Source organism: Lygodium microphyllum, chromosome 6 (assembly GCF_053477565.2).
Source record: "Lygodium microphyllum isolate KBCC chromosome 6, Lygodium_microphyllum_v1.1.10, whole genome shotgun sequence".
Taxonomy (NCBI): Eukaryota; Viridiplantae; Streptophyta; class Polypodiopsida; order Schizaeales; family Lygodiaceae; genus Lygodium; species Lygodium microphyllum.
In genome coordinates this window covers 40,647,420-40,719,508 of record NC_141140.1, presented here as the reverse complement: position 1 = coordinate 40,719,508, position 72,089 = coordinate 40,647,420, and the positions used below count along the sequence as shown (strand labels likewise).

General features: G+C 39.1%; 1 protein-coding gene across 4 annotated transcripts; it reads left to right on the top strand.

Annotated features, from left to right (window-relative positions):
• Positions 1-25,285: 25,285 nt before the first annotated feature.
• On the top strand, positions 25,286-51,281 carry LOC148034493 (uncharacterized). Of its 4 annotated transcripts, none has more exons than XM_087679440.1 (7): positions 25,286-25,778; positions 39,728-39,756; positions 40,323-40,447; positions 47,312-48,301; positions 48,417-48,532; positions 50,958-51,037; positions 51,130-51,281. In XM_087679440.1, exons 3-4 carry the CDS (start codon positions 40,420-40,422, stop codon positions 47,740-47,742), a joined length of 459 nt encoding a protein of 152 aa, XP_087535566.1. In that variant the 5' UTR covers positions 25,286-25,778; positions 39,728-39,756; positions 40,323-40,419; the 3' UTR covers positions 47,743-48,301; positions 48,417-48,532; positions 50,958-51,037; positions 51,130-51,281. The 4 variants fall into 4 exon arrangements, with proteins under 4 accessions (XP_087535566.1, XP_087535564.1, XP_087535565.1 ...); XM_087679438.1 differs by having other exon boundaries at positions 40,323-41,832; XM_087679439.1 differs by having other exon boundaries at positions 39,728-40,447.
• Positions 51,282-72,089: the final 20,808 nt, after the last annotated feature.

The window sequence follows — 72,089 nt, the reverse complement described above, 5'->3', positions numbered from 1 at the left end:
GTTCAGTGTGACTGGCTATATGCTAGCTAAACTTATGCATGGACAATAACCAATTGTGCCAATTGAAGAATCTATTCTCACATGGAGTCTTCTACCTTGGGAGGAAGGCATCAGTAGAGAAGAGTTGCTGACTTTGTGCATATGGCAGCTAGAAAGAAGGTCCGAAGATGTTCAAGCAGCTATTGAGAAGTTAAAGACAACAAGACTAAAGAACAAAAGAAGATTTGATAAGTGACACCGACTTCGGCCAAGAGCAATTCAAGAAAATGACTGGGTGCTTGTCTATGATAGCAACCTAGACAATCAATACAGTGCTTCTAAGAGGATCGTAAAGCATTGGTTTGGCCCATATGTGGTAAAGGTCATTCGTGACAATGCCACATATTCATTGGCTGAATTGGATGAAATAAGCATGAAGATACCCATAGTTGGAAAAAGAATCAAGCTCTTCAAACAAAGAGAAAGTTCAACATATGAGTTAGAAGACTTGAATATAATTCAAGAGTATGAGGACATAGAGGAAGAAGAAGAGGCAGAAGATGAAGACATTGACATGGAAAAAGATACTTATTCTGACATTGCAAATCGGTAAGACTTTGGCACATGCCAGAGGATGTGTAGGTTAGGAGGCGGTGGATGTTGTACCGCTACGCGCACACCGTGTTAAAAAAATCTAGAGTGTGGCTTACTTTTAGATATAGAGAGCCAATGCCACGTTGTCGTATTGCTACACATTCGAGGTGTGTAAACCACCCAAAAGTTGTGTGTGTGATTTGATACTTTGTACATACTTAGTTGTTATGTTTGCTCTTTCATTTTATGCCGAAGACAGAGAAGAATAAGGAATTTTGGTAGATTGGTGACTCGAGATGCAATATCATGGACCACTTTGATTGTGACCAAGGGTTCGTTTGAAAGCTTGTGGCAACATTGGAGCCATTGAGCAGGGGAACCTAGTATTTATTCAGCTGACACTGGATAGTGTTGTATCTGATTTGGCCATTGGCAATGCACTGGTTGACATGTATGTGAAATATGGGAGGATTGATAGTCTATTGTTATCAAATGACCTTGATTCCTCCACAATGAATCCTTTTGCAAAACTAGTTGCGATATACTAGAAGGGAGGCTGTTACTAGCAATGATAAAACACACACAGGGTTGATGGGTACTTCTGACATGTTTCCGTTCAGCCAAGTGTAAACATTAGAAGTTTTGAAAGACAAAACTTTCCTTTTGATTTGTGATTCAGATTCAGTACATGTTTCAGAAAATGTTGATTGTGAAAATGAGGAGATCATTTGGTTTTGTCAAAGAAGCAGAGATCAACACAGAACTTGATAGAAAGCAGATTTTTATGCAAGGCTATGATAAAAAAAAACAGGTGCTCAATAGTCGTACTTTTGACTGCGAGGCATGCTGCATATGAAAGAGACCTGGAAGAGATAAAATGGCTCTTTGTTTTACTGTTTTGAAAAAGGCAAATCACAGTAGCATGGTGGAGAGAAAAGCTAAATTGGGGGCCTGCTTTATGGGTCCAAAGCAAAAAGAAGAGCCGCTGGAAATGGTGGGGAGATTCGTTTTTGGTGGGAGGCGGAAGAAAACAGGGAAGGAGGAGACTAAAAAAAGGATTTTTGAAAAGCAAAAGAAGGAGGGAATTACTGAAAAGAGAGGAACGAGAAGGAAACAGGGGAGAGGAGAGTGTGGGACGAACAGGAAGAAAGGGGGAATTACGCTAATCTAGAGGAAGAGGCATGGAATCCCATGGGAAGAGCGAATATGATCTGATACATGGAGGGGAGGGTGCAATCATTAGAGACTGCTACAACAACGTGGGAAAGGAATTCATCAATATTTGGGAGGATCTATCGAAGAACAGAGATGCCGAAGCGCGAATCATCATCATCATGAATCACCAAAGAGATAATGGACCAGGAGAGTAGGAACTGTTTGAATCACAGACGAGGAGATTCTGATCAAAACTACAACGCCCTCAAGTTCCCCATTGCACAGAGTAGCCACGCTTGATAATGAGCTATGGCGAGACAAGCTGGAGTACTACCATGCCGTCTTGTTGCAGGTGATAAGATCAGTCTCAGATGTAATGTCACTCTCGTGATTTTCACGACTACATCATGGCCCTGGGAAAGGACAATTGGCAATATATATTGAAGGGATGCAGTCGTCAACCTGACTGATTATGGCTTTGCAGGAGTAGCAGTGTGTCTCGGGGGTGTGCATGTTTTGAAGATGGCGACTGAGATAGGCATAGACATGATGCTATCCATACCGAGGAAGAAGGCATGTTTTATTATCATGAATGGGAGCATTCACCATCCATGGAGGCTCCAGATTGTTACCGATGTGATAATAGAGAAGGACCTCATGAAATGACTCCCTCGACCTTCGCAAGTGGCAGAACCAAGGCAAAGGACGTGTTGCACACTCTGGTCTACAAATTCATGCTAATGGATCATGTTGGTGCAGAGTCAAACAAAGGTCTAAGTTCCTTCATCCACTAAGATGCTCGAAGAGTCTTGACAGAGATCCAGAGGGCAGTGAAGATCATGCCCAGATGGATGAGCTCACTCTGGAATCAGAACTGGATGCTGCTATTCACTCTGAAAACTATAGCAAAGCAGCAAAGTTGAGAGATGAGATACGAGCCTTGCAAGAGGACAACAGATCTGGAGTTCTTGCTGCAAATGCAAAATTTTATAAGGCGTTTGCTTTTGGAGATATGAAGATGATGCAATAGTACTTGCTGCACATGATTACGGTTATTGTTCATATGTTAAAATTATTAACATGAAAGAGAAAAATGTGCTATACATTGCCACAAATCAGTTTGTCGGCTTATGGAGAATGTAAAAGAATATATGGTTCTTGATCATTCTGTGTCCAACCCTCTTGATCTTGGAAAGGAGCCACTTCTGAAAGGATAATGCTAATACTTCTGTCTGAAGCTGATAACCAGATTTGTATTAAATGTTTCAATATTGAAGGATGAATTCTATGCTCAGCTGAAAACTTGCTTTTAGTCTTATCATTGCTGTAAAGACGAGGTCTCGTTGAAAGCTTGGTGGACACAAATCCTTACATCTTGCTTATTCATTTGTTTGATCTTTTATCCTGAAATTTATCAAGGTCTTCTGAAGACACGACTTTGCTTTCATAAATCCTTCGACAACGTTAGGCATTAGTATTAATGCCCATGGTTCAAAATATTAGATTTTTTTGGACAATTTTTTAGTTACTTTTTTATATTCTAGATATTATCTCTTATAAAAATCCATAAAACTACAGATAACTTCTAGATTAAGAGGACATGTAAAAGAAAGCATATAGCGTTCAGCTAATTTGAGAGGATTTTATGTAAAAAAAGAGAGTAGTGAAATCACGCAACATGCGATCGCTGTTTTCAGGTAGTGAACAACACTCCGAAAGTGGGAGATGAAGGAGTGATTTGGCAGGATTTCGGCTAAGGGTCCTGGTATTTAACCCCCTTTTCAAAGCCATTGGAAGCATGAGATTGGCGATCTGAGCAGCATAGAGGAAGGTATTATTTTATACACCTTTTTGTCTATTAGAGTTATATTTTCTCATAATGCTGAAAGAAACTGACAGGCTTCATCTCTGTTAGTATTCTTCTATATTTTCTAATTCTTTTTTAGAGTATTCTTCTACATCTTCAATATCTTCAAACCCCTTCTCTTCCGTCTACTTCTCTCCTTGAATCTAGCTACACCTTGCGGCCTCTTATCTCTACCATCTTCGAAGTCTAAGCTCTTGAACCCCCACACATTCTTCTCTTGCCAAACCCCTGTGGTGACCTTCAACCCTACGTACTGCAACACCATGTTCTCTAAGCTTAATGTTGAAGAGCCTAAATACATGTCATTTCATGAGTGTGGGAAAAGAAGATGTTAAACAACACGCATAAGGGATGACTGTTGTGATGGACTATAAGCAAGTCCCAGGGACACGACCTTTCTTTTCGTATTTGGTTTGCTATCTCAAACAGTTTAGTATGCAATTTTTGTTTTGCGCCACTATTATTGAGACCACTTTAATTTATTCTAAGAATTCTTTAATACCTAGGATTATAATAATGTATGGATTGATTAGCTTTGATTAATATTTAATGTAGATTTGGTGCCACATTTGCCTGAGGTCACGCATATATCATTTGTGCCTAAACCTACAATCTGTGTCCTCTAGGTTTAATGTTAAAGAGCCTAAATATATGTCATTTCATGAGTGTGGAGAGAGAAGAAGTTATACTACACGCAGAAGGGATAACTGTTGTGATGGACTACTAAGTCCCAGGAACATGACCTTCCTATTTGTATTTGGTTTGGCATCTCAAACTATCTACTATGTAATTTTTGTTTTGCATCGATGTGTGCAAATATAGAAGAAAATATTACTAAAGATTTTACAGGAGAGAATGCACAAAAGAAAGATAAGGATGTCATCGGTCTTGATGTTTCATCAAGTCCCAAAACATGTACCTTATTTTTGTAAGATAATAATCAATTATTATAGCAACTATCTAATTAGGGATATTTGATATCTTAAGTTTCATCAGGTATAATCTACCTATCGTCATATGATGAAATCTTTCGACCACCCATGTTGGAAAGGAGAGAAAAGGGTAGATTTTATGGGAAAAAACTCTTGGTTGAATACTTTAAAAGCCAACACGCAGTCATGCTTGAAAATTATCGACGGGTATGAAGATGGTTTGACTCCTCCAAGTCAAATGATCCACCCTACAAAAATATTGAAAAAGAACGTATTGAATTAATAATCTCTCAAAATCACCATGAAATTTTACCATTGAAGTTTCATGGATGTGAGTACTTGTGGAGAGAGTGTGATATTTATGACTCGTTGAAAAGTACAAGGCAAGATGAGAGGAAGTATTTGAGGAGAAAGGGCCTTCTAAAGAAGGTAAGTTAGTCAAATTTTTTCTCATTAACTTTCCTAATATTTGAGACAAATAATTTTAGTTGGCGAATCCATTAATTTTCTGGCATATAAAAAGAGTCCATAGCCTTTCTTGGAGTGGAAAGTTTGAATAATGTTGAACTTATACCTGAAGATGTGATTTCAAATACAATAACATCACTAGTAAGATAATATCATTTATATGTTTGATTTTATGATTATCTTGTTAGTTTCACTTCTTCCAAACCCATATACATACCTTTTGATGGTAGTATGCTTGATGTGCTCTAAGCATGATATGGGGACTCAAAATGGGCTTGGGAGTGAGATGGAGCTAGCCGATCGAGGCCACCAGATGCCCCTAACTTGAGACCCCTGGGGGCATTTTTTTGGTTCTTTTCTTTTGTTTTTCTTTGCCACACATTGATCCAGCAAACTTGGGCACCCTCAACAAAACCAATTCTCCTTGTTGGAACTCTAAAGTTTTCCTCTTCTCATCTGCATACATCTTTATTTGGTCTTGAGCTTCCCTAAAATTCATCTTACATTGTTGAAGAAGGGTCTGCATTCTTTCTAATTCTTCTTTCCCATGAGGATTGATTCTTTCATCAAAGATAACTATTGTAAGGGCACGTTATAACCATACATAGCCTCAAAGGGCAAAACTCTAATGCTAGCATGAGTGGAGTTAATATAGGCAAACTTAGCTAAGTGTAACCAAGAATCCCATGAATTCTAGACATCATAACAGAAATGGCGAAGATAAGTCTCCAACCACTTATTTACCCTTTCTGTTTTTCCATCATTTTGTGGGGGATGATAGGTTGTAGAGGAAGCCAATTTAGTACCCATGGATGTGAGTACCGCCTATCAAAAGTTACTCATGAACCTTGAATCTTTGTCACGAACAATCACCTGTGTGGTAATCCATGTAATATAAAAATTTTGGTCCATGAAGAACTGATTGGCCACTTTAGAAGCAGTAAACTGGGTCTTAGTTGGAGTGAAATGGGATACCTTGGAGAGTCTATCAACTGCCACATATATACTACTCCATCCCTTTTTGGTTGTAGGCAAGCTAATAATGAAGTCCATGGTAATGTGCATCTATTTGCATGTAGGAATAGGTAATGGCTGCAACAAACCGCCTAGCTTATGGGTGTTGTTCTTATTCTACTGACAAGGCATACACTTCATGATAAAGTTATTGATATATTTCCACAGCCCTTTCCAATAGAAGCTTTTTCTGATTCTATCATATATTTTGAAAACTCCAAGGTGTCCAACTAAGGGCGAATAATGCAACTCCTCCATAAATTATCGTGTAAAAGAAGAAGTAGAGGGAATGTCAATCTTGCCATTTAACCAGATGAGGCCATTTTGAAGCTGATAATTTGAGTTATCTTCCATGAGACCTTTCTATGATTTTTGCAAAATATGGCTAAGCTCTTCATTCAAAAAATAAGTCTCCTGTAGTTCTTCAATCCAGTCATTATGTAGCTCAGTCCATTGCTGAAACTTTGCAAGCCCACATACGAGAAAGAGAATGATCTACTATATTGTCTTTGCCTCTCGTATGAGTGATGTCAAAATCATAATTTTGTAGTGTAGCTACTCAGCTATGCTGCTTAGGAGTAAAATTTAACTGTGTGAGAAAAATTTTATGTCCCCTACTTTTATACCTATGTTAGTGTGACATGGCATCTCTATTATTTACACCATAAATCCTTATTTTCCCTAGCTTACAATCCATACTATCCCAAGGGTTGTTGCCCTAAAAAACAAACTTACAAAGATTGGAAAAGGATGGATAGAACAGAGGACTACTCTGTTTTCATCTTTACAAATGGAAAAATGAATAAAAGATAAAAGACATATGGACTGAAATGAAGGAATGGAAGTAGACCTCAACTTTATACATGATCAATAATACTTGAAAAGTACTTGGAGCCTTAAAGTCTTTGATTGATAAGGTTAAAATGAAGTAGACAACTTGTTGTATAAATAGATCCTATTGAGCCAAATCTACCATAAATTTTGGTAGAAGTGTCCAAATGAGGTGTGGCACATGTGAAAATGTAGCTCTTGAAGAGTAATTTGACCCTATGTAGTGGCACAATTCTAAAAATTAGGCAGAATAAAAACTGTTCTAAAACAATCTACTATCAGTTCCGTGTCTGCAGCATAACTAGCTCCATAGTTAGTAAGCTTTAGCCACCAATGTGTTCCCGAGTATAGGAAACTCATCTAATATGGAATCAGGCCTCCAAGAAACTTCAGTAGAAGTGGTAAACCTCTTCGTTTGATAAAATATTCAATGGTAGAACGTGATCAAACCTTCTTCTCACACTGACCTATGACAGCCTCTAGGGATGTACTGAATAAGACATTCTTAATCAATAGATGGCAGCTCATCAACTGTGTCAACATGATCACCATAGAAAGTCTTGAGCCGACTAATATGGAATACATTATGAATCTCAGTGGAAGAGGGTAGCTCCAATCTATATGCCAACAAGTCTCCAATGTGCTTTAGGATACAGTAGGGGCCATAAAATCTGTGAGCAAGCTTGTTACTGGATCCATATTTTAAAGTAGAGTATCAAGACTTGGGCACCTTCAACAAAACCAATTCTCCTTGTTGCAACTTTGAAGGTTGCCTCTTCTCATCTGCCTACATCTTTATTTAGTCTTGAGCTTTCCTAAAATTAATCTTACATTGTTGAAGAAGGGTCTGCATTCTTTCTAATTCTTCTTTCCCATGAGGATTGATTCTTTCATCAAAGATAACTATGGGTAAGGGCACCTTATAGCCATACATAGCCTCAAAGGGTGAAACTCCAATGCTAGCATCAGTGGAGTTAATATAGGCAAACTTAGCCAAGTGTAACCAAGAATCCCATGAATTCTAGACATCATAACAGAAATGGTGAAGATAAGTCTCCAACCACTTATTTACCCTTTTTGTTTTTCCATCATTCTGTGGGGGATGATAGGTTGTAGAGGAAGCCAATTTAGTACCCATGGATGTGAATACCGCCTATCAAAAGTTACTCATGAACCTTGAATCTTTGTCACGAACAATCACCTGTGCGGTAATCCATGTAATATAAAAATTTGCTCCATGAACCGATTGGCCACTTGAGAAGCAGTAAACTGGGTCTTAGTTGGAGTGAAATGGGATACCTTGGAGAGTCTATCCACCGCCACATATATACTACTCCATCCCTTTTTGGTAGTAGGCAAGCCAGTAATGAAGTCCATGGTAATGTGCATCTATTTGCATGTAGGAATAGGTAATGGTTGCAACAAACCTCCTAGCTTATGGGTGTTGTTCTTATTCTACTGACAAGGCATACACTTCATGACAAAGTTTTTGACATATTTCCACAGCCCTTTCCAATAGAAGCTTTTTCTGATCCTATCATAGGTTTTGAAAAGTCCAAGGTGTCCAACTAAGGGCGAATAATGCAACTCCTCCATAAATTTTTGTGTAAAAGAAGAAGTAGAGGGAATGACAATCTTGCCATTTAACCAGATGAGGCCATTTTGAAGCTGATAATTTGAGTTATCTTCCATGAGACCTTGCAGTAATTTCTGAAAAATATGGCTAAGCTCTTCATCCAAAAAATAAGTCTCCTGTAGTTCTTCAATCTAGTCATTATGTAGCTCAGTCCATTGCTGAAACTTTGCAAGCCCTCATACGAGAAAGAGAATGATCCACTACATTGCCTTTGCCTCTCGTATGAGTGATGTCAAAATCATAATTTTGCAGTGTAGCTACTCAGCTACGCTGCTTATTAGGAGTAAGATTTGAGTGTTTGAGAAAAATTATATGTCCCCTCCTTTTATACCTATGTCAGTGTGACATGGCATCTTTATTATTTACACCATAAATCCTTATTCTTCCCACCTTACAATCCATCCCATCCCAAGGGTTTTTGCCCTGAAAAACAAACTTACAAAGATTGGAAAAGGATGGATAGAACAGAGTACTACTCTGTTTTCATCTTTACAAATGGAAAAATGAATAAAAGATAAGAGACATATGGAATGAAATGAAGGAATGGAAGTAGACCTCAGGTTTATACATGATCAAGAATACTTCAAAAGTACTTGGAGCCTTAAAGTCTTTGTTTGATGAGCTTAAAATGAAGTAAACAACTTGTTGTATAAACAGATCATCCTATTGAGTAGAAGTGTCCAAATGAGGTGTGCCACATGAAAAAACGTAGCTCTTGAAGAGTAATTTGACCCTATGTAGCAGGACAATTCTAATAATTAGGCATAGTAAACACTGTTCTAAAACATTCTACTGTTAGTTCCCTGTCTGCACCATAACTGGCTCCATAGTCAGTAAGCTTTAGCCACCAATGTGTTCACAAGGAAAGGAAACTCATCTAATATGGAATCAAGCCTCGAAGAAGCTTCAGTAGAGGTGGTAAACCTCTTCATTCGATCAAATATTCAATGATAGAACGTGATTGAAGCTTCTTCTCACGTTGACCTATGATAGCCTCTGGGATGTACTGAATAAGACATTCTTAATCACTAGGTGAGCTCATCAATTGTGTCAACATGATCATCATAGAAAGGCTTGAGCTGACTAACATGGAATACATTATGAATCTCAGTGGAAGAGGATAGCTCCGATCTATATGCCAACAAGTGTCCAATGCGCTTTAGGATCCAGTAGGGGCCATGAAATCTGTGAGAAAGCTTGTTACTGGATCCATATTTTAAAGTAGAGTACTGAGACTTGGGCACCCTCAACAAAACCAATTCTCCTTGTTGGAACTCTAAAGTTTGCCTTTTCTCATTTGCATACATCTTTATTTGGTCTTGAGCTTCCCTAAAATTCATCTTACATTGTTGAAGAAGGGTCAGCATTCTTTTTTATTCTTCTTTCCCATGAGGATTGATTCTTTCATCAAAGATAACTATTATAAGGGTACGTTATAGCCATACATAGCCTCAAAGGGTGAAACTCTAATGCCAGCATGAGTGGAGTTAATATAGGCAAACTTAGCCAAGTGTAACCAAGAATCCCATGAATTCTAGACATCATAACAGAAATGGCAAAGATAAGGCTCCAAGCACTTATTTAGCGTTTTTGTTTGTCCATCAGTCTGTGGGGGATGATAGGTTGTAGAGGAAGCCAATTTAGTACCCATGGATGTTAATACTGCCTATCAAAAGTTACTCATGGACTTTGAATCTTTGTCACGAACAATCACTTGTGCGGTAATCCATGTAATCTAAAAATTTGCTCCACGAACTACTTGGCCACTTTAGAAGTAGTAAATTGAGTCTTAGTTGGAGTGAAATGAGATGCCTTGGTGAGTCTATCCACTGCCATATATATACTACTCCATCCCTTTTTGGTAGTAGGCAAGCTAGTAATGAAGTCCATGGTAATGTGCATCCATTTGAATGTAGGAATAGGTAATGGCTGTAGCAACCCGCCTAGCTTATGGGTGTTGTTCTTATTCTACTAACAAGGCATACACTTCATGACAAAGTTTTTGACATATTTCCATAGCCGTTTCCAATAGAAGCTTTTTCTGATCCTATCATAGGTTTTGAAAACTCCAAGGTGTCCAACTAAGGGCGAATAATGTAACTCCTCCATAAATTTTCATGTAAAAGAAGATGTAGAGGGAATGACAATCTTGCCATTTAACAATATGAGGCCATTTTGAAGCTGATAATTCGAGTTATCTTCCATGAGACCTTGCTGTAATTTTTGAAAAATATGGCTAAGCTCTTCATCCAAAAAATAAGTCTCATGTAGTTCTTCAATCTAGTCTTTATGTATCTTAGTCCATTGTTGAATGTTTGGAAGCCCACATACCAGAAAGAGAATCAACAACTACATTGTCTTTGCCCCTCGTATGAGTGATGCCAAGATCAAAATTTTGCAGTGTAGGTACCCACCTACGCTGCTTAGGAGTAATATTGGGCTGAGTGAGAAAAGACTTAAGGACCCTGTGATCACTTTGAACTCTGAAGTGGCTACCATACAAATGATATGGTGCCATTTCTTTATTGCATGCAAGATAGTTAACATCTCTTGGTCATAAACATTCATAGAAATTTTCTTATTTGTAAGCTTATGGCTTTCAAAGGCAGTCACTCCATGCTCTTGTAACAAAACAACCCCAATGCCTCAGCCACTAGCATCACACTATATGGTAAAATCCTTCGAAAAATCCAGACATATTAGAATATAAGAAAAAGCAAGGAGTTCCATTAAGTGGTTGAAGCTACTATCTGCAAGAGCATCCCAAAAGAAAGATTCATTCTTCAACCTATCAATCAAAGGAGCTGCAGTAGTTGCATAATGCTTGATGAATCAACAATAAAATGAATATAGACCAAGAAATCCTCTAAGTGGAGTAGTGGTAGTGGGTGTCGGCCAATCTTTAATACACTGTACCCTCTTGGGGTCAGCTTGGATACCTTTTTCACTTACAATATGTCCCAAGTATTCCACTTTAGTTTGCATGCAATAGCATTTTTTCTCCTTAGAAAAGAGTCTATGATGTTTCAATACATAAAAAACCTTGCTCATGTGTGATAGATGGTCATGAAGGGTCTTATTGTAAATCAGAATATCATCAAAGAAGACCAAGACAAACTGAAAGAGGAAAGGCTGCAAAATTTTGTTCATTAGACTCTAGAAGGTAGTTGGAGTATTTGTAAGCCCAAATGGCACCACTAGGAAATGATAGAGCTCTCGATCAATCCTAAAAGGGGTCTTGATTTCATCACCCTCTCGTATATGGATTTGATGATATCCTGGCCTCAAATCAATCTTCGTAAAGAATCTAGCCCACTTGAGCTCATTAAGAAAATCATCAATCTTGGGTATTGGGTACCTATTCTTCACTGTGATCTTGTTAAGATCTCTGTAATCAATATACATTCTGAAAGATCCATCTTTCTTTTTAACTAACAAGACCAGAGATGCATAGGGTGAAGAATTAGATTCAATGAATCACATTTCAAGAAGCTCCTTGATTTGCTTGGCTACTCCTTCCCGCTCACCCTTGGACAATCTATAGGGTGGCTTATTGATTGGCTTTGAGTTGGGCTCCAAATCAATGGGGTGATCTATTGCTCTCTTGGGAGGCAATGAAGTAAGCACCTTAAACAAATCCCTGTACTCCTCAAGAAGAGCTTTTAAGGCTGGGTGACTTGTTGAATTTCTAGACTGCTCTTCAATCTCTTTATTCAAGTGTAAAAAATATATATGTGAGCGCCTCTTGTACTCTTTTTTGAGTTGTTGAATGGTGATAAGCTGAAAATCTGATCTACTAAGAATTCCATGTAAATAGATGAGCTATCCACCATCAAGGATGAACTCCATATATAGTTGTGAGAAATCCATAGTGATTTTTCCTAATGTCATCAACCAATCACAACAATTGAGTACAATATCTATGGGCCCCATTTCCAAAGTTATCAAGTTTACTTTTGCTTCATAATTTTTAGCTAGCTATAAAGAAATCTCTTATGGGCTATTGTAAGTCAGTGGGAAGACAATTCAACTTGTCCATAATGGACTTATTCACAAAACTGTGTATTGTCACTATCTATCAAAATGAACATGGCCTTCCCATGAATGTTACCCTTCATACAAAGTGTATTAGGGATCTTAGAACTCGTCCAAGCATCCATGGAAATGGAACAACTAGTGGTAGCAAGTGGCTCATCATAAGTCCCACATGGTCGAAAGGAACACTCCCACTTGGATCAAAAGGAAAAGCATCGACTGGATCATAAAAGTACTCTTGCTCAACTTCTTCCTTAAGATCATCATTTTCAACAGTAGATACATTTGCATTAGCGTCATCAATGCCATCTTCAGAATCCTCAAAGGCCTGAACCTTGGCTTTTGCATTTTTGTATACACACTTTGTGGCATGATTAGGTGTATAATTTTCCCTACATATGAAGAATAAGATTTTTTCCTTTATTTCTCTGTAGAAGTCCATAGGATTAGACTTGGGATTCATATTGGCTAAAATAGATTTAGGCTTGCTGTCCCCTTATTTGAAATAAGCTCTAGGATGGTTTGCTGTCGTGAAATTTCTTTGAGGTCTTGAAGTATTGAATGGTGCATAAGTCGACACTCTTAAGCTCCCACTTAGCTCATTCCAAATGGCTACCAGACCCTGTAGGAGGATAAAAAGGACATGTGGGCACCCTATAGTACTTGCACCTGTACTTTAATAGTAATGAAGTTGGTACCTATAAAGACTTGTAAATACCTTGTAGTGTCTTATAAAGTCCATGCTTTACTATGTTTTACTCTTGAAGGTACTTGAGTCTTTGAATGTACTCCAATATTCAATTCTCCACTCAGTGTACTTGTGTGAGGGATAAAATGGTAGGATAGGTTCCCTACACAGGCTCCGAATCACTGGAAGGTGAGCAAAGTTTCTCCTAGGTCGGTTGGTTGCACCCCTTTAGGATCTTGAATAGTGAGGGAGGTCACCTCTCTTTTGTCTCACTACTTCGCATCCACCTTTTTCCTCGGTGAGAATATCAACATGGCAATAGCATACTACTCTAATCAATCAGCATGAGATGCATGACTGAAATATCCATTCAACCCCTTTTCATGAAATGTAATAGGATGGAAATTTTGAAAAATTGGATGGTAAGAGGGTCTTATCAATGCAATTCAATGACTCACTGATTGCCAGTACTGACCCTTTATAATATGTCAATCTTGCGTAAAAGAAATCAACCAATCTATGCATTCGAGTAAGCAATCTTATCAATCAATATGCTTGATCAATTAGATTAAATGCAATGTTGAAAATTTCAATTTGAAGCCTCTAATTTATTGATTAGAACCAATATGTATCAAGCAAACATTGCATTACATGAATGGATTAATTCAAGCAATGGTTGGATGAGATTTGATGGAAATTATTCAATTCTTTAATCTCTCAATCAAGTGGATAAAGCTAAGCAAATGGATGAATGAGAGAGATTAAGAATTGAAGAAGAGTACCTTTGACATGGTTGATGATGACTTGATTAATCCCCAAATGCTTGATGAAGTCTCCAGTGGTCCAATGTTGCTCAAATAATCTTTAACACTGGTGTATTTAATGCTTGGGAGCAATCTTGAAGCTTTAGATGCTTAAGATTGAAGCATTAAACCCGTTTCCCCCAAATTTTGGCTCCTAGAAGCTCTCAAGCTTCAATCTTTGACCATTTGTACTCAATCCTTGCAATTTCTTCAAGAATCCTTATTGGAATGATGCCATGGGTTGAAATAAGGAAGAATCTTCAAGAAATTGATGAGAATTGAAAGCTTGAGCTAAAGCTTTTATGTCCATGGACTGCATAGTTAGGGTTTACAGAAAGGCTGAAGATTGAAGAATGGAGTACAATCTTTGAAGTTTGCTGAAGGATTTCACTCGTGATGGCCTAAAGAAGTGCAAGAGTTTGAAGAATCAACATGAGCAATAGGAAGTAGGATGAAATTAGCCTGAAAAATGTGTCACATTTTTCGGGGTTGTTTCTTGTTTCATGATTGAGCTCTCCTATGGCAAATGGGTTGTCATCATGAAGATCTTGAAGCAAGGAAGTCAGAGCAGGTGTTGCTTGCTCTCAAGAGGAGCAAGGATTTGAGAGTCAGGAAGAGATCTTGATGCTAGACTCCATGAAACCTATAGGAAGCTCCAAGAAAGGGGAAAGAGAACCCTCTTTTTACAAAGTAACTACAAATTGTTTCCCAATAACTAAGCTTGGTCAACTCCCATTTGACCTAGTTACCTCCAAATTGCATGAAAATTTAGTGATGACTTGCTATTTTAGCCTTCCATCGCCATAATTGTCCTAGAAGATCTCAAGACATAGTCTCCTTCTAATTGTAGATGATATGCAAACCTCTACTAGTCACTATCTATGTCAAGTATCTGTAGTACTTTTCTAGATTTGGTTTTTATGGAGAAAAATCAAAGTGATATAGAAAAACAAGATCAAAGAGCAATGCTCTGATACCACTTGTCAAGAAGTGATCTAGAGAGAGAGAAAGAGGAGAAAGAAGACTGTATAAGAGAGAGAAGAAGAAACTATAGAAGTGAAAGAAAGAGAGTGACAAGGAGAGAGAAAGACTGGAATAGGAGAGAGAAAGACATGAAAGAGAAAGAAGCCATTGAAGCTAAGAGCAAGGTAATGAGAAGAAGGACAATAATATATTAATGTATCAAAAGATAAGAAAAATTAAATATCCCCTACTTTTATATCTATGTCAGTGTGACATGGCATCTCTATTATTTATACCTTAAATCCTTATTCTTCCTTGCTGCTTATACATTACTACTATAATATTTTTTACAATTATTAATATGACGCAATATTGCTTCATTGTGAAAGTTTTTTAAATTTATTTAATTTTACATACATATATATACACATGCCATGCACACACATATGTAGAGGGGCACACATACACACATGAGGTCAAGAAAGGTGAGAGATAGGAGGAAGAAAAATAAATGAAATAAAATAAAAATGATGAGAGAGAAAGAGAATACACTTTTATGAGATCACACACACACACAAATGTATGCACACATAAAACATAGGAATAAAAAGAAGAAAAAATGAAAAAATGTGTGTGTCTATATGCATCGATTATGTATTAACAATTAACTATTAAATGTTATTAATAAAATTATGCTAAAGCTATAATCAATATGTATATGTAGAGTTAATATTGATATTACATACTAATACTTAATTATTATGTATAAGTATAAGTAGTTTATTATATAAATTAATGATAATTATAATATATATATTAGGACTATTAATATGTATAAAATAATATATACACATTATTATATATATTTAGATACATAATAATAATATTATTAATATTAATATTAATATTAATATATAATTATATTTAATATAAATAATAATGAAAAATAAAATAATACATATGATATAATTATGTGTTAATTCAATAACACATATATTAATTATAGATATTAATACATAACATAATTGATTATAGATGTTAATATATTAATCATGAAGTATGAATATGTTAATTAGTTGTTAACAAATATATATAATATATATGTATAAAATAATGAAAAAGTGAAATAATGTATATACATGTTATGTATTATGTGTATAAGTTAATATATAACTATAATTTATAATATTAATTAACATATTATTATTTTAATAAATAATTATTATATATAAATATACGTAATGTATTATTTATTTTACTAATAATTAATATATATAATTAGTAACTTTATTATAATTGATTGGATATTAATTATTAATAAAAGATGTATAATTGTATTTCAATTAATGTATTATACATATATAATTATGCATATATGTGATTAATTATTAATGATGAGAGAGAGAGAGAGAGAGAGAGAGAGAGAGAGAGAGAGAGAGAGAGAGAGAGAGAGAGAGAGAGAGAGAGAGAGGAGGAGGAGGAGGAGGAGGAGGAGAAGAAATTCTTGATATAGTTTATGGGTTGTCAAATATATGTGATGTTGTAGATTTAGTGTGTGAATAGGAATCACTATAAATGTGTTTGTCTTTGAGAAACTTTGAGAACTAGTAATGAAGGTTCTTTGGAGATATAGTCTAGGCTTGATCCTATTAATGTTGATCTTTTACTCTGTATATAGTCTAGGCTCGATCCCATTAATGTTGATCTTTCACTCAGTATATATCAATGTTGATATAGTCTAGGTTCTTTGGAGATATAGTCTAGGCTCAATCCTATTAATGTTGATCTTTCACTCTGTATATATCAATGAGTGCCACATCCCCATATATTTCAAACCTCGATGTGAAGCACTAGGAGAACACCAGTGCAAAGTGTCAGGAGAATCTAGATATGGAGCACCTAGTTCCCTTTGAACTCACTCTTTCCTCTATCTTGGAAGATTTTGCAACCTTTCACAACAAGTGTATAGTAATATACCAAGTAGCCTTTTTTATTGATTGCTCAACATTACATCTAATATGTAACTTATTAACAGATGAAACTTGTGCTTACTTCTTGAAAAATACCTCATAAATTATAAATTTGAAATCTATAACCTGTGTATCCTCTTTTGGTTGACACAATCAAAATCACAGTATATCCATGATGGATAGTTATTCTTGTCTAGCTTCTCAATAATGGGGTTTTCATTGTTCTCTACCATTATCACAAAATTGATTCAAAACAATAAACAAGTCTTTTGCAATCTTTCACAACAAGCATATAGTAATATACCAGGTAGCCTTTTTTATTGACTGCTCAATAGTATATCTAATATGTAACCTGTTAACATATGAAACTTGTGTTTGTTTCTTGAAAAATACCTCATAACTTATAGAATTGAAATTTACAACCTATGTATCCTCTTTTGGTTGACACAATCAAAATCATAGTATATCCATGATGGGTAGTTATTCTTGTCTAGCTTCTCAATGATGGGGTTTTCATTGTTCTTTGCCATTATCACAAAATTAATACAAAATAGTAAACAAGTCTTTTGCAACCTTTCACAACAAGCATACAGTAATATACTAAGTAGCCTTTTTTATTGACTGCTCAATAGTACATCTAATATATAACATGTTATTTAGGAGATGAAACTTGTGTTTGCTTCTTGAAAAATACCCCATAACTTATAGAATTGAAATTTATAACCTATGTATCCTCTTTTGGTTGACATAATCGAAATCATAGTATATCCTGAAACTATTGTTTGCAATTTTATGAGTTTAAAATGAGGCCCGAAACAACCTTAGATGATGGCACAATATATAGTATTGTATTGCATACAAAGTCTCATAGCAATCTGAGTTTTTTTCTCTACCCTAGTTCCAGTGCCTCCATAGGCTCTATCCAAGAGAAAGGCTAGAAGAATGGGAGAGCTTCTTACCTATTGTGCTTGCTTGCTGTTATTCCGCCGTCCGATTTGTCCATTATTAATTTTTGTGGGTTTTGTGTCTTTTTCGTGCATATTTTCATCCTTTTTCCATGTGAACCTATCCTATTTTCCTCTGAATTCAATTCAGATTGGATAGCCTTGTCCCGCCACCCTTCTTGGACATTTCTCCTTTTTTCTCACGCCTGTTTCGACCTTTGGATTTTTTGTTATTAATTTTTATTGATGTTTTCGAGCTCCATTTTCTTGTTTTTCCATGAGAACGCCTCCTCACCCCATCAACACTGCGTTCCAATGTGACATCCCTGAAGATCATCTATGTCCTGACATTTTTCCTTTGTACTGTCCTTCGGGTACGATTTTCGGGTATGATTTTTTAGTTTTTTCCTTGTGAATGTGTCTTATCTTGGTCGAAACTGTGTTCAGACATGATAGGTCTGTCCCGCATGACTTTTCACATATTTTTCCTTTTTTTCCATGCTTCATTTTGGCTATTAGATTTTTCGATATTAATTTTCGTATGCATTTTCGGGCCCGATTTTTGCGTTTTTCCCATGTGAATGCCGTGAATTGTTCTCGGCCACCTCATTGCACTATTCCGCTGTCTCCCCCTCGACTTCGGCACAGTTTTCCTTTTGATAGCATTTCGTTCCGGCACACGGTTTGGGTTTTATGACATTTTTCGTTCAATTTGTGCCTGCTGTGCCTCTCGTGTTGCATGTGTTTGCCAGTTTTTTTTTTTGTTTTAATCATGACATCGCGTTTGTTGTGTCATCTCGTACTTGTGCCGCCGTCCCATCCCTCGTTGCTCCCCGTCATTGCAAATTTTTTTACCCCCACCCCGCGCATGCGTGCGGGATGGGGGCGGCCCCCCCATTTTTTATTTATTTATTTCTTTTTATTTATTTCACAATTATAAAAAACAACCCCCCTCTCTCTTTGCTTCTCTCTCTCTCTCTCCCTCTCTTTCTCTCTTTCTGATTCCATCTCCCCCTCCCCCTCCCCCTCCCCCCTCCCTCTCCTCCTCTCCCCTCCATCCTTTCCCCCCCTTACTCCTCCTCCCCCACCCCTCTCCTCCTTCTCCTCCCACCCCTCTCCTCCCTCCTCCTCCACCACTCCCTCTCCCTTATGCCTCCCTCCTCCCCTTCACCTACCTTTGCCTCCCTCCTCCCTTCATGCCGTCCCTCCTCCCCGCCGTCGACTAACATGCTGCCCGGGCCTGCTGGCCCCTCCGCTGTCTGTAGCAGTTGCCCCGGCCACCGCTTGCGTCGCCACCTGCACATAACCCACCCCTCTCCCCTACCTGCCAGTCCCAACCCACTAACACCCTACCCCACCCCCCTTCCCTCCCTTGCCCCCCCCAATCACCCCCTAACCACCCCCCCTAAAGCTAATTTCCCCCTACTAAACCCTTAACCCAACCCTCCTACCCTTACCCTCCACCCTTAACCTAATTCTCCCCCCACTTAACCTTATCTCCCCCACCCCCATTATCTTAACCACCCCCCACTACCCCTAATTTTGCCCCCCCCCCCCCCCCCACTTAACCTTATTCCGCCCACCCCATTGTCCTAACCCCCCTGGCCCCTTAAACTCCCCCCAACCCACCTAACTTAGTCCCCCCTCTACCTAACCTCACCCACCTTCACCCCATTAACCCAACCCCCCAGTTGGCTAAACCCCACCCCCTACTCAACGTGTTAGCATGTTCGTGCGCCGTCGTGCGAGCCTCCCTCTCATGTTTGCATGTGCGCTTTTGGTGTTCATGGGTGCGTGTTGCTATCAGGTGTTCATGTGCAGCTAGGTACTCCATTTTTCATTAACAACCTATAAAAAACCCTTTAAAAAACACATACAAATAAAAAAATAAAAAATTCTAAAAATTCATAAAAATATAAAAAATAGCTGAAAATTTCTTTGACAAACTAAACGCTTTTTGAATTATTTTTCAAAGCTAAAATTCCACAAATAAAGTACAAAAAATTCAAAAACTTCAAAATTCATTTAAAATCCTTTAAAAATGGGTTAAAAATAAAGAATAATAAAAAAATTCAAAAAAAATCCATTCACCTTTTACTTTAATTTTGATTTAGAAAAAAATCTGAACATGCTTTACAAAATGGTCAAATTCTTATTTTTGGGCAAATTCTTGAACAAAAAAGCATGTTAAATGCCAAACATAAACGGAAAAATATTGGAAAAATCTAGTATTGTCTTGCCAAAAGTCTAACCAAACACCACATGTTTGTTGATTATTTTTTTTAAAAATGAGGTGTTGGTTTGGTTTTTTTATGAGCTTACTAATGTTTAAATCTTTTTCAGTTGTTGACTTTTCTCTTTTGAGACTCATTTGCATTGTGGGATTGATACGTGCGCATTTAGTATCCTTACACACACACACACACACACACACACACTCTCTCTCTCTCTCTCTCTCTCTCTCTCTCTCTCTCTCTCTCTCTCTGTGGCAAAAAAATTTTCCCTTCTTGTTTATCTTTTTCGCTCTATCCCAAAATTCACATATTGATTCCTAAAATGAACCTTAATCACTATTATGACATGTGCATTCGCACTAAACACACCTTCTTTTTAATAAAATAAATTTGAACTAGCCGTTCACTTTGCGCGCGCTACGTGCACTTCAGAGGCACCTTAATTTTAAATAAAATGAACCGGCGGTCACAAAAATGCACGCGTTGAAAAAGAAGAGTGCTTCAGATACATTAAATTCTTAATTAATGAATTTGCATTTAGAGACACAGTCCTGGTATCGAAGTCCGAAATTTGTTAAAAGCACTATTCCACCTTAATAAATTGTAAATAATAATTGAAAAACGAACTGCCGTTTTCTTTTCTAAGGTTTACAACCTAATAAAATTTCACCCATTTTAATAATTTATTAAAATGAACAATTCATTAAAAACCATTCCCCTCACTGCACTTTCTTATTACCCTTTTCAATAAACATGCTTCGCCAGATGGGCACGTGAAATCTTCAGACTGGTCTTCTCTTGTTACTTATGGTCAATGATATTCTGGTTATGTTGTGTGTGGTTATTGATTTGGTTGATTTATACGATTAAGGGTATGGTCTGTAGTTTTCTTTGTTGCCTAATATGGGGTCTCGAGTGTATGTCTGCATAGAATGAAGCTTTCGGTCCCATATGTCTAAAGGTCATGTCGAATTTTTTCTAGGATGTGCCTTGCTTGGGGATAGTTGGTCGAATATTGTTTCAAAACCTTGGTTGATATCATATCTTTGATCTTTTATGCTGAATTTGTAGGCATTTTTTTTTGTTTGTGAGTTGTGTTGTGTGTTCACTATCTGAATGGCACCTCGTACGGCTCCTCCTGTGCAGTACGTCCCATTGATTAGTAGGGATTATTCTTCCCTACTAACTTTTAAGCCTATTGTGAAAGCTGGCCTTGCATCTTTTGTGGTTGCTCCTCCCCGTCTGATTCTAGATGATCCAGCGCTTTGTGATGAGTTTCTTGCGTCATATAGTAAGAAATCAAGCTTGGGTTCGTGGTACTTCCATGGTCTTGACACCTAAAGGGTTAGGGAAGGATTTGTCCAGCCCTTTGTGATGAGTTTCTTGCTTCATATAGTAAGAAATCAGGCTTGGGTTCGTGGTACTTCCATGGTCCTGACACCTAAAGGGTTAGGGAAGGCTTTGTCCCTTCCCTACAAAGGGGAACCCTTTGTCATAACTAGACAGTTATTCACAAATGAAGAGATCCTCAAGCTGTTACAGAAGTAGACTAAAGAGATCCTCGATGTCAAGAAGGTGAGTAACACTTCAAGAGTGTCTTTCTCAATGATCACTGATCCTCTTTGGAAGCTAGACTACCAATTTCTTCGGGATAGGTTCATGCCTGTCAAGACACCATCTCACTACTTGTCCAAGGAGCTCTTCACAGCTTCCAAGATGGTTTTGAGAGGGGTTGCCATTGATTGGAGCACTTACCTTCTTACGAAGATGGACTAGCATTTTGTCAAGGTGATTGGAGGGAATGTTACCAATGTAACCTTTGGTTCATATTTATATGCTTTTCTAACATATTTAGGCATTGAGAAGGGTGTTTTATCTCCTCTTCCATCTAATCCAGTCCCTCCCCCTCCACCTTCAGAAGATTCAGAATCCATTGACATAGAGGATAATGAATCCTCTCCTCCACTGGTCATTCTGCGAAAGCACTTGAAGCGTGTAACAGATACGATTCCACTAGTCATTCCTTCAGTGTCAGTTCCTGCTACCTCTGGAAGTGAACTCCTTGCCTACCTCACATGTAACAACTTATTCAGGACACATTGAGAGGGTTCTTTGGATATATCAGTTTCTTCGCTGAACGGCTTAGTGATAGGGGATGCTATCCCTTTCCTTTGCAAAGGCATCCAGAGTTCTATTGAAATCTCAGTGTGACAGCTTGTGCTCAACAGTCATATTCTTCTTTCTATGAAGAATTGATGCAATCCAAAGACCAGATGAGTAAGGCAACCATAGAGCTAGCCTCTGCAAAAGACACTCTTTTCGATCTGTTTAAGAAGATGGAGCAACATACAAAAATGATTGAGACCTAGAGAGAAGAAACATATTCTTTGAAAAATTAGTTAGTAGAAGCTCAGTCAAAGGTCACCAGGGTTTCTGAAGAGAGAGAAAATGCCCAAAGAATTTCAAGAGTTCAAGACTCTTTTGGATACAAAACTGTCAGACTTGTAGACTACTCACAATACAGTGGAATCCCAAGCCTCCCAGATTTAAACAGTTGAAGGACCAATTGGCGTAGTCATGATCCATTCCCCCAAGTCCTAGTGTCCCCATGATTCCTTCTATGTCTCAACAGGACTTGGATGCTCTTCAACAGAATGCCACTTTATGTCCTTTATTTCAGGCCAAGGTTGAGAGATTGCAATCTAGAATGTATATTTTATGGACTACTTTTGAGCAGTTTATGGATTTTGATCCTCCCCACCCACTCTTTCTTTGTTCATTATCAACAACAGAAGTTGGCCTTTTATGTTAAAATTTCAACCATGGATTTATCTCCTCCAAAGGATGGATGGAGTGAAACTTGGTCTGTGGATCTGTTGTTTGAAGTGGTTAGGATGCTGTTTGAGGATTTGGTAGTCCTAAATTCAATGCTGATGTTCTATATGTACCTTAGAGGTGACTTGTTAATTCCATATGATGAAGACCTCTCTTGGTATGTTGGAGATGTAGTCTTGCAAGCAGTACTCTATGTACACCAGTTGGAGCTTAAGATTGATGAAATGTTTCAAAAGTATTCTTCTAGAGTAGTTGACTATCCAGAGGATTCTTGGCATCCTATACTAGATTGTGTGATCTTAAATCAAAGACAATTAAAGGCTTTGTCTCATGTGCAAAATGTCAACCAACTAAGGGTGGATCTGTTATCCCATCTTTCCAAGCAACCTCCTTTTGATCCTTTATTTTTTGAGGCCTATGCTAGATGTTTTGCCTTAGGACAATCAATTCCATCCTTGACCTACTATCAACAAATCGCTCCTAGGAATAATGCTTATCTGTCTCTTTTCCAGAATACCCCACATGTCATTTTACCCCTTCTATTTCAACCTAAAGATGCACCCCATATTTCTATTTTTATGCAATGTCCTTTTATCATTGATCGGGCATTTTCTCCCCTTCTTCCTTGTCCTCTCCCATCTTCTCATTTCCTGTCCACATTTCCACCACATTTCCTTACTTCTTTCCTTTCTGATACTGCTAAATTTTCGGATTCTCCTACCTCATCTTATTCTTCTTTTTATGATTTCACTTATCCCTCTCTTCATCCTTTATCCCTTATTCCATTCCCATCTCCTTCATATTTTATTTAGACTCCCTCTCAGTTGGTTACTGAATATGAAGGTTTTGATTAGACAATCATGAGAAGAAGAAGCTGGAGTACTGGGGATTCTTTAATGGGACCCCAAATTAATTGGCTGTGATTCCAGGAGAATGGAACTCTTCTTCTATTGCTGCTAGCTACTCTGTGATATCTTAGATTTTTTCATTTTCTTTTTGGAGCCCTTTGTACAGTGCCACCAACTCATCAAAATTGTAGGCTCATAAGGCTATGTGCTTTCGCTTGCGAGTTTGGCTTGCATCTCTCATCTTCTCCTCCCTTGGCCTTGAGCTTCTCTTTTAGCTCCTTGATCTCTCTTTGATAGGTGGCCACTTGATGGGTCTTGGAGACTGCCATGGTCTCCCTTTTGCAATGGCTATCTTCTTGTCTTCCTATGCCCGTTCTAGCTGCGACAGGAGTTCCTGCGCATAGGCATCGTAGCTTGTGGACAACGGTAGTGCAGAGGGACTAGTGGTTGTAGATGCCTCTACCTTTGACAGTTTGAGGTCCCATCTAGATTTTTCATTTGCAGCTATGTGTCTTCTTGCTCTTGTCACAAGGGTTCCCACACTCACGCTGTTACATGAGTAGTGATCGGGAGCAAGCCTCACTCACAGCCCGATAACAAGATGTTAAGGAGTGCCGGTGAGAATTATTGACTTTGTCGGATGCACAATACAATGTAAAAAATTAAATATTCGATAGAACACCACAAGCCACGCATGAAAACAAAACAACACACAATGCCTCTTGTAGCTCAGAAACGGCAAAATAACTTATTTTGAGTAGAGCATCACATAGACACCCAACTCAAAGTTCAAAAACACCAACACTTTGCACAAAGTTCAAAACAATGTTCAATGTATGAATCTCATACCTTGATAACCTTGAGTCGACACTTGGCACCTTGACATCCAAATTCTTTGACTTCCAATTTGGTACGACAAGAGCCCTTGCTCTCACATGTGACCCTCCACTCTCGTCACAACATACAAGTAGTAAGCTTGGGGTAGGGCCAGGCAAGATCTCCACTCACCTCCCTTATATAGTTTTTCTCAATACATACATGTTTAAGCTTTTCAAAATACATAAAGCTTTCATGCTTTTACTTTTCCCTTTAAAAAAAACCATTTGGCAAATAAATAAAAGCCAATCTTTGACTTTTGAAAACCACGCGAGATGGGGGATGTAAAAAGAGTACGTGGTAGGCCCTAAAAGACCAAAGATGAAAGTGTTTTTTTTGAGAAATCTAAAAGGTAGTTTGAAAACTAAGGTGGAGCGCCACCCGCGTATACCGGATTACGTGGTGCCAAACTGATCGTTAAGGGCCATTTTGGTGCCAATCGTACCATTTCCACTCATGGAGGGACACGTGGAGGCCTCGAGACTCTCCTCCGCCACGTTCTTGGCGGACAAGACACTTAGCTCGGGAGAAAGTCATCATGCCGTTTCAGGCGCTCATGCTAATAGTCTCGTAATCCCTCAAGGTCTAACCCCCCACCCCCCAGGTAGGGTATCTCCTCTGCATCATGGATCTAGCATCTCCTCCTGTCCTGAAGCATCTTCGTCCCCCACCCCACTTCCAATCGGCACGTTTGCAATGTCCGCTTAGTCCATTATGATCAGGACATTGGCAACCCCATATCCGTCTTCTGATATCCATGGAAGAGTCCCCATTAGCAACCAAAGATTTGGGGGAACCATGGCGGAGGTATTTAGCAATACCGGTGGGGGCAAAGATCCCGCCCCTCTCTATTACAACATCAATCTCCCCAGCATGCCGTGAAAGGAGAAAGCCCCACACCCGAGGTCTTGGCCCATATAACTCCATTCAGGCAAGAAGACCCCAATGATGTCGACAAGATTCAAGATGAAATGGTCGATAGCGGCGCTGTGCGAAGCACTAGCAAACAGTTTGCGGGCAAACCCAAACCTTCTGCCGCTGTGCCAGTGGTCGACTCCCCTCCACTTGCTCCCCAACCAACTCTGATGAAGAAGCAGGACAAGAAGGTACATTCTCTATTCAGATACTTGATAACATAATTTCTCATTGGATTAAAGGATATCAAGCCAAAGAGATCAGATTCTATGGTCTTTGTCATGGGCCACGTCTGCCAATAGAAGTCCTTAGAGCTTGGATGACGGATCATTGGCAGCCCCTAGGTATTAGAGTGCTGCAAGCTAGATTTTTTTGCCCAATAATTACATTCTTTTCCTCTTTGAAACCCATCAAATGGCCGTCCATGTCATGTCCTTTGGACAATGGATGCTTAAGAACTCTGCGTTAACCCTTTTTAGGTGGGAGGAATCCTTTGACCCTGTGGATCCTAAACTAACCAATGTCCCTATTTGGGTCGAATTCCCCAACCTCTCGGACCATCTCTACCCCTTCCTCCATTCCATATCTGCCCCCATAGGCAAAATCTTAGGGCAACAACCCTACTCTGATATTAACCTGAGATGGCACCCCCAGGTGCTAGTCAAGGTAGACCTGAGCAAAAAATTGAGTAGATCCATCCTAATTAAGAATGATAATAGAGCAGTTATAAGAAAGCAAGAAATTTATAACAATCAATTGAGACCACCTGTTTTTTGAAATCTATTAGCCATGTGCATTGGGAGAAATCCATGGATGAAGAAACGGATATGTTGGATGTAAATCACACTTGGGATTTTGTGCCATTTCTTGAGGGAAAGAAAGTTATAGGTTGTAAGTGGATTTACAAAGTAAAACATAATGCAGATGGAACTGTGAGTAGGTAGAAAGCAATATTGGTTACCAAAGGTTATGCATAGACTTATGGGATTGCTTATGAGGAGACATTTACAATAATGGAAAAAGATGGAAATGTTTAGAGTTGTCACTACAGTTGCTATATCAAATTGGGTCTTGCATCAAATGGATGTAAAGAATGTATTTTTGCATGGTGAGTTGTAAGAAGAAGTGTAAATGGATGAACCATAGGGTTATGAGAGAATTTTTCACTTCAATTGCATACGTAGGATACACAAAGTGTTGTATAGGCTAAAATAGACACCAAGAGTATGGCATGCCAAGATAGCACAATATCTTGTCTCTATTAATTTTTTGTTGGAAATGCAGATCACTCACTTTATGGGTATCATAGATGAACATAGTTTTACAATTCAAGAAGAATGAACCAAGGAACTTTGATGAATTGAGGCTTATAATCTGATAAGAACACCCTAAGGAACTTAAGTATTCATTCAAAGTGCAATGTGTAGTAGCTTCTTGCATTTAAAGTTTCTAAGAAAATATTTGAGATGCCACAATAGTTCTTTCTACACATAAGCATTCCAAATATCATCTATCATCAAGAACATGGTGAAATGCTATCAGTTGAAGGGTATGGTGAATACCAGTTGAATGGCATCTTGCAGGAGGCTTGAAAACCTTAAAATGCATGTATGGAATGTTCAATGGTGCAAATGAAAAATTTACATATCTATATTGCTTGATAGAGAGAATGGAAGGAAAGAATGAGAAAATGAATTGAAAATGGGTGACAATTTCTACACCCACAAGTGTGATAAAGAAGATCCCCCACTTGGAAGCCCATATTCAACATTCCATTGGATCACGTTCACATTTTTTCACAATATACTTTTGCTAGTATTATGGGGAAAATTGTGTATGAATATATTTGCTTGCTTATAGGATGTAGCTGAAGAAAGAAGTCATTGCAATATGTTAGAATGTGGAGCGACTACTAGCAAAGATTAGTCTATACAAGCATCAAGTAAAAATTGAAAAGCATCGAGATCTGGAAAATATGATAACTTGTTCAAAAAGCCTTGCTTTTGAGGAATGAAGGATAGGAAGTTTCTTTCAACACCTATCAATGAGGAAGGGAATGTCCTAGTTTGTGGGCCAAAAGACTATGATGGATGAAAAAAGTTGCAAGCTATGGTTCTTGATCAAAGTAATGGAGGAAAAACAAGTTTGCTTGGAAAAAGACAAGGTTTGGATTAGTATCAATAAATTGACTCCCTTATTTTAAATGATGCTGTTTGACAATGGAGATAACTAAGAATTTATTGATGCTATACATAGCTTCTAAGAAAACATGGTGCAAGCATGGGATAAAAGTTTTATCATACATTACATGGTGCATACTAAGTCAAGAGTTTAGAAATATATGAATTATATAGATTATCAATCATATTTTTATTCATTTATATTAAGCACCTTTGTAGCATATCCTTGAGGCACATGGGCCATATTACAAAAAAGAAAGTATTGAAGTTTGTTTCAAATAAGGGATGAAAAATTCACATTCGATAGAACACAGTGCATACTGAAGAAAAACTAATCACGATGGGTGAGTGAGTGGCAACAATTCAATGCTCCAATTGCTAGCTTGGTGGTAGAAAAAGCTCAACTCTTGTAGAAGAAAGAAAATGAAAGTACTAATGAATTGATTGTAGACATGATTGAATCACATCGTATCACTAAAAGAGCAAATTATGATATCTCAATTGCCAAAGAAAACCATGCCAAGTGACTACAAATAAGGCTTAAAGAAGATAAAAAAATGGATTAAAAAAGAGCTAAGATAGTAAGGTGCGGATTGTGTTCATTGTGAATACATTTCATTGTTTAAGAGAGGAAGAGAGAGTGTGTGTCTATGTGAATGAGTTTTAAAGTTAAAGCACTATATATTTGGGTTTCACACTTTCTTATTCAATGAGTTTTTGGAATTCTTTCTATGTAAAAAAAGATGGTTAGGCCTCATGTGGCTACAAAGAAGCTTCCTGTAATAACTCCATATTGTGCTCGACTTAATGGAGAATCTACTGGCTTAGATGCAATCTTGGATAATGACACTTCATCACTTTCCAGCCGAATACCCCCTTCTAAACTTAACTTGGCTTCCTCAAGCCACCTTGAGAGGGGTCATCCTAAACATTCCCAAAAGAAATATAAGTGAAGACTAGGTATAATAGCCCTAAGAGAAATGAGTAAGTGTTAGTGTTGTTTTGGTCTCATCATTCCAAGGCTAGTTTCTCGAGACTTGTTTATAGATTATGCAAGACCTCTATCAAACAGAAAAAAAAATGTGGTTTTGAGTGCAGGGTTATGATAGAATCCATCTCTTTGCAAAATAATTTTTGCATGCTTTACAATATGTTATAGTAGAGGTATATTTGGTAGACTTAATGATTGATGCTCAACATTGTGTAATACATACAAACTGCATTACTGTAACCCCTCACGATTTCTAACTTATAAGAAATATTCAAAAATTGAAGGATGTGTTTGTTCAAAGGGAATGTATACTATTTGTAATTTTATTTTTTGTGAAATAGTGTCCTCATGTTGTCAAGACCTTTCACATAAAATGAAAACTCCGAGTGAAACATTAGACATGTAGGATTTTGGAGTTTAGTTGTTTGTATAACTATTTTTTTTGTTGTTTTGTAGTTGGATTTTCTATGTTTGTCTAGAGAAAGAACTATTTAGTCATTATTTTAGATTTGGTGAGCTTGAACACTTGATAGCCTTACTTGAAATTGGTGTTTTTCTAGATAAATTGAAGCAAGACTTTGATGGTAGCTACTTGACATCTTGGAACATCTTGCCGATATCTTTGTACATCACGGGGATTATGGGTTCACAAGCATTTCATGTTATACTTGTCAAATACACTAGAATTGAGGGTCATCTCTTGATTTTTTTCAATTACTTCCATGCCATGGGTTGGGTTAATATTAGAGTTATTTTGAGAGTGTTGAATACTCTCAGTTCAACATTAGGGATATAGGTGAAGAATGGTTGTAGTCTACGTAGGGAGATTGTTTCAAGGGGCCTTGATGCCATGCATGGAGCCTTGTGAGACACTAAGAAGTGAGGAAGGAATACCTGATGTATTGTACAAGGGAGACTTCTTGGCCCTTGTGAGTTTATGGATGGGTCAAAGCACAAAGATCCATGAAATATTGGAGAGCAACACTAATTTAGGGAACCAACCCCACAATGATTTCAAATTTATATATTGTTTGTTGTGAGCTAAAGGGAGGGAGGAATGGAAATATAATTTGAAGATCTAGAGATGGGTTGATAGGTACCATTTTGTAAGGACATACTTTGCAAATTGTGATTATGTTTGATGAAGGACTCCATCAACAACAATTGTGTGTATGGGACAACATGTGATATGGTGTGAGTTGTAGTCATTTGAATTGTGATCCAAAGGAGTAGGCCATGTCTTGATGTTTCTGTTGTAACGTGTCTACTTGTATCTTCAGGACACGTCTTAGCAGTCCATTGGAAAGGATATCTAGAAAGCTTCGCCCGCCGGCACTCCCATGGAATGTTACGGGGTTTGCGATCTAGGACTTTCCGCATCTGCCACGTAGCGGAAGTGTTCTGGCTGCTCCCACTTAGGTCCGACCTGAATTAGGGTTTTCCTTATTGGTCATTTCCTAACGGCAACTAGCATCGAACCCAAGCGAACTGCTTTATGCAGAAACGCCAGGTTCGAAGCGGATTCACGCTGCACTTGGTTCAAGGAGAATGGAAAACGAGAGGGATGAGAAGCTCAACCTCTCTGCCATAAGGCATAGTCCCATTCCGTTCCCCTAAAACAGCATAAATCAGGATCAATTATAACTCTAGGTCAACGCTCTTGTCGTTCGTGTTCTTTTGAACGATGTTCCTGCTGTCCATCGTGATTTGAGAAAAATTTCCGGCCAACCAGGACCACCCATCCATAGGACGGACCTATGGCCCATCCCCCGCACTTTCCACAGGTTGTTTTAGTTATTTAATTACCTAACACATTTAGTTGGACATGTATCAATCAGCTTCCTTAATTAGCCTGTTAGGCACTGGTTCCTTTATGTAATCATATCATTTGACATAGAAAGGAAATGTCAAACAAGTTCCTTTTTTTCAGGTTATCATATTTATCTTTGAAATACATAAAGTCCAGCCGATAGGCTTATCCACAATCCGCCCGAAGGCTATCCAGCAATCCACAGGGATCACTAATCTAATATTCTGCTCATAGACTAGTATGCGGGCCTCGAGATCCAATCTCGAGTCACGTTAGCCTCTTGTGCAGGGCCCGGAAGGCGAGGGATTTATGGCCAGAGCCCCCCTTGGCACCCAAGCGTCCTCCTGCTCCAAGTGGTGCTCAACGGAGAGACCTCTCGCGGCAGGTTCGATCCACTTTTCCAGTGCGGTTAACAACCCCCTTAGCTAGGGTCAGGCAGGCAGTCGGGGGTAACTGAAGCTGCCTCTCCCTTCAGGCCTTCAACTTGAAGCATTAGATATCCATTTATCCTTTAATTCATTGGTTAAAAAAAACAAAATATTGCTATTTAATATGTAACAAGCACAAACATTTCCATTGGTCGTTTATTATTGGCCAACTGCTAAGGAGTGAATCCTTCTTTTCGAATGCATCCAGCACTCGATCCGGGATGACTTGCGACTTGGCAAGATCCCCTATATCTTGGGTTAGGGTTGTACCCTATTAACCCGATTTGGTCAATACCTTAAGTTCATATGTTATTTCAATTTATTGGTTTGTCCTTTGCTCCAAGCAATTATCTTTACCCTAGAAAGATATATTAGGATGATTATTCATCCTCTTGCAAGATAACTTGCATAAGAATTTGCCATTCCCTTGTGATCCAATCACAAGATCATACGACTCTGTTGCACTTGTTGCACAAGTGTCGCATGGAACTATGGGACTATTCTACCCATCAAATGGAGTTACGAAACAATCTGCCCCTGATTACATTAGGCTGACGTTGTCAGTCCTAGGGTTCCAAGTTCCATCTTTTTAGCATAAGATTCTTAGGGACAAACCCTAGATCACTTCTCAAATTCCACTATCCCTACATTCGGTGAATGTGGGCAAGTATTTAGGGTATATGAGTTTCAGTTTTTAGCAATACGTGCGACTAGGTCACGTATTAACTCCTAGTGAGATCTTTGGAATTGAATTAACTTTTTCTAAAACGAGTACTCCGCGAGTTTAGGTGTTTAGGTTTATGCCAATTTTTAAATTCTTGAAGATAATTACGCAATCATTTCCATAAACACATGAATCATTGTCTACGCGTAAATTGATTTTCAATCCTAACTTATCGATTTAAGATCAATCTAATTCCAATTAATCATCCTATAACTTGCGAACAAGATTCATGATAAACAAGCAACCTTTTACTAATAATTATGCAGTTGAAAAATAATAATTGATCAATTTATGCAACTTAGGAATCATTTCATGCCTTGCACTTTCCTATGGATTCTTAGCACTTCCCATGATGACTCATTGTGAAGAAGATATAGCCTAATAGTGTGACATGCAATTTTATACTTCCATGCCTAAACGAAGTGCACTATCTTAATTCCGTTTTGTAAATATGGACTAAATGCATATCAATTTTCTAAAGCATTTAAGACGAAAAATGCATCCTATTTCCAACAATTATCCTCGCACGATTATAACAATACCAAATAAAAATTAGGAAGGAAAACCTGGACTTGTGATGAGATGTCCATGTGGATGCTAGGGGACGATCCTCCTAGGGTTGCGCCTTGGACTTTCTTAGGAGGCATTGCGAATGCAACCTTTCCGTCGTGGATGCAGCTTTGCGAACTCCCTTTTTGAAATCCCACCATTCTTTATGAGTCTTCTGTTCTTTCCTTTCATAGAAGCTCTTTGAAGGGATAGTTATGTGGAGGAGGGGGAAACCACGGAAAGGTTTAAAACCCGAAAAGGGGGTATTTTAAAATCCTTCGAGAGTAAGGCTCATTAAAGCCATGGGAAAGGGCTTAATGGCCTTTTAAAGACTCACAAGAAAGGGGAATAAAAGGTGTAGAAACCCTTACGAGGGCTTTTATATGGGGAAAGAAGGTGTCAAAAGACCCTTAACACCCTCTTTTCTTTTTGTAAGGGGGTAAAAAAAAAGGGTATAAAAGGGTCCTTAGGGAGCCCTTAGGAGGGGATTATTGCTAGGGTAGAAAAAAAAATCCACGAAAATGTATTCAAATGGGTTTGTGGAAGTTCTAAGGGGAGAGCTTTGAAAACCCGGCCTAAGGTGGGTAAAAGGGTGTAAATTCCAATGGGGAAGGGTTGTAAAGCAAGCTTGGGAAGGGCCTAAACTCTGGGGGTTATATAAACCCACAAGGGAAGGCCTTATGAAGGCCTCATAGGAAAGGGGACTTAAGTGATTTTAAGAAATCTTGTGGAGGAAAAAAAAAACCCCATGGGAAGGGGGCTTTGGAAGAGCCTTTAGAAGCCTCAAGAAGCTTCTGTGGGGGGAAGCACGTGGACAAGATGATGGCAACTAAAATGGCGACGTCTTCCTTCTGCCTCGGCTGCTTCACGACCAGTCCCTCGGCATAGGCGGCATCTTCCTTCTTGTTACGACTATCTCACGGCGGTGGCTTAGTGTATTCCTTCCCTCCTCCCTATCTTGTTCAATGGCGGCAGCTAGCGTAGTCTACCCTTCTCAGAATCCTCTCTCTCCCTTCAGCCTGGCGACGTTCGATTTCTCACTCTCCCTAATTTGCGGCATGATCCCCTCCCTTTTTTTTTCCCCTTCCCACCTATGCAGGTATTTATAGGTGAGGGGAGGGGGATCCTCCCTCCCCTGCGTGGCAGCGGCCATGGCCATTTATCTCCTGCGAGCTCCACTGAGGAGCTTAGTCACTCCTATTCCCCTCCCCCTCCAGCTCGATAGTCGACTGGGGGGAATAAGTGGAAATAATAAAAAAATTTGTCATTATCCTATCCTTAGAGGCCATACATATGCGAAAGGTGTAATTAGATTGAGAATATTACATCTATAAACAACACTATAATAGATAATTTGGGAATCTCCCAAATTCCACTTTCAAGTTAGAAATAAATATATGACCATGTGGCTAAATCTTAACCCCTTTTTTGAAGATGGAACTTGGTACTATCATCTATATAGTGTCTTGAAAAAGTTTCGCCTTCAAGGAAGAAGGTATCAATTTGACCATGTGACCAAATATTGACCATCTTATAAATTACCATACTATATGAAAATTTCCAAATTACCTAATATAATGTTAAACTAGGTTTTAATGCACGAGCATAATGATGAGAAGAGTTGGAGCAGAACACCCTTGACACTAAAATAGTTTGATTGATCAGACCCCCTTGGGAGCACATAGTTAAGAAAATTAAAATGTTCTCACATGAATAGTTCTAGTTGGTTGGTTTTTATTGAGGATAGAGGTGGTCTTATCACAAGTAATGGTTGTCGTGGGTATTGGCCGTGATTTTAGCTAGGGCCTTATTTCTTTGTGTGTGTTAGCGTAAGGAGAATACTAGTTGGCAGGCTTGGTGGCATGTTTACAATACTGATTTTGTAGGTTTGCTATCGGGAAACTAGCACATGACTATCGAACATGATTTCTTAGGAGAATAATATAATATGAAATGAGAAAAGCAAAAAACCTAATAGGATTTGAATGAGGTTTAAAAATGATAAAAGCTAAAAGTTTTTATCATGATTTTAGTTGTTGGTGAGGCAACCAAAAATATATATAATGGGGAATTATGAAGAGTTAATGCCCCCCTTCTCAGATTTTGAAGACATGAGTGTGAGGAGAGGAGGGTCACCCTTACGTTTTTTTGGAGAAAGAGTATGCTTCTTCACATTTTTACAAGCATGTGTGAAAATCTCAATACATCACAACCATAGAATGTCAAGGTATGGAGATTCTGTGTGCTTTTGTACTCATCAATACATAGAAGTATTATGGTATTATGATTGTGTCTTGAATGTTTTGTATTTGAAACATGTTATTTTTGAACATGAAATATGTGTTGTTATTTTTCGAACTGAAAGTCTTTACTTTATTATTGTGTGGTGGTAGTTGCTCTACATTGTGTGCTCTCAATGTGTTTGTGGCTATAAGAGGCATAGACACTATATTGAGGATTGGGTGTAGTGGTGTTTTGACATGTATTATTAAAGTTTCTAGTCAAGTTTAGCACTTATACAAAGTCATTCACTTTACCAACACTCTTTATTTCCTTGTTTTTGGGTTGTGTGAGAGGATCATCTTCGAACACTAAGAGAAAGTTCAACATATGAGCTAGAAGACTTGAATATAATTCAAGAGCATGAAGACATAGAGGAAGAAGATGAAGACATTGACATGGTAGAAGATACTTCTTCTAACATTGCAAATCCGTAAGACTTTGGCACATGCCAGAGGATGTGCAGATTAGGAGGGGGTGAATGTCGTGCCGCTACGCGCACATCGTGTAAAAAAAATCTAGAGTGTGGCTTCCTTTTAGATTTAGAGAGCCAATGCCAATTTAGACATTAGTATTAGTATCCATGGTTCAAAATATTAATTTTTTTGGCACAAGTTTTTAGTTAATTTTTGATATTCTAGATATTATCTCTTGTAAAAAATCAATAAAACTATAGATAACTTCTAGATTAGGAGGACATGTAAAAGAAAGCATGTAGCTTTCAACTAAATTGAGAGAATTTTATGTAAAAAAAAGTAATTAGGAAAATCGTGCGACATACGATCGCTGTTTTCAGACAATGAATAACACTTCGAAAATGGGAGGTGAAGAAGGAGTGATCTGGCAGGATTTTGGCCAGGTGTCCTAGTATTTAATCCCCCTTTTGGAGCCATTTGAAGCATCAGATTGGCGATCTGAGCAGCATAGAGGAAGGTATTATTTTGTACACATTTTTATCTATTAGAGTTATATTTTCTCATAATGCTGAAAGAAACCAATAGGATTTTCTAATTCTTTTTTTGATTATTCTTCTATATTTTCTAATTCTTTTTGTGAGTATTCTTCTACATCTTCAATTTCTTTGAACCCCTTCTCTTCTGTCTACTCCTCTCCTTGAATCTACCTACACCTTGCTGTCTCTTATCTTCAAGAACTTAGCTTGAAACCTTCAACCCTTCTCTTATCTCTACCATCTCCAAAGTCTAAGCTATTGAGCCCCCATACATTCTTCTCTTGCCAAACCCCTGTGATGATCTTCAACCTTACGCGCTGCGACAATGCACAGAAAGAAAAGCAAGAATCATGGAGCCTTAGTGGATTAGAAACATTATTTGATACTATGCCTACAATTAGCTTTTGGTCTGGGAGACTAAGGAGTAGCTCCACATCTTTAGGTGGATCTACAAGTGTTGCCAGTAAAGAAAAAGGAAAGAAGAAAGTGTTGGATGCTAATGATGCATCTACTAGTCATTTGGGATTTGATGGAGGTTCTACTGGTTTAGAGAGTTTGGATGATGAGCTTGGTACTCCTTTAGTCAAGAAGAGTGTACAGAGAAGAGCACATAGTGGTGTAAAGGCTCCATTGAGTGATCTAGTGGTACACAGGTCTAGCAAGGTCATATACCTTGTTAAAAGATTTGGTTTTAAAGGTTATGTAGCTCAGTGTTATACTTATATGATGAAGGTAGTTGAGGATGTTGAGCCCACTTGTTTTGAGGATGCTATTGGTCATGGTCATTGGGATGCAACAATGGATGAGAAGATGGTTGCATTATAAGCCAATAATACTTGGGATTTGGTACTCTTGCCTAAGGGAAAGAAAGATATTGACTGTAATTGGGATTACAAAATCAGGTATAACACAAATGGTTTGGTTAGTAGGTATAAGGCTAGGCTAGTTGCAAAAGGCTATGCTCAAATATGACATATATTATGAAGAGACATTTAGTCCAGTTGTTGCTAAGATGGAAACTATTAGATGTGTGATTGCTTTGCCAAAGGCTAGAGTTTGTAGAAAATGGATGTCAGGAATACCTTCTTGCATGGTGAATTGCAGAAGAGATATGTATGGAGTAGATAGTAGCTTATGAGGATTTAGAGCATCCCACATATGTGTGAATATTAAAAAAGGTGCTCTATGGGTTGAAGCAAGCACCTAGAGTATAGTATGAAAAGATCAGAGAGTATATTGTCAATATTGGCTGTTATATTTTTTATGCAAATCACTCACTTTATATGAGGAAGGAAGATGCAAATTTTTCATCATAGTCATCTATATGGATGACTTGATTATTACAGATGACAGTGACAATATGATTGCTGAAGTTAAGGACTTTTTGAAGAAAAAGTTTGAGATAAAGGATTTGGCTGAGTTGAGATACTTTCTTGGTATTAAGGTGATTAGATGTGATGATGGTATATGGCTATCCCAAAGGCAATATGGCTTGGATATGTTATCCAAGTATGGTATGATAGCATATAAGCCTCTTTTAGTACCTTGGGATCAAAATGTGAAGTTGAGTTTTGACATTGGGGATGAGATGGAAGACCCTACTATGTTCAGGAGGATAGTAGTAAGTCTGATTTACATGACTATCACAAGGTTAGACTTGAGCTATGTTATTGGCCTTATTAGTCAGTTTATGCAAATGTCTAGAAAGCCTCATTTGGATGTAGTTAAACACATATTGAGGTATGTAAAGTTCACTTTACATTATAGACTTTTTTATGAGGCAGGTAAGGATATATAGGTGTTTGGATACATTGATGTAGATTGGGCTAGTAACATGTCAGACATAAGATCTACCAACGGATTCATGTTTTTTCTTAGTAGTGCGATAGTTATATGGAGTAGTAAAAAGCAACCTATAGTTGCTTTATCTAGTACTAGAGGCTAAGTATAGAGTTACTACTATGGCAATATGTGAGGTGATATGACTGTAAAAGTTATTGGGTGATTTAGATGCGTAGGGAGATTGTCCAACTCAGTCATTCATTGTGACAACATGAGCATCATATAGCTAGCTAGGAACCCAGTGTTCCATGCTAAGACAAAACACATTAAGGTGCACTTTCACTTTGTGAGAGAGAAGGCACTTGTAGGAGAGATTGACTTGGTATATGTTAGCACACAAGATCAGATAGCTAACATTTTCATGAAGGAATTGGGTGCGGATAAGCTTAAAAAGTTTCGAAGCTTACTTGGAGTTATAGAGATACAATTGAGCTTGAGGGGGAGTGTTGAGATGGCAAGCTCAACACATGCAGACATTGATGATGGATCGCCGGCTAGATGGATTTGTATGTCTACACTTAGTAAGTAGGTGGTTATTATGATCCTCACATGGCCATGACTTATCACTTATTATATTTAGTGTATTGCACCTACCAATACAACTGGATAGTTGTAGTACCAAACAATCGATCAATATAGTCAGTTAGGTAGTGTTTGACTTAGTGGGCTATTTTTCTTTATGTTGTATCTTATCTATACTTTATGTATATTGTATTGAGTGTGGAAGAAGAATAAAAAATCAATAAGAAAACATTTAAATGGCCTTCATCTCTCTTCTTGTATTCTTGAGTGAGCTTCCTCTTGTGTGTATAGTGTGTGTTTGGTATAGTAGCTTAAGCAAGTCCCCCCACCACACGATTCTTGACAATAAGTTAGTGTGATTACTTAGGCTTGTGTAGAGTAGTTTGAATTTCAAACTAGCAAGGGATCAAAGTTTCAAATCAGGCTTGTTAATCATGCGAAAGTGAGCTGCCTAGGCATAATTCAAAATTTGGAGATCAAGGTTTATGGTATGTCCATAAAGATTGATTATTATGTTATGCCAACAAGGTTAGGGGCTTTTCTACTTATCCTTGGTAGACTGTGGCTTAGGAAGGTAGATGCAATATAAGATTGAGAGAGAAAAAAAAACATAACAATTTATGATAATAGAGGGATAGTTTCAAAATTTGATATGACTTCAATAAAAGATTTGGTGAATGAGGATGATAGTGAAGAACAAGGGAAGCAGGAGAGCACTAATTTTGACAAAGATAGTGAGGATGAGAGTTTTGGAAGTGATTCTAAGAGAGAAGTGCCATCTATTGTAGTAGAGTTAGTAAATCTTGAGAGAGATGGAAAAAGACAAGAGAGTTGAGAATTTCTTGATGATAGATCTAAGCATTTGAGAGATGAAGAAAGAATTGAGGAGGATTTTTGAGGTTTTAAGAAGATCATGAGGGGGAGGGCATAGAAATTGAAAGGTTTAATGATGGAAGTTGAGGATTTGGATTTTTTGCTGAAAGAGATTGATGTGATTGAGTGTGAATGTGAGGTTCTAGATGTAGAGGATGATCAAGAGAGTATTGAGGTTATGGATTTTGACTCTTATTATAATGGTATTGTTGTGTGTGACTCTGATGAATCTTGTTCGGTTTCTTATGAGTTGGTTGATGATGGTTTGAGTAGCCCTAGAGAGGCTTCTGTTTGTGAAGTTTTTGATATTGCTTTGAGTAGACCTAATCTCGTATGTCTTGATATTGGTATGGATGATTGTATGATTGACTTGGGAAATAATAAAGAAGAGAAAAATTTGTTTGAAAGTCTTGTAGTTTCTTTAACTTCTTCTAGAGTTTCGAATAATGATTGTGATAATTTTGATTAGGATTCTGAGGTTCTTAATGATTGTGACATAAATGAAAATATGAAAGGAAATTTGAGAAAGGCTTTGAAAAGAATTGAAATATCGAGGGAAGAGAGATCTAAAACTAGAAAAAAGAGATGAAAGGTAATTGTGAGGTGGAAGTTGAAGAGGACTATAAAATTGAGTATTTGGATGAGATTTATGGCCCTAATTTGTTGCCTAGTTTTTATGTTTGTGATGCTTTTGAAGTTTCTTGTGAGATTTCTTCTAAGATTGTTTGGAAAGATGTTATGGAAAGGGTTGACCATTATATTTGCAGTATAGATGATTTGGAGTCATGTGTTGATAAAAATATGAATGGTTTGAATGGGTGTCTTGGAGAGACCCCATGTCTTAATATATTTTGTTCTTGTAGAGTTGAGAGTCAGGAGGTGACTCAATTTGGTGTGAGTGATAGTATGATTTGGTGTTTTGTAGTGATGGGAGAAATTTTTTCTAGAATTTTCTAATGAATCTTCTGATTGTTTGGATGTCTGTGCAGATGAAACTGAGTTTGGCAACAAAAAAAGGGTTGAAACCTTATTCAAAAACCTTGGAATTGTCATGCTTTCTCTTAGGGTAGATGAGTTGGATATGTGGACTATTGTAGATTATGTATTTTTTCTTGGCAGTGTGGGTTGTTTTGAGGGTTTTGGATTAGGAAAATTTACTGATTTTGAAGAGAATTTTATGGATGGTTTTTGTGGGCTCATGAAGGACTTACTTGAGAGAGATATGACGTTGATTTTGTTGGATTTTGAGTTTGATGAGGAGCTTGGGGTCAGATCATTGGACTTGATTTTTAATTGACTTGTAATGTTTTATCATTTTATGAAAGAAACCACTATGCATAAGTTCTTGTAGACTAGGGGGAGGGCTAAATATATCAAGTGCTTTCGCATAAACAAAAAACCCCTAGTGAAACATTAGATAGGTAGGATTTTTAGAGTTTAGTTGTTTGCATAACTATTTGTTTCATTGTTTTGTAGCTAAATTTTTATGTTCATCTAGAGAATGAATTATTTATGTTAATATTTTGGATTTGTTGAGCTTGAAAACTTAATATCCTTGGTCGAGATTGGTGTTTTTTTGGACAGATTGGAGCAGGACTTTGATGGTAGCTATTAGATATCCTGAAAGAGGTATTTTTTCAAGATTGGTGTTTTTTTGAATAGATTGGAGCAAGTGACTTTGATGGTAGCTATTCGATATCCTGAAAGAGGTATTTTTTCTTTTCCATATCCTTGCACATCATGGGGATTATGGATTCACGAACATTTCACATTACACTTTGTTAGATACACCACACTTGAGGGTTGTCTCTTGATTTTTTCAATTATTTCTATGCCATGTGTTGGGTTGATGCACTTATTACACCATTGTTGAGCACTATCATGGCATGATGCCTGCTGCAGCTATATGCAGTAAACCTTAGATGCATGCATACTGAAAAGAGCATCTTTCATTATACACAACAATTCTTTGCACACATGAGAGTTGGGATATTCATCACCAAAGTAGAAACTGAGTGGGAAGATAGATGGGCGAATTTGAGAGTCAGGAAGGACACCTATAATTATGATTATATGGTGCGTTGTGTATATGAAGTTGCATTAGCCCAATTTAGGAGCTTAAAAGGGTTAAAATTCTTCTTCTCCTTTCCACATCTTGCTTTCATCATTTTCTCCATTCTCACATCCCCAACCTCTCTCTCCTCCATCATGCCCCCCTCCATCTTGTATAGCATGCATGGAGTAAGCCACTTGCTATTTTCCAAGTGAAGATCACATGTCAAGTCTCGCATTGAGTAGAAGGTAGAGGTTTCTCTAGTGTAGTAATAGGTGCTCCCCCTAGAGCACAAAGACCACCACAAAAGAAGAAGAGGAGATAGAGATTGAGCACTATTTCCATGCAAGAGATAATACATATCAAGTATAACTATAAGCTCCTTATCCCAAAAACATTATTCTAGAAGGTGGTTCAAAAAGTTAGGTAGGATTTGAAGTTAATTAGGTTGGGCATGAATCACTGATCTCCCATTACCATATGCGAGTGGACTACTATAGCCATGGAGGCCCTACAAACAATTGCAAAGTGATTTGTCATCGACCTACGTGACGATATATAACTAGTTGCTATCCATGCAAAGCATGTTAAAGTCATTATCGATCAAGATACGAAATTTATTATTTCACTACAAGGATTTGGGCCACTAGCGACGCCGATTAGCGACGGCAGATAGCAGCGTCGCTATTGGCGTCGCTATTTGCGTCGCTAATAGCGTCGCATTTGCGACGCAAATAGCGAAATGCGTTGCGTCGCTAATAGTGTTGCATTTGCGATGCAAATAGCGAAATGCGACGCAAATAGCGACGCAAATAGCGATGGGCCACAGGGAAAAAACGCGACTGAAACCCGAGCGCGTTTTTCATTTCTTTTGCTCCATTGAGAGTTTTGAGAGCGAGACCGAGGGAGAGAGCGACCGTCGTGAGAGAAGGAGAGGAAGAAGACTTGCCGCCGCCGGCGCCGCCGCCACCGTTGTTCGCGAAGGAGAGGAGGAGCCTTCATCGCAAAGAGAAGCCGCCCCACGCTCGCCATATCTCATCGGTGAGTCTCCCTCTCTCTTTCTCTTGCCTGTTCAAGGTTTAAATCACTCTCTTTTGCTTGTTTAGGAGAGGAAATGAAAGAGAAAGAGAGTCCCTCTCCCTCTCCCTCTCCCTTTTGCTTTTTTAATGTTTAAATCACTTTTTTTTTGCTTGTTTAGGAGAGGAAACGAGAGAGTAAGAGAGAAAGAGAGGGAGAGGGAGAGGGAGAGGGAGAGAGAGAAAGAGAAAGAGAGGGAGAGTGCATTGTCTCTCTCCCTCTCCCTTTTGCTTGTTTAATGTTTAAATCACTTTATTTTTTGCTTGTTTAGGAAATGAGAGAGAAAGATAGTGAGGGAGAGAAAGAGAAAGAGAAAGAGAGGGAGAGGGAGAGGGAGGGGAAGGAAATGAGAGAGGTAGAGAAAGAGAGAGACGGAGGGGGAGAGAAAGAGAAAGAGAGGGAGAGGGAGAGGGAGAGGGAGAGGGAGAGAAAGAGAGGGAGAGTGCATTCTCTCTCTCTCTCTCCCTTTTGCTTGTTTAATGTTTAAATCACTTTCTTTTTTGCTTGTTTAGGAAATGAGAGAGAAAGAGAGATAGAGAGGGAGAGAAAGAGAAAGAGAAAGAGAGGGAGAGGGAGAGGGAGAGGGAGAGGGAGAGGAAGAGGGAGAAAGAGAAAGAGAGGGAGAGTGCATTGTCTCTCTCCCTCTCCCTTTTGCTTGTTTAATGTTTAAATCACTTTATTTTTTGCTTGTTTAGGAAATGAGAGAGAAAGAGATAGAGGGAGAGAAAGAGAAAGAGAAAGAGAGAGAGAGGGAGAGGGAGAGGGAGGGGAAGGAAATGAGAGAGGGAGAGAAAGAGGGAGAGGGAGAGGGTGAGAGAGAGAGTGAGAGAGAGTGTGCATTCTCTCTCTCTCTCCCTCTTGCTTGTTTAATGTTTGAATCACTTTCTTTTTTGCTTGTTTAGGAGAGGAAATGAGAGAGAAAGAGAGAGAGAGAAAGAGAGGGAGAGGGAGAGAAAGAGAGGGAGAGGGAGGGGAAGCAAAATTTAAGATAATAGACGTATCGATAATGGTATGCAATGTGCTTTGCCATGGGCTACGTACATTGGTGACTCTTTAAGATGGCTTAAAAATAGTCATGTCCTTCATAATGTCCAAGTAGGGGATCTAATTGTGATATGCATAATTCATTGTTTTTGTATTAACTTTATAGGCATAACAAATTAGAAATCATGCCAACTAGTCAACGGAAGGACTAAAAGAAAATGATACCCTAGCTAATGGTCATTACGGTACTTCATCAAAATGAACCCAAAAGTATTGTTATAGAAGAAGAATCCCTTAAATTGAGCATAGGATATTTTCTCTCAGGTCTTATGACTATGAGTAGAATTGATTGAAATAAATTTTATTACTATAGTTGATAAATTTCATAGATGGCACGCATTAATTTTAATACGCGATCCTAGGACAAAAAAACCACATTTCTAAGATGCTTTTTGTTAAGACTGATTTATTATTAGACTAAGAGATCCTCAATGATGCTCAAAATGGATTACTTACACTCAAAGCCCTCTAGTGCAGTTTTTTACAATAACGAATAATTATCTACCGGGACAAACAAATCCTTGAGCATGATACAAGGCCGAGATATAATATCGGAAAATCTCTCAACTACTATATACAATGCAAGATTTATGGTCAACTTGCAACTTGACGTACAGCTCCATGAAGCTATCCATTTAAGCCTCGTTTGTTGTAATGTAGATAAGATGGAAAACGAAGGTCTTATTATTCAAGACTGCGAGACGTATCTTAATTAGCGTGTCCCATGTCCTTGCTCTCAATGCAAGTTGGCAATTAGACGAAAACGTCGATTGTCTATAGAACATGTATGACGATTTGGCGAGTTTCAATCTGAGATCATTGATCAGGCGATTGCGGATTTTCAGCAAACGGTAATTTGAAGTTAATATTAATCATGCATTGTACTCGCAAGCTAATTGAAAACCATACACAATAAGATTGGGTCTTGTTGGCAAATTTTCTATCCAGGGGGGTGATGTCTCGACCCAAGGGGGAGTGCACCCTTTGCGGCCAATTAGAAGAGTTCGTGGACGTGCGATGGATGGATTGCAGGAGCCAATCCACCACTCGCAAGGCCCATCTATACCGTCAATGCTAGAGGAGACAGACAACCTTCCCGACCTACCTACAATCTTGGAGCCTGAGATGGAGGCAATGATCGATGCATTGATTCCCATGGATGTTGAGACATCTGACCCGCTTAGAGAGGAAGCATCCATACCATTATATGATGGGTGCCGAGTATCTCGGTTGAAGACATTGCTTACACTCTTAAGTGTGCAAGCAAAATATGGTTGGAGCGATACGAGTGTGACTGAGTTATTCAGGTACCTTGCACATAGGCTTCATTGATTTTTTTTAAAAACAGTATTATTGCAAACATTTGTGCTTTTTCAAGGTGTTTTATGATTTTTTTTCAGGTTATTGAAATATCATATATTACCACCTGCAAATACCATGCCTGAGTCTCGTGATGATGCACGACATGTTTTACGGAAGCTTGGCATGGACTACAATAACATCCATGCATGTATCAACGACTGCATATTGTTTCGAGATGAATAGGAGACTATGGAGACATGTCCAAAGTGTGGTGCTCACAGGTATCGACAGGACTTGCAAGGGCAAACCATCCCTCAAAAAGTTCTCAGACACTTTTCGCTAATCCCCCGCATAAACCACATGTTTCGCACGTCTGGCATGGCAAGCTTGACAACGTGGCATGTGCAGAATATGTCCACGGATGGAGTTCAACGAATATCAGCGGATTCGCGCGCATGGAGCCATATTGACTCTACCTTTCCAGGCTTTGCGCGAGAGCCAAGGAATCTTCGGCTCGGTCTCACCATGGATGGTGTGAACCCATTCAGTCTACGCTCGACTTCTTACAGTGTGTGGCCTATAGTGCTTGTCAACTACAACATCCCTCCATGGCTTTCTACGAAGAGAGGACATCTCATCCTTAGCTTGCTCGTCCCGGGCCGCTACAAAGTAAAAAATATAGACGTGTATCTTCGTCCATTAGTCGATGAGCTTAAGATTTTCTGGGAGGAGGGGGTCATTATGCAAGATATGAGCAGGCGCGATGGTCGGCGGTCAGCCAACATTCGAGCCATTCTCATGTGGACGATGCATGACTTTTCGGGATTGGGAGAGTGCTCAGGTGAGCAGACCTCCATTCTCGTTGGTAATATCTATATTTTATTTCATTCAATTAAGTATTCACTAGGTCGTGGCTCGCCTTACAGGTCTGGTTACCTCAGGTTATTATGCATGTCCATTGTGCTATGGGACCACATCACAGGAAAGAGAGACACTATAGGGTCACAAATGGATTTGAAGGAGGTAGGTAAGATGGAGGCGCTTTGGTCGTAGTCGAGTGCTGAAGGGGGAGTGCAGCTTCCTCACACTCCCTGGGTTTTGTCTACAAAAAAAGAGCGCATTGTGAAGCAAGTAATCAAGTCTATCCGCACTCCGACGGGTATGATGCGTTCTCTCAGGTCCGCATTTTCTAAAGATGACCAATTGTTGGGGCTAAAATCCCATGATTGGCATAAGATATGTCAGGTTTGTGAACAGAATGGATTGTAATTAGCGTGGGCATTTTGCAATTTGAAAAGTGACCATTATTCATAATGCTTTCTCATTTGTGGCAGTTTGTCCTACCGATCGCGATCGCAGGATGCCTTACTCCAGAAATTCGCGGGGCCATTTACAAGTTGTCGACTTTGGTGCAATGGATCTCACAGAAAGAGATTAAGACGTCCTCTATTGAATCCGCAAGGCGGGGAGCAGTTGAGACGGTCTGTCTCTTTGAGAAATACCTGCCCACTAGCATGCTCACGATACAAGTTTACCTTCTTGTGCATCTTGTGGACGAAGTGGAGATTGTTGGACCTGTCCATACGCGATGGATGTTCTTCCTGAAGCGCTTCATGAAAACCTTGAAAGGCTTTGTGCGACAACGAACTCGTCCAGAAGGTAGCATGGTGGAAGGTTGGTTGGTGTCAGAGGCGTTAGTGCATATCTCACAATGGCTACCAACGGTAGAACCAGACAATGAAATGCTATGGACGCTGAAGGACGATGATAGGCTGACTGGAGATGTGGTGGTTGGAAATGGGGTAGAAAAAAGAATGGATGCCTCAATGGAAGAGAAGGTGAATCGCTTTTGTATGTTGCACCATGCCTCCATGGAGACGTGGCTCGCCAAGTACCAGATTGCAAGGCAAGATCGAGAGGAAGCGCGAGCTGAATTCCGACGCAGTACGCATCACCGACCGATTCGATATCTCGAAGGCATGGAGGAGATGCCGCGGTTTATGTCAACACGATGGTTGCATGGAGCCTTGACCGCATCATCCAGCGAAGGGACAGAGGTCTCAATGGAGGAGTGGGAGTTCTCGAGGGGATGTAGTCCAAAGGTAATGAGGGGTTTAGAATGTGTCGTATCTAAATTTGCTTGCTACATCTAATTTGAGTGTTTCAATGTACAGTACAAAATATATAGTGCAGCGTGGTCGCGTGGACGGCATTTTCGCGTGGAGCATATTGACAAAATGCACTCCACAATGGACTGTGGTGTCATGGCAAGGTTTGAGCAAGAGAGCCGGCGACAAGCAACGGATCCGAACACGGTTGTGGATGAGATGAGTATTTTGGGAACTTACAAAGTATTATTACGGTGGATTATCGTAGCTTCTCCATGATACTATTCGATGTGCAGTGGTTCAAAGTGGTACTTGGAGGAGCTAGAGCAACAGTTCGACGAGGTCCATCTGGATTTCTCGAAATAGATTCCGAAAAAAAAAGGACGGATTTGCGCGACACCTTTGTGTTGCCGGTCCATTGTGAACAGGTGCAAAGAGTCATTTGCTTACTAATTGTAATACGACATGGTTTATGTCACAATGGTTTGAACTCGCTTTGTAAGTGTTTGTGAACATGTAATCTTCTATCCAAACCCCCAACAACCTCGATGGTGGTATGTTATACCTTCAACTCCTCGAAGTGTGAGAGTATATGATCAAAGCGATGTTCCAAGCATAGATGAAGAAAATATGCAAATAGAGGGGTCGATATTACAAGGGGTGGAGGCCACCGCAAGCTTGGAGCCCGCATCGGCTAACAATGATGGAAATACAGAAGTCCAAGAATTTTTTGAGAACAAGTCAGACTCGTTCTTTTGTGGTAACATGTCTATCGACCTTCCAGTGTATGCAGAGCTGTGTCAGGAGATTAACAAGGGACCATAGAATATTTCATTCTTGGAGAATTGTATTATTCAATTCGTTGTTTAGATCTTCCATAAAGGTACATAAGATATGCATTTTAAGAGGGATTTTTCAAAAATGATTTATATTACTGTGCTTTGTATAGTTTATATTGATTATTCTAACATTATTTTTTATCTGTGCAGGTGACATTTTCAGGATGAGTCGAGGGATGAGCGATGAGAAGTTTCAGGACATGATGGTACGCATGTCTCCAGATCAGCTTGCGAGATTCAGAGAGATTGCAGACCAGGAGCTGTCTCGTTCTTCGTCAGGGCGCTCTGCTAGATCTGCTTCAGCGCGATCAGATGCTTCAGCTTCGAGCAGACGATCTCGACGCTCACGACTTGGGCCAGAGGGAGGAACTGCATCGGGATCAGGGGGGTGCTGCTGTGTGGAGACATGGACGTGGTGTCTCCGTCTTGTCGTTCAGCTGGAGCTGTGTCACCTCCAAGATTTGTCACACCTGTGGAGACGTCTACTCCAGTTACTCCGGATTTTGCGCAGCCGTCAGCAGGTGGCACGCCTTTTGGTGACACTCCTTTTGGTGGCACCCCCTTTGGTGGCACCCCTTTGAGTGGCACTTCGAGAGAGGGTACCCCCGTCGGTACACCGGATGTACAAGGGTCTCCTGGATATGCCCAGGAGCGTGGACGGAGATGGGAGAGGACCCATCTTAGGCAGACTCCTAGGGGTTATGGATACCTAGTTGATAGTAGGTCAGGAGCCATCATCATGAATGATGAGGGGAGGAGAGTAATGGCTCACATGAGGGAGTTGTGCCAACAAGTTTTTCGGCACAACGTCCTAGATCATTGGAAGAACATACCGGAGCGGAGCAAGGACTACATAGTAGCATCCTTGCACGAGGAGTTTCCGGTGCCAGCCGCAGTAGATAGATTCTCTACGGGCTGGATGATGGATTGCATGCGTGCATACATGTCACATAGACGATTCGACGCATGCAAGGCAATCAAGAGTGGGGCTGCAAAGCCCGAGTGGTTAGATGCAGATGACTGGCGCTGACTAAGGGAGGAGGCTACAGATTCGCCAGGACGTTGGAGTCAGCAGCGGGAGGTGGCGAGGGTACGACTCGAGGCCGGAGTGGTGCATCATCTTGGGAGTAGCGGCCACAGGTCATATTTGGAGGACTTTTTAAGTTTCTCTTTTGTTTTTCTTATTTGTTTTTTTGAAATATTCTTTGTACTGACAATCATGTTTCTAACAGTTAGCATTTTGTTTTCTTTGCAGCACTCCATTACAAATCGCGATCCGCAAGGTCTTAAGACTCGATATGCAGAGAGGCACGGTCTCAATGCATTGATCGACCGATTGTATAGACGCTGTCGTATTGCTGCGCATTCGAGGTGTGAAAACCACCCAAAAGTTGTGTGTGTGATTTGAAACTTTGTACATACTTAGTTGTTGTGTTTACATTTATTTTCTGCGTATAAGAGAAGTTTGGAGGCATAGTGATGGGTATGTATGGGAATTTTGGAAATATTATGGATGCGGAGATCGTGTTTTGTGAACATGCTGAGCACAACGTTGTATTATGGACTTTATAATTTATGGCGAGAATGCTACAGTTGAACAAGTTCAGGAACTTTTTGGGATTATAGAAGGTCAGGCTGGTTTAGATATTCAGCTTATCGCATCAAATTCAGAACATATTGATAGGGTCTTATCATGCTTTGATATTAGAAAGCATTGGCATGTGGGAATGCCTAGATTTTACCCTACTTCAGTTTTTACAGGTGTTGATACCTCCATTTTTGGGGACACTGTGAAATATGTTCTTAAGGCCAGCATGGATAATATCAAGTTGGATTTCTATGTGATTGGGACTTATAAAGATGACAATCACATGTTTACCTTGGATGATTTTAATTCAAGACCTTGGACTGCGCTATGACTATGATAAATTTAGCCTAATGGAAATGGAAAAGCCAGGGATGGTTATTTTTGACACGGCTATTTTTGAAAAGGGAGCTTTTTGAATCGAAAAGAAAGAGGGAAAAGCAAGGAGCCTGGAAAAGGGAAGAAAGGACAAAAACAGAGAGAAGGAAAGGGGACAATACTCTGCAGCTTGACGAAGGGAAGAATTACGCTAATCTAGGGAAATAGGGAGGAACAGAGCATTGGAGGATGGACAGAGGAAGAAGATGAAGGGTACTCTGCTGCTCGAAAAGGGGATGATACTCGGCGGCTGAAAGGAAGAGGGGGAGTGATTGTGTTTTCACGAATTTGGGGGAAATCAGAATATCGAAAGGAGTAGTGATCACTGGTAATATGCGCTGTGTTTTTTTTTGAATTCTCGAGGCATTTCTTGATAAGCCGAAGCTTGGCGAAATCATCGGAAGGTATCTCTGAGGCTACGATCTCTCTACCAGTTCGGCTTGAGGCGGGAGGAACAGGGCATTCGGGGATTGACGGAGGAGGAAGAAGAAAAACACGCAGAAAGTTGGAGGAAGGAGACGATTCAGACGTCGTATGATTGTGTTATGGATTTGCAGTAATCCAGGATTGTAATTCGGCTTGGAATCAGGAAATGACGATGCTGCTAATTGGTTTGATGTACAAGGACTAGACCAGAAAAGCGGTTCGACTGGGAGGAATAGGATGACAAAGAGGATCGTCGACTGGATTTACAGGGCGAGCTCTGTGTTCTGTGACTGTGAGGAGGAGTAGTTTTGGATTTCAAGATCGAGGGTACTCTGCTGCTTGAAGGAGAGGAATTGCTCTGCGGAGAGATGGCGGGGAAGAAGACCGAGTGCAGCTGAAGAAGACGAAGTCACGGAAGGTGACAAGAGGCGGAAAAGGGATGAAGCATCATAGACACTCTTGCAGCTATGAAGAGGGTAAAAGATCGATTAAAGCTCTGACTACAACTTCAGAGAACAAAACTTGAAGCGGATGGAAGGACAGAGCTCTCAGAAGTTTTCTATTCTCAAAATCGAGATCTGCTCCTGCCTGGAGGTCCTTTGGCTCTCTCCGTCCGACTTCGTCTTCGTCTTCTGCATCGATTCGAAGGTTAAGTAGTTGCTATGGCTCCTCATGGAAATGTCTATGTTGTCAAGAGTCGCTCTGATTGGGATAATAAGCTTTTCGAAGCCAATACAAATGGAAAAGCAGTAGTAGTTGATTTTACTGCAAGTTGGTGTGGACCTTGCAAATTCATGGCTCCTATTTTTGCTGAATTGTCCGAAATGTATCCCCATGTAATGTTCTTGAAAGTAGATGTTGCATGAGCTCTATTTTGAGCTCTTTTGGAGTGGAAGAGCTTGAGTTCCTTTTTCAGAAAATTCAGAATGTTGCTGTTGTCAAAGAAGAGGAAGGAACTGAATTTTTAATGCAGAAAAGAGAGTCTCACAAGAGCTTTCATCTTTGGTTGAACGCATGCATCAACTTCAGAAAACACTTGACAATATTCATCAGTGGAAGGAGGTTTATTTAACTCTTGGAAAGATATCTGATTTTGAACGAAAAGTGTTATTGAGAGGAAGAAGCTTGAATTGCTTTAGTTGCTTACACTATGGCTTAAGTGGCAAACTGAAGTGGATAAACAGAGTGCTGGAAGCACATCTTCAGGATTTTCAGAGTTTCTGTTGGCAAGCTGATATGATTGGTAAAACTGCTTTTGACCAAATGTGGATAGGCAAAAGATGACGACGCTCGAGTGATGTAAGAAGGAGCTTCAAAGAACCATATAATCATTATAGGAATTCATCTTGTATTTTGTAAACATCTTGGCAGTAATACAATTTCCCATCTTGCTTACTTGCTTGATAGATCTTCTATTCTGGAATTTATCAAGGATTTCTGTGGTTGCGACATTGCTTTCACAAACCCTTCGACAACGCGGCGATGTTGTAAGTCACTCATCTTTCTTGTCCGTAGTTACCATGAGATATTTGAATGCATTGTTGTATGGTGGATTGATATGTTGTTTCTTTTTCTGCAGAATCCGTTCGATGCTCCTTTGCGGCGGGACGAGCTTTCGGGGGATGAGGATTTCTAGCTCGCCCTTGGATCCTTGGAGCTCACACACCTTTAGTTTTTAGTCGCCTGATCTATGTAGGCATTTTCTATGTATTACTGATATCCTTTCATGATTGTACCAATCGCATTTTATGCGATCATGTATTTATTTCATGTATCAGTTTTATGATTTCAGTATACATTCTTTTTGTTTGCAAACGCTTTGTATGCAGTAGTGCAGAAACTATTTTGTATGTCTCTCATACAGCACATAATGCTATATGTGGCAGGGCAGCTTGCTGCCCTACCACAAATGTTTTTTTTCCTGTTACCGTCGCTATATGCGTCGCAAATTTACTGCTCGCGTCACTATTGGCATCGCTATGAGCATCGCAACTTTATTGGTTGCGTCGCTATGTGCGTCGCTATTTGCGTCGCTACGACGCAAATAGCGACGCATATAGCGATGTTTCTATGGCGTCATCAATAACGACGCTTTTTGCGACGACGGGGGCGAATTTTGTAGTGTTTGGGTTTAATACAGTAAGAAATCTACTCCATAGGCTTATGATAGTAGTGACACAAGGTCTTACTATGAATGCTATAGTAGGATAGCTTGGAAAGCCAAAACTTCTGTATATTCTGTAGCACACACACACACACACACACACACATACACACATCCCCTTATGAGATGCGTACTTACATTTAATTAATTTAAGTAAAGTTTTTTGTTTTGTTTCTTGAAACATATGACTATTAGTCTATATTAAATCTATACATGCATTCAAAGTACTAATAGGGACAAATATGACTTACATTATTGCCTATATGTGATCACATGTGTATACACCATGTGTATGATGGGCTACATTAGAGTAAGCAAGGCTAGTTAAGGCATAAGCTAGGCTATGGGAGGCTATCTTTATTCTCAATGCCAAAAGTTATTTGAAAAACTTCACGTCAATATCTAGTTATCTTAGTTACTGCAAAGCCTACAATAGATGCAGAGTTTTTAGTTCAAAGTTTATAGTTTTGAAATAATGGAAAATTGCATGTAAGTATACGGCCGATTAGCCGTTTAAATCAACCTTTATATACATATTTAAACATTAAATACATGAAACAAAAAGAGGAAGCAAAGTATCATTTTTATCATATTCAAAAATATCATTTAATTTTTAGGTAAGGCATTTGACACAACATTATTGTATTTCCTCTACAATCGAAAGCTTCAACCAATGACAAACATTAAAAAAACACTTAATCTCCATACAAGAAACCCAATAAAAAATCATGAGCAATTGATAAAAATAGCAATCCTTCATGAGAAGACTAATCTCAATGCTGCAGAGGCTCCTCCAACAAGTTTTCTTACACAATAATTTGTGTGTGTGTGTGTGTGTGTGAGCTTTAGAGGTTTAGTGTATGAAAAGTTTGAAAAAAAAGGTCGAAGTTTGCATGTCTAAAATTTTAAAATCTTCATTGTGTTTGAGTTCATGTTGAAGAAAGCATAAAGTAGTGAATTCATTCTCATTTGTAAAAGTCCCTATGGGAGTTCACTATATGTATACTTAGGTAAGTTACTCATGAATATATATATGTATCACGTGGGTTCAAAATAATGTATTTTTAAAATACAATTTTTATACTTTTTAAACATACAAAAGGGTGTAATATAAAGGGATTATTTAAAGATTGAATAAAAAAGGGTTATGTTTTATTCAGGAAAAATTCACAAATAAGGATATTTATAAATATGCCTTGAAGGTACTTGATATAGAGGATATACATATAGTAACTTCCCTGAGTATGTAAATCCTCTACATCACATACTCTTAAAGAGCAAAGGTGTTTGGAATTACATTGAAGGAGACATGGCAATAGCGTATGAAGTTATTGCATGAAATGCTACTATAGACTAGTTAAAGACTAAGAAAGATTGGGAGCAAACATAGAGTAAAGTCATGTATTGGTTGTTTATAGTGTCACAAATAGCATGATTGGCTATCAACACCATATTGGGAAATATGGGAATTCTCCATATGTTTCGGACACATGGTCAAATCTATGAATTTGTCATAACTTGAACACTATAACTCCAAATAGAGGGGCTCTATAGTTCAATAGATTCCATTTTTCAAGTGCTTTCTAATGATAGGTCACATCATATGGTTTTGAGAAACTTATGGGCATGTTATTCAGGTGCCACCTTTTTAGTATTCAAAAAATGGGAATTGGGAGATTTCCAAACTCATTAATATTGTATTTATTTTTAAGAATCTAAAATCTCTGCCATTGTATGGAAGAATTTGACAAGACTATTCAAAGTAAATACAAAGGCTATTTGTAAGAATTTGAAATCTTAATCTTCAAGTCAGAGCTGAATCAAGTGAAAAGAGAGAACATATCCATGAATGATTATGCCTTGAAGATTAAGAGTATTGTGAAAGTTCTTGGATCTATCATTGCAGTAGTTGATGATGATGATGTTGTACATGCATCCTTGATAGACTTGGAGATGAGTACAAGAGCTTCAGGTCATCTATAAATATGAGGGATGATAACCCTGATTTTATAGACTTGATTTCTATGCTAATACTTGAAGAGATAAACCTTGACTTGGATTCCTCTTCTTCTCAAAGCAAGAACAAGTCTCAATAGGTATTTTACTCTACTAGGAGAGGTATAGGTCATGGCAGAGGCCAAGGTCGTGGTCGTGGTCGTGGTCGTGGTTAGGGTTATGATGCATGATAAAATAGAGGTTGATAGTCTCAAGGAAAGGGGAGCCAAAGAGTGCAAGATGCATACTCTAGTGGGATCTCTATAAAATGCTTCAAAAAGAAAGCTAAAATTAGAAAGGGAAAAAGGCAACAAGGTAACTATGCATCCAAGCAAAAACAATGATGACAGAAGTGAACAGTTATTTGTTATGTAACACTTTATGAATGCTATGACCATAATGGTTCATCAAAGAATGATGTATGGTACATGGATTTAAGTGGCTCTAACCACAAAAATTCTCATAGAGAGTGGTTTAGAGAGATGTGTAGTCCAGAGTCTTTGGACTATATAAAGACAAGGGATGATACAACTCTCCCCATTAATCATGTTGAAAATATTCCTTTGAGTATGTAGGATGGCAAAACTAAGTGCTTGGGTGATGTGCTACATGTATCAAATATTACAAAAAACTTGATTTTTATTAATTAGATAGTAGAAAAGGGATTGCAAGTTCGATTTACAGATGATAGTTGTTATGTAGAATATCTAAAAAATGATTATAAGTTGATTGCAAAACAAAATGTATTGGAAGTTTGTTTACTCTTCATGTAAGTCTACTTGAAACGGATACTCTCATGTTTGCAAAAGGTTCAAGTGTTATGGGTGATATTGAAATTGGGCATAAGAGAATTCATCATGTGAATGTGCAGTGGTTGAAAGACATACACTCAAAATAGATTGTGGATGGCTTACTGAAGTTTAATGGGATGCACAAATTATGTTAAATATATCAACTTGAAAAGCAAGCAAGACATGCATTTCTACATGAAAATCATGTATGCAAGAAGCCACTTAAACTAATATATTCTGATGTATGGGATCCTACAAAGACTAAAACTTTGAGTAGTTGTAGGTATTATGTTTCCTTCATTGATGATCAAACTCGCAAAGTATAGATTTACTTTATATGTGTGAAAAGTGAGATGTTCACTTACCTTAAAAGCTTTAAGGGTTTGATTGAGAAGCATATGGGATTGCATATTAAATACCTAAGATTAGATGGAGGGGGAGAATATTTCTCCAATGAGTTTTCTAACTTCTTGCAAAAAATTGGTATACAAAGGTAGTATACATGTAAATATACTCCACAATAAAATGGAGTTGAAGAGTGAAAAAATAGACATATTGTAGAGGTGGATCATGCATTGATATTAGAAAGAAACTTGCCTCACTTATATTGGGCAGTTGCTATTGCTGTATACATTATGAGGATACCCACTTCTATTGTACATGATATGACACTTGAAGATAAGTTTACAAGTAGAAAGCCAAATCTCTCTCATCTAAAAGTATTTGAATTTATTTCTTAACTGTATATTCCTGATGAGTTGTGTAATAAATTGGATACCAAAGCAGAAAAATGTGTATTTATTGGATATTCCCTTGAACAGAAGGGATATAGATATTATAACCTTGTTACATCTATCTTGTGCTAGTAAGGATATTCTTTTGAGTAGAAAATAGATCAATAGTTACAAAACATTTAGTGGATCACAAGTGTCTCCTAGTCATGGTTCTGTTTGATAGACCTTGGAGTGACAAATTGAGGTCACAAGTTACTCCACCAAGTACATCACATATGTCAAGAAAATGTAAAGGGAAAGTTGGGGAGTTACCTATTGTGATAGATATATCATTAGGTTTCTCTCATATTGATGCTGACTTAGCTTGCTTTTGAATAGATCTTGGACAGAGGATGTTAAAGCACTTGGTAGTGTTCCAAGTCCATGCAGGTCAAGTAGAGTAAGAAAGCCAATGCAACGATTGACATATGATAGCTTTATAGCTCATCACTGTGCATACATGGCTAAGGTTATGCAAGATGTGGAACCCACTTATTTTGAGGATGCAATGGGGATAATGAGTATTAGAATCATACTACGGATGAAGAAATGGCTATACTTATGGATAATGACATGTGGAAGTTAGTTCCATTACCTAAAGGAAAGAAAGTTATTAACTGCAAATGGGTTTGCAAGGTCAAAAATAAATCAGATGGATCTAGTGAGCACTATAAGGCATGACTGGTTACCAAAAGGTATGTAGAGACTCATAGTATTGATTATGAGGAGACCTTTACTTGAGTGGCTAAAATGGCCACTATAATGGTTGTCATATCAATGGATACATCAAAAAGTTGGATCATGCATCAAATGGATATTAAGAATGTCTTTTTATAGGGGAAGTTGCAAGATAAAGTTTATGTGGAGAAACCACCTACTTATGTGAATGAGGATTATCTAGATTATGTGTGCAAGATTCATAAGGCCTTGTATGGGCTAAACTAAGCACCTAGAACATGGCATGAGAGGATAGTAGAGTACCTTCTCAACATTGGATTTTGTAGAGCACAGGCTGATCACTCACTTTATGTATGTGAGAGTGATCTAGGTATTATAGTCATTACTATATATATGGATGCCAAGATAGAAATTGAGAATGTGGAGGGTCTTCTCAAGGCTAAATTTGAGATGAAGGATTTAGAAGAGTTGCGCTATTCTCAGTATAGAGATTATCAAGACTCTAGAGGGTATATGATTATCACAGAGACAGTATGCATTGGATATATTAAAGAAGTATAGTATAGACGATTGCAAGTCTATTCCTATACCTTTGGATGTTAATGCTAATCTTAGTGCATATGAGGGTGACTTGATTGAGGATGTCAGTATGTATCAAAAGATTGTGGGAAACCTTATCTATTTGATGATCACTAGGCCAAACCTAAACTACACAATTGGTTCGGAGAGTCAGTTTATGCAACTTCCATGGAAGCCACATTTAGATGTAGTGCAGTGCACATTGTGCTATATCAAGTCCACATTGGACTATGCCTTATTCTATGGTATAGGTGTACCATTGGACTTGCATGGTTACACATACATGCAAACTGGGTTGGTAGTATTTCAGACATGAGATATACCATCGATTTTATATTTTTCTTTGGTCATGGTTCTGCTACTTAGAGTAGTAAGAAACAATTGATAGTTATCTTGTAACACAATATTAGTGAGTTTGGGAATCTCCCAATTCCCATTTTCTGAATACTAAAAAGGTGGCACTCGGATAACATGCCCATAAGTTTTTCAAATCCACATGATGTGACCTATCATTGGAAATCGCTTCAAAAATGGAATCTTTTGAGCTATAGAGCGCTCAATTTGGAGCTATAGTGTTCAAGTTATGACAAATCCAAAGATTTGACCATGTGTCCCAAAACTTATGGGAAATTTCCATAGTCCCCAGTATGGTGTTTTGTGTAGCACAAAGGCAGAGTATAGAGGTGTTGTAATTACAACATGTGAGGTAGCTTGGTTAGACAAGCTGCCTGGTGATTTGGACATGTAGGTAGATAAGAAGGTTATCATCTACTATGATAACCTTAGTAGCATTCAATTGGCTAAGAATCCGTGTATCATGCATGGTGCAAACACATAGAGGTCCATTACCATTTCATTTAGGAGCGGCGGGCTCCACCAGGTGATATTGACTTGATTTATGTCAACACAAAGGATCAAGTTACTGATATTTTGATTTTGTGTGTGTACTCTCTTGGGTGCTTCACCTCTCTTCCCTCTTGTTTGTTTTCAGAGAGATGTGTGGTTTTATATGGTCTTTTATGGGATTTTAAATACACCTAGAAAAATCACACCTCACCTCCATGTATCTACTTCCATCTTGTTATAGTGATATTGGTTTGGGATTGCTATTCTTTGAAGAGGGGTTAGTTTTTTCATGTGATATTAGTGATACGTAGTGTGTTGAATTTAGTTGTATTGATGATGATGTGCATAATGAGTGTGCTAATGTAGTTTATGATGAACGTATTGATTAGGTGAACAAGAGTGTTAGTTTTGCTAATGATAATAATAGCTTTATAGAGTTGGTGACTGGAGATTGTATGATTAGTAGAAGTAAATCTAAGCACCAATCTTTTGTGCCAAATGGTCAAGTTAGTTTAGACAAGCATACTTTGGATTTGGATGAGACTTTATACATTAAACAATCATTTTTTGTGCAGTAAGAGCAAAGTATGATGATGTTAATGATATAGGGGATTCCTCCAAGCAAAGGCCACAAAAGAACAAGGATATCTATGGTGTTGAGAATGAAGTTCTCGAGTAAGTTACTCATGAATATATGCATGAACCATGTGGGTTCTAAAAAATGTATTTTAAAAATGCCATTTTATGCACTTTTTACATACAGATGGGTGTAATATAAAGGGGTTATTTATAGATTGAATAGAAAAGGGTTATGTTTTATTCAAGAAAAAATCATAGATAATGATATTTATAAATAGGCCTTGAATGCACGTGATGTAGAGGATATACATAGAGTAACTTCCCCGAGATGAAGATGCAGACTTAGACATCTCTTATGAAGGCACCCAACAAGTAGAGTATGGGTTAGATGATGTTGTATCCAATGATGATGTTGATTTATGAATATGATGGATGAGGCTTTAGATTATTTTTGTACAATGAGTTGCAAATATAAGAAAATTGAAGGGCTTTAATCCAATGTTTGGCAAGAGACTTTTCTTGATAGTTGTACACAAAAAAGTGTAGTGATAAAGATAGAAATATGTAAGCACTTTGAAGCAAGAGAAATCATGGCTAGGTGAAATTATAGAAATGTTGGATGAGGAGCACGTTCAACACTATTGCATTATAGATAAGGGGATCATGCCAAATGAGGAGAGAGCTATTATCAATTTTCATATGTTGCTTGGGGAAAGGATGCAAAGATATATTGAGGGGTTAAATGTGTGCAAGTTGCTAGAGGTTATGCGATGCATGCTATTGAGCTTGTATACAAGTATCAATAAGACCATGAATAAAACCTTAATAACATGGCTTATGTCAAACATTCTAATTGTGATGAGAGATCGCCAAATATGCATACATATAGCATGGGTTTTTGTGCCATGCTTTCTATGGGTTTACTAATGTACTTTGGATGGAATGCTAGAGAAAATGTCTAAGTTTTTTTAATGCAAGTACTCATGAGATTGATGGTGGATAGCATGGATTGTTATAATGGATTCATTCTATGGCATGTTCTTTTTCTATTGATGTGAAGCACTAAGAAAGAACATCAAAGTGAAGCATGAAGAGAATCTAGGCGAGAAGTGCCTAGTAACCATTATAGCCTACTTTTATTATATCTTTAAAAAAATAAAAAATAATAATAACAATAATCACTACAACAAAAAGGCTCCATAGACGCGCTTGTTGACACAATATTTGAATTATGTTTAAAAATGTTGGGCGCATTTATTACCCGTCTAAAATTTTGCGTCTACAAGCGCGCTTATAGTGAAAAATACATGCGCATATAGAAAAACGACACAAATATAGACGCGCCTATTGACGCGCTCTGTATATATATAATCATATTTATAAAAAAGTAGATATATTCAAAATTTTCATCTATAGAGACATGTAACTATGCGTCTAAAAAGACGTGTACTCTGTAATTTTTTGATGATTATAGATGTGCATTTTTCCTACAATTTAGACGCGCGGATAGACGCGCAAAACAGAGTATGAAAAAAAAACCAGAGAGCATGTGGCTTTGCAAGCCACATGCATGCACTCTGGTTTTTTTCCCCCATCAAATTGTATGCTTAGGAAAAACAGAGAAAGATTATTATACTGAAAGCAAAAGAATGTGGAGAGCCAAAGTTCATATATTGATAATAACACATGACGAGCGTATTGTGCTAAAACATTTGTACATATTTTGAAGTTTTTTGTATTGAAAACAAAATAATGTAGACCATGAAATTTCATATATAAAGATGAAACGTTTTTACATGGCAAGTTCCAGTGTTTATGACCTCAAGCATGGTCATGGTGGCAAGCACTAGTAGCTGAAAGTAATACACATCAAAAATGAAAACTACAAGGCTAAGGGGAGGCATGCATGCACGGGGCTCCTCTACATCTCTTCAGAAGAAGCATCATCATCGCTAACACTACCGCTACCGGTGCCGCTGCTGCCACCGGTACCGCTAGTCTCCCCTTCGCTATCCTCGACTGCATCAGGGTTCGCCTACACAAAGGATTAAGGTATATAAATACCATTACAAACAATAAATTAGAGTTACCTATACTTTTCATGTAAAAAATAAACATAGCTCTTTTGGCTATGGAATCCTCATGGCACGATTGTATTGCTCCTCCATGATCAGTCCCACCTCGTAGAAATGCTGCCAAGTGGACGCCTGGTTATGACCTCGATGGTAGCCTATCTCTCTAAGAATAGGCATCCTATCAACGATATACTACCAATTTTTTTTAACATATAACATATTAGAACACACTACATAATGAATCGAAATAAATTATAAAATTTAATTTAAAAAAATCTAATAATACTTACAAACTCGGCCTCCCATGACTCCCTGCCACCCGATCCATAATGCGATGATTCCATGGTTGCCATCTGGATACATCGCACCTCTGCATGCTGGCCACTTGTCCTTTTCTTTACTGCTCTCTTCTTGGCCTCTTTCCACTCCCTACGGTGGGAATTGGGTGGTTGGCCATATCCAGGGCGCCCTTGCTCTTGTCTTCGCAGTGACTCCTTGGCGTGTGTCATAAGGTGAGACCTCTTGTTATGAAGTGCGTCTCTCACCTTTGACCATCCCCAATCATCTGAGAATCGTGAGTTCTCGAGATTAGGGTACCTTCTATGAACTGCCCTTAGAACACAATATTAGTGAGTTTAGGAATCTTCCAATTTCTATTTTTTAAATGCTAAAAAGGTGGCACTTGAATAACATGCCCATAAGTTTTTCAAAACTATATGATGTGACCTATCATTGGAAAGCTCTTGAAAAATGGAATCTATTGAGCTATAGAGCGCTTCATTTGGAGTTATAGTGTTCAAGTTATGAGAAATCCAAAGATTTGACAATGTGTCCCAAACTTATGGGAAATTCCCATATTCCCCAACATGGTGTTTTAGTACCTCTTGCCACAAACCACTTTTTTGGTGCTTGAAGGGAATCATACAATCTTTATATGTGGCATGTATGACACTCCTCAAGTAGGCTATCACTTCCCTCCCCTGAGGGATATGTAAGATACCACCAACATCTGTGACAGAGTAGTACATTTGTGGAGGCTCATCTATCTCATTTCCCGGTGAGGGTGATCGAGAACCACCTCCTAGGCAACCCCCACAAAGCCCTCGACCTCCTCGTCCTCCCGCATGACTCTCCCTCCTCCCTCGACGGGCACTACCCTCTACCTCACTCGATGCACAAGCTTCTGCAGAATCACGTGCTTCGGCCGATCTATGTACTTCAGCTGATCCCTGTGCATCAGCTGATCTGTGTGTATGCATAGTGCGTGGAGTACCTGTTAGAGGTGTACCAAGGTTTGGTGTGCCAATGTTTGGTATTTGTGCAGCAGTGCTAGACAAAGATGTGATAGGTGTCCTAGACATGACACTAAAAACCTCCTTTGCAGTGGGAGGGCGACCAAGATAACTGGTCATCTCCCCCATGAATTGCTCCTTCTTCGGAAAACCTCCAAAAAAACTACTAACACCTCTAGAAAACTCCACTAACGTATTGTTCATGCGTTCCAAATCAGGATCAATGCGGGAAGATCTAGGATTCCACATCTACACAAGCAACAATCCATTACTACAAAATCAAGAAGCTTTGAAAGATGCAGCAGTACGTCTATACCCGTTTTCAAAGGGTTTTTGAAAACAAAGTTGCGTCCACAGAGGAACTTGATGAATTTTGAGATAGAAGATCAATCAAGCGAATAAGCAAGACGAGAAAATGATGCCAAGACTCTCTTTTATTTTTGCCAATAACAAATACAAGGTACAAGAAGAAGAAACCCGAGCGGCCTGTGGGCTTAGCCCACCCATACATATCAAAGAGATTCCAAGAGTACGGTCTTCATCCATGAGTGAGAAAGTGGATGAACGTGGATAATCTTCTGATCCAAGTTCCATCGTGGTGGCTATTTGCTGATACTGAGATAGCTTATGGCTAGAGACAGTCTTCAAATTGTCCATATTTATAGATTATGTTAGCCTTCAATCTGCCCTGTTCCTAGATTTACCAGGCCTAGAGATAGTCACCAGTTGCGGCTAATAAGTCAGATTTCTGGCACTCTTTATCAGGAACAAACATAATTTTTGTTGGGGAATATGGATGCTCAAAGGAAAGCTTAGAATCTGCCTTGAAATCTCTTGTTTTCTCATCAAGCTGCACAATCTCCACTTTGTTATTGTATTCCTCCAGGAAACTACCAATACCCAATCGAAATCTCTTGTCTTTTCTCACACTCCAATTCATTACATAAATTTTCCATGATGCACAAGCATCAGAAACAGAAATAGCAGTCGGTGAGCTGGAAATTCGGACAGCACGACTTCTTCCTTCAAGATAGTTTAATGGTATGGTTCAAGGATTGATGGTACTTAATTCCAGATGAAACTACTGTGGGATGAGCATCTGTACACGGCTCTTCATGAAGAATTGACATGCCATCATCTGGGTTAGAAGAAAGCTTTGCAACTTCTGGATGAGAGGTTTCCAATTCAAAAGCTTTCCAAACCATATCTATTAGCACCGTATGGGGAGAACATAATATTTCCCAAACTCGAGTACCGGTTGTAATTCATAGAAGAGTTATAACCTCCGAACATACTGCTGTTATTGTCCCAAGGATGACTATCATAATTCTCCCCAAGACGACTATTCTTCTTCTCCCCAGAACGACTGTTCTTCCTCTCCTCAGGACGACTGTTCTTCCTCTCCTTAGGACGGGCGGCCATGCTTTTGGCCTATTAGAGTGTGTTTTTTTCCCTTTTCTGGATCGACGGAACTGAGTATAAAATCCAGGACTCATCGCTGGAAAAGCAGGGATCAGAACAGTTTATTTTTGCCGATAAAAAGCTTGCTATCCCCCTCCTGCTTAAGCTTTTTCCAGAGGCTTAATAGGGAAGCTTCAGGAGATTGTTCTGGCCCTTCGGCTCGTAGAGATAGTTGACTAAACAGAGCTTGGAGGAAGTCATACTTCGTCTATATGTCAGCGGCACCTTGTAAATAGCAACATAACTGCGATTACTTCCGATAGATTTATTCCCTTAAAGAAACTTTAATCCTCCTTCTTTGTATGGAGTCCATATTAACTTTGAAGGGTCCACCTCAAACATGGAAAAAGTTCCAAATCGGTATATTTCATCCCCAGGAGGATGCTTCAAGTCACATTTCTTTATGTGCCTTGTGAGCTGCTCCTTGCGCTTCATAAAATTGAGGCAGAACTCACATAAATATAGCTTATCACAATGTTATACTCTGGTGGAAATGGTGAGAAGTACCATGTGTCAATCTCATACTTCCCAAGCTCTATCTTGCCAATGTTTTTCACCTTTGTGAACTCTTCATGTTCGCGTAGACTTGCAGCATCAAAATCTTCATGTCCCTCCTCTATATGTGTCTCATCAATTTTTCATTTTTGATGGTGAGCCATCTTTAAGCTTCCAACCTTATCATCAACTTTTTCATCTCCCTCATGTTCGGTAGAATCAAGTGCCAACTGATCCTGCTTCACCCATTCATCAAGTCTCCTAGTCGTCCACTTGTAGAGCATTCTTGTATCTCTTCTTATCTTAGATCCGGGATTTCTTGTACTGCTTTGACAGCTTCAGCACACTACCTTGGCATCATTTTTTAAAATATTTTTCACACACACACACACAAGCATTCATTCATACACACGCAGAGATTAATTCACACATATAATATTATTTACAATGGAACGAAGTCCCACCATACAGACATGTTTGAGATGATAAATGGAAACACACTTACGGGAAAGCTAGGGTTCATACACACACAAACACGCAAGCCACACGTAGAACAAAATGCAAACACAACGACTAGGTATACACAAAACACGAATGTCACACACACAAACTTTTTGGTGGATTTCACACCTCGAATACACAGCAGCATGACATCCACCCTCTCAGATCCTGCGCATCCTCCGGATGGGCCAACTACCCATGATCATTGTCATCAAGATCCACAAAAAGATCAATCTCTTCGTCTTCTACTTCGGTTATACCTGCAAGGTTATCTGACATATCATCCACATCATCTGTCTCTTCTGCTGGAACGTCTTCTCGTTGCTCTTCTCTTGCAAATTCTTCCAATGCATAATCCTCTTCATCTCTTTTCTTGAAAATGTTGATTCTTTTTCCTGCAATGGGCACTCTAAGCACTGTCCCATCCAATTCTGTCAGCTCATTTGTTGCATTGTCAAAGACATGTCTGACTATGTACGGCCCAAACCATCTTTTCACCATCTTCCGAAGTGCAGTATGCTAATTTTCAAGGCTGCTATCAAAGATTAATACTTAGTCTCCCTCTTGTATTGCTCTAGGCCGCAAGCGATGCCTGCTGTCAAACCTGTCCTTATTTCTAAGTCTAGCAACCTTCAACCTGTCAATAGCTAGCTGAATATCCTCTGGTCTTCTCTCCAACTGCCGGATCCGAAGAGCCAAGAGCTCCTCTCTTGTCAAATCCTCCTGCCAAGGTAATGTCAAGATTGTGGGAGAGAAGGAACGAGTCTCACTTGTAGCTTTCTTGCTTGCACAATAGGGGAATACACGCAGAGGTGGAGGCTGAAAACAGTTTTCCTCTTCTTAGTTGTGTAAGCCAAAAGAACTCTCATACAAAGAAATAGAAGAACCCTATATATGGGTCTCAAAACAAACTCAACTAACTAAGGTGGCATACTAACTGAGCCATGAACTAGAGTAGATAAGGATAGCTATCATGTAGCTATTATTCATGGGCAGTGTACCAACCGCACCTGCAACTGACAAGTCGGTGACATAAATACACAACGGTCACCCTGGCATATCACGAGTGGAGCTCAATATCTCAACACTCCCCCTCGAGCTCAATCCCAATTCCTGCACACCAAGCAGGTCTCTGAACTTGCGCAGCTTCTCTACACCCAATGCCTTCGTGAATATGTCAGCTACCTGATCCTCTGTGCTGACATAAACTAGATCAATAAGACCTAGTAAAACCCTCTCTCGCACATAGCGATAATGCACCTCAATGTGCTTTGTTCTAGCATGATAGACTGGGTTATTTGCCAAGTGTATACTACTCATGTTGTCACAGTAAATGACAACTGGCCCATCTGTAGACTGATGCATATCATAAAGTAGCTTATGCAACCAAGCTACCTCACATGCAGCCATTGCTGCACCCCTGTACTCAGCCTCTGTGCTCGACAAGGAAACTGTAGGCTGTTTCTTGCTGCTCCAAGTGACTGCATCACTCCCAAAAGAGAACACATATCCACTGGTAGTTCGTCTATCAGAAATACTACCAGCCCAATCAGCATCAGTGTATCCATGCAACTGTATCTGAACCCCAGTCTCATAAAATAGTCCATACTGCAATGTGGACTTCACATACCTGAGTATGCGTCTAGCCGCATCCAAATGTGGTTTCCTTGGAGCCTGCATAAACTGACTTACCAATCCAACAACATAGCTTAAATTTGGTCTGGTAATAGTCATATAAATCAAACTTCCTACTATGCGTCTGTATATAGTAGGGTCTTCTAGAAGCCCACCTGTATCTGTGCTCAGCTTCACATTCTGCTCCAAAGGAACTGAAATAGGCTTACAGCCTGTCATCCCATATTTGGACAGCATGTCCAATCCATACTGCCTCTGCAAGAGCTGTATTCCACTTGGTGATCTAATCACCTCAATGCCCAAGAAATAACGCAGCTCTCCCAAATCCTTCATCTCAAACTTCTGCTTCAATAGCATTTTCACATGAAGGATATCTTCATCACTGTCACCTGTCATAATCAAATCATCAACATAAATGACAAGTAGCATAATACCTTTCTCTGTTTTTCTCACATAAAGTGAGAAATCTGCCTTGGAAATCTGAAAGCCAATAGTGACAAGATACTGTCCTATCTTGTCAGACCATGCTCTAGGTGCTTGCTTTAAGCCATACAAGGCTTTCTTCAACCTGCAAACAAACTCAGAATGAACAGCATGCACATAACCTGGTGGCTGCTCCATATAGACCTCTTCTTGCAAATCACCATGCAAGAAGACATTCTTTACATCCATCTGATGTAAAGACCATCCCTTTGATGCAGCCATAGCAATGACTGCTCTTACAGTTGCCATCCTTACAACCGGACTGAATGTTTCTTCATAGTCAATGCCATATGTTTGTGCATACCCCTTGACTACTAATCTTGCCTTGTATCTGTTCACAGAACCATCTGCATTGTGCTTCACCTTATAAACCCACTTACAGCCAATTGCATTTTTACTTTTAGGCAAATGTACCAATTCCCATGTAGCATTTGCTTCCAAGGCATCCATTTCTTCATCCATGGCTTTCTCCCATTTTTCTTTTCCTCCTCTTACCAGAATACTGCGAGCTTGGCTTGCTTTCTTGAGCTCCTTACCATGAACAAGGCTCTGATACCATGTCAAGATTGTGGGAGAGAAGGAAGGAGTCTCACTTGTAGCTTTCTTGCTTGCACAATAGGGGAATACACGCAGAGGTGGAGGCTAAAAACAGTTTTCCTCTTCTTAGTTGTGTAAGCCAAAAGAACTCTCATACAAAGAAATAGAAGAATCCTATATATGGGTCTCAAACCAAACTCAACTAACTAAGGTGGCATACTAACTGAGCCACGAACTAGAGTAGATAAGGATAGCTATCATGTAGCTATTATTCCTGGGCGGTGTACCAACCGCGTCTGCAACTGACAAGTCGGTGACATAAATACACAACGGTCACCCTGGCGCATCACGAGTGGAGCTCGATATCTCAACAGGTAAAACCTCGGGGGGGTCACTGATGAATATATGTATATATAACGTGAGCTCAAAATAATGGGTTTTTTAAATACCATTTTTATACATTTTTTCATATAGAAGGGTGTCATATAAAGGGGTTACTTACAAATTGAATAGAAAAGGGTTATGTTTTATTCAAGACAAATTCATAGGTTAGGATATTTATAAATAGGCCATGAACGCACATTATATAGAGAATATATATATAGTGAACCCCCCGAGCGTAGAAATGACCAAGTCAAAGCACAAGTCTCAGTCGGCATAATCGGTTTTTGGCCATACATCAACTCTGCGGGCATATATCCTATGGTAACACTGTGAGTCGTACAATCAGCCCACAAAGCAAATGGTAGAATTCTTGGCCATTCTCCAATCCGTCCTCTGCATGCTTTGGCTAATGCTTTCACTATCGGCAGATGCCCTCTTTCGCTCTTTCCATTTCCCTCTAGATTGTATGTTGTGGTTAGAGCCAACTAGATTCCTAGTTGAGAGAAAAACTCCCTAGCTTCATCTGCATCTAATTCACCACGGTTTGCAGCGATCTTACCCACAGAGCCATACCTGCAGAAAATTTCTTACAATAAGAACTTACACACTGCACTAGTGGTCTTCATTCTCAAAGGTCTGCCCTCAACATGATTGGTAAGATCCTCTCTAGCCAATACAATATATCTCATCTGCCATAGACCCATCGGCATAGTAACCAAGTCAACTATCCACTTATAATGAATGCTTAGCAGATAGGTCGGGTGAAACATGTCTCAATGACGCGCTACTGAATACATCTAATAGTCTCTACAAGTCTCTACAAAGCGAGAAACATCTCTGTACATGCCTTTCCACCAATATTTTTCCTTGATTTTCTCATAAGTAGCCCACACTCCTCTATGTCCAGCCCAAGGACTCTCATGAAACTCTCTCATCACCTGTAATTGGGTCTCTTTATCGCAGAAAACCTGCAAGGATAATCCACCTCTTTTCTTCGGGTGCTTCCAAAGAAATCCATCCTTGAGAAAATAACCATAGGTTTTTCTCATGATCTTCTTGAACTCTTCATCTGTCCATTCATCTCTTTTGCTTAGTGTATGAAGGTACTTGCCAATTTGCAACCAATCTCCAGTATAGAGTTCTTCTATGAAAGCCACAATATCATAGACATGGCAAACACGATCAACCATAGCAGTTGCAATTTTTGTATCATCCTCTTCTGCAAGTAGTGTCTCCTCATCATCATATCTAGCTCTAGACAGCATATCCACCATTGGATTATCCTTCCCTGCTATGTGTTTAAATTCTGGATTTAATGACTTGATGTATGCGATCCATCTCAGCATAGCTATGTCCGGAGTAGAGCAACTCATAATCATACCTATCAATGACAAGCAATCTGTCTCTACCACAACTGAGACTCCAATAAAATACTCCTTGTCGCATTTGAGAGCTGTAACAATCCCCAGTAATTCCCTCTTGATTTGCAGATACCTTCTCTGTCTCTTGTTTAGGACTTTCTCCCCAAACCGAATAGCGTACATGTTTCCATATGCATCATCTTGACCCACAGCCCAACCTATGCCAATTGGACTAGTGTCAACTGTCAATACAATAGGCTTTCTGCAATTATAATATGCTTTCCTGAGAGTAGGAGCAGTCTGCAATAACTTCTTCAATTTTCTCATGGCTCTAGTGTGGCTCTCATCCCAATAAAAATTCTGCCCCTTTTGAAGCAGCTGATATAAACAATCTGCTATGTGTGCAAAATGGGGTATCCAAATTATGTAAAACACACAGGCTCCAATGAATCTTCGTACCTCTGAAGTGGTAGAACAATACTCCGCGATCTTTCCTATAGCATCCACCTTTGTAGGTGAAGGTTTCCTGCCATAATACCCACACATATGTCCAAAAATGACGACCTCATTTACTCCAAAAACAGATTTTTGCCCTAATAGTGTTAAGTTCACTTCTTCTAACTTCGCCAAAATCTTTTCACAAGTTGCAATATGATCAGCCACAAAGTATCTGCATTCCTGCTCATTTAGACTCTCATTCTTCTCTTCTTCTGCACACCCCTTAATGGGCACATCATCCAAGAAAGGCATGGTAAGTTGAGGTATGTACTCGTGAAGGAACTTATGCATGGCATTCATCATATGCACAACAGAATTAGTGGCACCTTGAGGCAAGGTACACATCCTAAGAAGCCCAATAGGAGTTCTCATAGTGGTTAGATCCCTGCTTTCCAAGGCCAGCTAAAATTGATCATATCCCGAATACAAGTCACCTAAAGAATAGATGGCACATCCAACAAATGCTTCTACAAACTCATCCACAATTGGACCTATACCAACATTCTTGATAGTAACTCTGTTTACGGGCTGCATGTCCTGTATAAATCGAAGAGTACCATTCTTCTTTAGAACCGTAAATCACCTATTTGAGTATGGCGCAGATGGTGGCTCTAGGATTCCCATCCTGATTTTCTCATTCAACAAGTCAACTAGCTTTGGCAGGTGTGCCCTAGGCACTGGAATAGGTCGGAGGTTCCAGGGAATATGAAGGATAGTAAAGATCACCATAGGGGCAACAATATCCAGATTCACACATCCAATCTCATGCGAGAAGAAAGCAAACCCCCTTCCATGTCGCTCAAGCATATCCTGAAGGCATTGCTTCTCTGAGGGTAGCAAGAAATCACCATTTCTAATTTTTAATTCAGCAAGAGTATCTGCTGAAAATTTATGGCCTATATGCTCTGGGTTCCTCAAAATTGGCTGCTTGGTAGCCCTCTCTATTTGCTGATCACTATCAGGTGGAAGCGGTCCGGTCCACCAGCTACCGGCTTCACCTTCTTATCCACAGTCTTGTACTTCATGTCAACCCTGGCTTCGTTATGATCCTCTGCACTACTCAAATCTTGCTGTAAAATAACAATTCTGCCCTCTGGTGTGGTTGAATATCCTCAACCCTCTGCTCTATGGAATGCATAGGACCCAGCCCTAAACTCTGGATGCTGAAATATTTCAGCAGTAAACTTTGTTGGCTGAAAGTTTTTAGCCCTCTCTGTCTCTGTAGGCTGATCATAATCAGCCGAAAACTCTATTTGCTAAATTTCTTTAGCACTCAACAGTTTTTGCCGAGTCACCTTAGCCTCTGACTCTATCTGTGACATAAAATCTGAAATTTCATGAAACATGTCCAGGGACTGCACTGATACATTACTAGGACAACTCTGCATATCAGCTTTCAACATATTTTCCATCTCTGTCATCGTATCTGCACAAACCATACTATCATACATCCCATCTATATGCTCATCATCCTCTAAAATACCTGTATTTTTCAAATCTTTCTCCTTCCTGCATATGTACTGCCTGGTAGCTCTAGGCAACTCAGAAATCTTTTGATAACTCATTGAATTGTTTTCTGAAATTCCAACAAAATTGGAGGAGAAAACACTACTGCTAGGAGGCGAGAACTCCAATCTCCTCTGGTCTGTACCACCGTCGTCTCGCAGGACAGCGGTACCTAATGAAAATCAGAATCCCTTGCAGTGGGCAAAGGCACATCTCGAAGAGTATCCCTGTTTCTAGCATGATTTACACACACAATCATAAATTGGCCTGCTCTCATACCATCTTTATTGCGAATCCGTGCATAAGTAGACCCATCATCCATTACTTTCATTTCCATGCGCATCTCTGTGATGAATGGCTGTCCTAGGATTATGGGGTAAGAGCATGAATCCTGCACAAAGAAATGGATATCCTCCTCTACATCTCCAATAGAAATCTTGACACTGGGACATGCAACATACAAATCACTTGCAGTGTTGTTGGCGGCTCTTATACGCCACCCATGCTCTGCATCCATAGGCCAACTATTACTTTCATAAACTCCACGAACTATGAGATTAATCTCTGAACCATGATCCACCAAAGCAACATAAGGCACCTGTTTCTCTTCAATTTTTACCATTATTTCTGAAGTTTCCCTAGCCCAATGACTCCATGAAAAGTGATTGCGCGGTACCAAGATAGGCTCATCAGTTTCAGCATAATGCATAGGCTGAACCCTATTCTCTGTTTGCAGAAAAATAGAAGCATTCTCGACCATAACCTCATCCTCATCCTCATCCAACTCCCAAATCAAAACTCCATGTGTATCAGTAGTAGGCAATGTATGTCTTTTTCTCTTCAAGACTTCTTGGAAACTGATCTTGAAACTCTCTTTTCGAGATATCCCAAACCTCAGAAATAGTAAAAGTCACCTCACTGCCAAGTATGTTGTCATTAAAGATTTTCTTCATGTCCGTAGATGTGTCAATATCGGACATTAATCTAAATCCTGGCTACTTTCTTTGTCTAGGTTCCTGCCTCTTTTCTTTCTTCTGAGCATCCTCCATTTGTTGTTCTGGCCCTGGTCTCGAGGATGGCCCTGCAGTAGGTGGAGTAACAAACTCACCCCCCTCTAGTCTTTTTAGCTGCATTTGGATTCTCTTCATCTCTCTTACGCTTCTCCTCAACAAGTACATCTGCTTCCTGAGACTTAGCCAAGTAGGCATAAATAGTGTACCTGTCAACAGGCGAATCCCAACCTGTCCTAGATCTGATGCTAGAACCTACACTAGTCAAAACAGTCTGCTAGATTTTCCCCTTGTTTGCCGTCTCTATAGCATAGGTCCATAATGCTGACTGACTATCTGAACCTTTCTCAATCTGGACTCCATATACAGAGGCATCTCCTCTAGCTACCACATAAGAAGTATGCGTAGCCATGTCATCTACTAATTTCTTCATTCCACCTTTCCCAAAATTGGTAGCAAGTAGAGCTACTATTTCAGTCAACCAGATCTTGCCATATTGTCCCCAAAATACCAAATTCTTCCTCCTTGCATCTTGAAAAGATTTGCAATCCTTGCAATGCTAATGGTCTGTACTATCACACCAAATACATCTTCGATCTCTCCTAGGTGCACTAGGAGCACTAGAAGAAATAGTAGGCGCGGTCGAGGCAAACTTCTCTTTTAATTTTCCCACCAATTCTACTTTAACTGACTCCAGTGTCAAATCCGTTATGCCTTTGATTATGTCTTCAAGAGAGGAAGGAACCAAAGGAGCGGATGATTTCGGAGTAGAAGGAGTTGGCATCGATCTAGGAATAGGAGAAACGAGAGGATTAGAAACAGTAGGCACTACCATAGGCCAAGTAACTGGCTGAGGAAGAGAAGAAATGACAAGGGTAGAAGCAGACATAGGAGCA

What these genes read in the sequence shown, in the direction of transcription:
- LOC148034493 (XM_087679438.1), top strand. Translation starts at nt 41,610, where the DNA reads ATGGGCCACAGGGAAAAAACGCGACTGAAACCCGAGCGCGTTTTTCAT. An exon ending in ACGCTCGCCATATCTCATCG is followed by an intron (nt 41,833 to 47,311) that starts GTGAGTCTCCCT and finishes TTATCTGTGCAG; the next exon opens with GTGACATTTTCAGGATGAGT.